The sequence below is a fragment of the Salvelinus namaycush genome, chromosome 8 (assembly GCF_016432855.1).
Source record: "Salvelinus namaycush isolate Seneca chromosome 8, SaNama_1.0, whole genome shotgun sequence".
Classification (NCBI taxonomy): domain Eukaryota; kingdom Metazoa; phylum Chordata; class Actinopteri; order Salmoniformes; family Salmonidae; genus Salvelinus; species Salvelinus namaycush.
The window spans coordinates 48040939-48113027 of NC_052314.1; the positions used below are offsets into that span (position 1 = coordinate 48040939).

General features: G+C 42.3%; 1 protein-coding gene across 1 annotated transcript; it reads right to left on the reverse strand.

Moving 5' to 3' along the window:
- Positions 1-26473: 26473 nt before the first annotated feature.
- On the reverse strand, positions 26474-52546 carry map9 (microtubule-associated protein 9). The gene is made up of 14 exons (XM_038998828.1): positions 52393-52546; positions 52020-52096; positions 41145-41229; positions 40403-40963; positions 39969-40198; positions 38468-38579; positions 36822-36889; positions 36327-36397; positions 33804-33966; positions 31911-32000; positions 31424-31585; positions 29068-29213; positions 28577-28712; positions 26474-26715 (listed from the first exon to the last, which is right to left on the reverse strand). The coding sequence occupies exons 2-14, from the start codon at positions 52092-52094 to the stop codon at positions 26596-26598; spliced, it is 2019 nt and encodes a 672-aa protein (XP_038854756.1). The 5' UTR covers positions 52095-52096; positions 52393-52546; the 3' UTR covers positions 26474-26595.
- Positions 52547-72089: the final 19543 nt, after the last annotated feature.

Genomic DNA, 72089 nt, shown 5'->3' on the forward strand with positions numbered 1-72089 from the left:
AAAGTGCAGACACAAGCTACTAACGTTTAGACATAGACAATTACCCACAACCTGTCTAATGCCTATGGCTGCCTTAAATATGGCTCCCAATCAGAGACAATGATAGACAGTTGTCTCTGATTGAGAACCACTCAGGCAACCATAGACATACCTAGACACCTACACTGAACACAACCCCATAAACTCTACCAAAACCCCCTAGACACTACAAACACCCTCGACTAGACAAAAACACACAAACATCCCCCATGTCACTCCCTGACCTAACTAAAATAATAAAGAAAACAAAGATAACTAAGGCCAGGGCGTGACAAATTTACCTTGCTAACTTTAGTAGCAAGTAGCTAGCTACCTACCAGAGTGCAGTTTTCTCAGACAGAATGGCTAGCTAATGCTAACAACAAAGTTTTTTTTTTTTTTGGAAGAACCCCTTTCATTGGTCACATCAGATTCAAGTTTCTGAGAAAAAGCTGCATCGATCACGTAAAGGACGAACGTCAGTTTATTCAAACTGCGCAACACAACGAGAAGGTAAGAATAAACGGGTCACAAGCAGCTTATCGGCAAAAGTTGGCTTTTACTTAGGGGCCCCATGAGAGGGAAAGTTCAGCTAACAAGGGCAACTGCAAGGAGCTTACTTGCTAAACATATGGACGTTTCCACTGTCTTCTCTGGGATGTCGAAATCAATTCAGAATGATTTGATCGCTTCCATCGCATCATCCTTTAAAAGTGAGATTAAAAAGATAGGTTGACGTAGTGCATTTTGTTCCACTTTCCTTCCGTATTTAGACACACAGACACAAGCAAAAACTCTTTACATAAATATTGCAGCAGCCCAGGCTAGACCTAAAGAGATCTGACATGCTGTATGGGATGCAAATGAGAAAATGTTTCAGTCTGATCAACTGTAGGCTACTAATAATAGCAGCTGCATACAGCCTATGCACCCTGCCCAACTGGCCAGGGTAAACTAATTGGTAGCGTTATGTATTTATAGTCCAATTGTTTGTCAGGAGAATATGTGAATGATCACATTTGGTTTATATGCCTAGATCTTTTCAATCCCAAATTAACCTCTTTGGGCTGCAGGGGCAGTATTGAGTAGCCTGGATAAAAGGTGCCCATTTCAAACGGCCTCGTACTCAATTCTTGCTCGTACAATATGCATATTATTATTACTATTGGATAGAAAACACTCTCTAGTTTCTAAAACCGTTTGAATTATATCTGTGAGTAAAACAGAACTCATTTTGCAGCAAACTTCCTGACAGGAAGTGGAAAATCTGAAATCGATGCTCTGTTCTAGGGCCTGCCTATAAATGTCCTTGATATTTATTAGTATACATGCACTTCATACGTCTTCCACTAGATGTCGACAGGCAGTGAGAGAAGAAATGGAGTGTATAACATGATCTGAGGTCGAATAAAAGCTCTTGGCATGACGTGACCCCAATTTCCTGTTTTCTGGAACGCGCGAGAAGTGACCTGGTATTGCCTTCTGTAAAGCTGTCGTTATAGACGACTAATATCTCCGGCTTTGATTTTATTTGATACATGTGACAATATCATCGTAAAGTATGTTTTTTCAATATAGTTTTATTAGATTATTGAAATTTTTTCGGGACGTTAGGCGTGTTGCTTTGTCTGCGTATGTTCAGGAAGGAGAGCTTCGCGCCACTTTGCTAGCTTTCTGTGCTAATTGACTGGAGAAGAGGACATTCTAAATCCAAACAACGATTGTTCTGGACAAAGGACCCCTTGTACAACATTCTGATGGAAGATCATCAAAAGTAGGACCCATTTTATGATGTTATTTCATATATCTGTCGTACATGTGTACTAGTAGTTTGCGGCCAGGTTTTGGGCACGCTCTCGCCATAACGTAAACTGCATATCGTAATGAAGTTATTTTTAGAATTCTAACACGGCGATTGCATTAAGAACTAGTGTATCTATCATTTCCTATACAACATGTATTTTTTCGTAATGTTTATGAATAGTTATTTGGTCAGAATATGTGAGTGTCAGAAAAATATCCGGACGTTGTGGGAAAAAGATGCTACGTTAGCACAATGTATAACCACTGATTTCAGCTCTAAATATGCACATTTTCGAACAAAACATAAGTGTATGTATAACCTGATGTTATAGGACTGTCATCTGATGAAGCTTATCAAGGTTAGTCAAAAATTATATATCTTTTGCTGGTTTGTTACGATCGCTAACTTTTGCTGCTGGGGAATGGCTTGTGTTTCTGGCTATTGTGGTAAGCTAATATAATGCTATATTGTGTTTTCGCTGTAAAACACTTAAGAAATCGGAAATATTGTCTGGAATCACAAGATGCCTGTCTTTCATTTGCTGTACACCATGTATTTTTCAGAAATGTTTTATGATGAGTATTTAGGTATTTGACGTTGGTGTCTGTAATTACTCTGGCTGCTTCGGTGCTATTTCTGACGGTAGCTGTGATGGTAGCTGCAATGTAAAACTGATTTATAGCTCAAATATGCACATTTTTCAAACAAAACATAGATTTATTGAATAACATGTTATAAGACTGTCATCTGATGAAGTTGTTTCTTGGTTAGTTAGGTTGGTTTTGTGCATGCTACCTGTGCTGTGAAAAATGTCTGTCCTTTTTTGTATTTGGTGGTGAGCTAACATAAATATATGTGGTGTTTTCGCTGTAAAACATTTTAAAAATCGGACATGTTGGCTGGATTCACAAGATGTTTATCTTTCGAATGCTGTATTGGACTTGTTAATGTGTGAAAGTTAAATATTTCTAAAAAATATATTTTGAATTTCGCGCCCTGCACTTGAGCTGGCTGTTGTCATAAGTGTACCGACGTCGGGCTTGCAGCCAGAAGAAGTTAACTGTAACTAATCAATTGTCAAAATTGTGATGATAGAGTTAGAGTGATGATGTGAGTTAATGTTTTATTAGGCCTACAGTTGCATAAGCCTGCACTTGATGCCATACCGGAAATGGTAGTTTCTTTTTGTTGGAATCAGCAGTGTCATCTAGCTGTTATGTGAGTTTCTAAGGGAAACTAGGATAGTTCCTGTCTGTACTGTAAAGTAGTGTAACATAACTATAGTAAACCCAGCTATACACGGGACAATATCGCAGTGTAATATAGCTGAAAAGCACATTTCCAAGGAAAACCAGGATAGTAAGTGGAAACTATGATAGGTTATTGTCTGCACTGTAAAGTAGTGCAACAGAACTATAGTAAACACAGCTATAATAGTAAAGATTACTACGTACCCAGTATCACCCTGCCACATACGTCTCGTGTTTGAGCCGTTGAATTGCGACTCCACTTTGTCTCTCGACTGACACTTGCGTGTTTGAGCCGTTGAATTGCGACTCCAGTTTGTCTTTAGACTGACACTTGGCTTGTTTGATTGCCTTACAGAGGGAATAACTACAATGTTTGTATTCAGTCATATTTCCAGTCGCCTTGCCATGATAAATACGGTGGTATGCGCTTTCAGCTTTGCGTGAATGCTGCCATTAATCCACAGTTTCTTGTTAGGGAAGGTTTTAATAGTCACAGTGAGTACAACATCTCCTATACACTTCCTTATAAACCCGCTCACTGAGTCAGCGTATACGGCAATGTTATTATCTGAGGCTACCTGGAACATATCCCAGTCCACGTGATTGAAGCAATCTTGAAGCGTGGAATCCGATTGGTTAGACCAGCGTTGGATAGACCTAAGCACGGGCGCTTCCTGTTTTAGTTTCTGCCTATAGGATGGGAGCAACAAGATGGAGTCATGGTCAGATTTGCCAAAAGGAGGACGGGGGAGGGCTTTGTATGCATCGTGGAAGTTAGAGTAGCAAATGGTCGAGCGTGTTACTCGCTCGTGTACAACTATTGAAATGCTGATAGAATTTAGGTAGCCTTGTTCTCAAATTAGCTTTGTTAAAATCCTCAGCTACAATAAATGCAGCCTCAGGATATATGGTTTCCAGTTTGCATAAAGTGCAGTTAAGTTCCTTGATGGCCGTCTTGGTATCCGCTTGCAGGGGGATATACATAGCGGTGACGATAACCGAGGAGAGTTCTCTTGGGAGATAATACGGTCGGCATTTGATTGTGAGGAATTCTAGGTCAGGTGAACAAAAGGATAGAGTTCCAATTACACCATGAGTCGTTAATCATGAAACATACACTCCCGCCCTTCTTCTTACCGGAGAGATGTTTATTCCTGTCGGTACGATGCACTGAAAATCCCATTGGCTGTATGGACTCCGAGAGCATGTACCCAGCTAGCCATGTGTCCGTGCAACAGAGTATGTTACAATCCCGGATATCTCTTTGGAAATCAACTCTTGCCCAGATTTTGTCGACTTTGTTAACTAGGGACTGGACATTAGCGAGTAATATATTCGGGAGCAGTGGGTGGTGTGTGCGCATCTGAAGCCTCACTAGAAGACCGCTCCGGCGGCGTTGTTTTGGGTTGGCCTCTGGAATCAGTTCAAATGCCCTGGGAGATGCAGACAAAGGATCTGCTTTGGGAAAGTCGTATTTCTGGTCGTAGTGATGGTTGTGCTGGTAAGTTGACGTGTCTCTGATATCCAATAGTTCTTCCCGGTTGTATGTAATAACACTAAAGGTTTTCTGGGCTAATGTAATAAATAAATAACACATCAAAAACGAAATACTGCACAGTTTCCTAAGGACTAGATGCGAAGCTGCCATCTTGTATACAGTACCAGTCAAAGGTTTGGACACACCTACTCATTCCAGGGTTTTTCTTTATTTTTACTATTTTCTACATTGTAGAATAATAGTGAAGACATCAAAACTATCAAATAACACATATGGAATCATGTAGTAACCAGAAAAGTGTTAAACAAATCAAAATATATTCAAAGTAGCCACCCTTTGCCTTTGACAGCTTTGCACACTCTTGGCGTGTAAACAACAACAACAAAAAACGCCCCTTTAGTAAAAAAAATAGTAAACCTAGACTATGGACTTGCCAGCATTCAATCATGACTCATGCCACATAAGCTAGGGAAAGTGCACATACACTGTACAGCGAAACAGGCTACAGTAACGTAACCATAATACATCCATGAACGTAACACAATAGCCTGTATGACACAGCACAGGCAATGACAAAGATCATTAGTACCAGCATTACAAGTTACTACAATAATATACAGCTCTGGGAAAAATTCAGAGACCACTCCAAATTAAGAGACCACTCTTAATTTTTTCCAGAGCTGTATTAATGTAGACTATTGATACACTAATGATAGTGAGTATGATAATAGAGTATTTTCTTTGCAAAGGTGGAGAAGGAAGCAGCAGTACCACTAGAGCTTCAGGTGCTCCTGCAGAACTGGAGATGGTCAGATCAGAGTCAGACTCAGAGCAGGTACAACTTAAGAGCACAAACCTAAACATGTAGGCTATGATTTTAGATTAATATGTGCTTTATTTATGAGATTATCAGTAGGACTGTAATCAGGGGGCATACAATCGATGACTGCACAAGTAATACAAGTTTAAGTTTAGGTTATTTACAATGTTAATCTCATTCTGCAGAGCAACCAGATGTGCAGAGAGAGAGGTTCAGAGCCCAGGACAGGGAAAATAGAAAGGGACAGCGAAAGCACTGAAAATCCATTTGATTATTTTGCCCGTCCTCAGTCCAAGGATTTTGACTTATTTTTTCAGGACCACCCAAAACAAACCCCTCGAAGAGTCATTCCCAATGTTTTCCCCTCCAAAGATGGCACAAACAGAAAATAGCTGACATACAATGAAGTAACTCACTCCTTGTTCTGCTCAGTATGTCTTGCATTCGCAAAACCTTCAGCCAGTGATAGTGCATTTGTCAAAGGAGACATGCAGGCCTGGAAACATGCCCATCAGAGAGTACAGGAACATGAGAGAGGCAAGACCCATAGAGAAAGTGCAGAAGCCTTTTTCCTCAGAGCCAGCAGAGCAGACATCCGTTCCCTTCTGAGTGATAAGCAAATGTCAGTTCAATGAGACCAGGTCAGAAAGAGGAGGCAGGGCATGGAACGTGTGTTTGATGTAGTTATTGGTAAATGTAGGCTTAGCCACAGAGGACACAGACACGAAGCTGCATATAACTTGGAAAACATGGCCGTCAATCAAGTTTCTTGAGTGTATATTGTTGCTAAGCAAATATGATGTCTGCCTACAAGAGCATGTTAGTGATTGCATTCAGAAGAGCAAGAAGCAGATGAGAAGTAAAGGAAGAGGGTCCTTGGTAACTATGATGTCCAAAACAACAGCAAATAAAGTAATTGAAGTCATCAGAATGTTGATTCAGCAGACAAGTGCTGTTGAAGTGAGAAAGGCAGGGATGTTCTCAATACAAATGGACACAACACATGATTTAACATCCAAAGACCAGTGTGCAGTAGTTCTGTGATATGTCACTGATGTTGTCCACGAGAGACTCATTGCGGTCACTGACTGTGAGTAATCGACTGGACAGTACTTTGTGGACCTTGTGAAACAGACCCTTGAGAAGATAGACATAGATATCAAACAGTGTGTTGGTAATGCAACAGATGGAGCAGATAATATGCAGGGACAATACAGGGGCTTCTCTGCATTGCTCACAGGATAGTCTCCTAACCAAATACACATATGGTGTTACTCACATGTACTCAACCTTGTGCTAACTGACACGACTGGGGTTATTGTGGCAAGTGAATCCCTTTTCTCACTACTGAATGACATTGCAGTGTTCGTTCGAGATTCCTACAAGAGCATGAAGCTATGGGAGGAAACCAGTGAGGACAGGAGACACAGACGGTTTGATGTAATTGGTGAAACACGCTGGTGGGCCAAAGACGAGGCCTTGAGGAAAGTATTTTGAAGCTTTGCAAAGCCTGACCATGCACTTTACACGGATGTGGTCATCAATATGGAAAGAATTGAAAAGGATGTGACCATAAAACCTGCCATCCGAAGCAAGGCCCAAGGGTACAAGGATGCTCTCCTAAAGAATGAAACCATACTTACAGCTGAGGTTTTTCTCTGGATTTTTGAGCAGACGTCCCCTCTCTCTAAATACTTGCAAACAAGTGGCATGGATATCGTAACAGCACAGCTCTTGGTGACGGGAATGGAGGATAACCTGAGAAAGTGTGCCAAGACTTTGAGGGTGTAGACGACTTTGTTGAGTCGGCCAATGGCATTCTGGAGGAGCAGCAGGACTGTGATGCCGAAGCTCAGACTGCTCTCCCAGGGAAGATAACAAAAAAAAGAAGAGAACCAGGTGAGTTGGCAGCCCATTGCAGCCCAAGACGAGCCCATTGCTAATGCTGACATGGATTACAAAATCAAGATTCACAATGTGGTACTGGACACTGTTGTTGAAGGTATTCACCGCCGTTATGCAGCAAATGCAGTGCTGTGTGCAGATGTCTCCTGCATGAATCCGAAGCATTTTCTTGAGAACAGAGAAAAAGGGCCTTCCAAAACCAGCCATGAAGGAGATCAGCAAATGCTTACTGGAATGTGATGAACATGCCACTTTTGAGGCATTGCAGGCTGAACTGATCAGCCTTGCACAACAGTGGGAAAGACTGAAACAGTCAGCATTGGAGGAGCACAACAGCAGGGCCGCCGCCGCCAGTGATGAATCAGGGGAAGGCTTTGAGGATCCTGATGAAAGTGTGGAGTTGGTGAGCAGAAGTTGTTCCACATGTAAAAACTGCCTGATATGCTGCTATCTTCTACAGTCTAAATACAATCTGCTCACAGATGCGTATCACATCATTGGTTTGGGCTACAAGTTCCTTCTCACCCTATCCATCACTCAGGTGGCTTGTGAGAGGACCTTTTCCACCCTGAAATTCGTGAAAAACCACCTAAGAACCTCCCTCACTCAAGAGAACCTTGAAGGGTTCCTTTTGATGGCAACAGAGAAGGAGATTCTTATGGGACTTGACAAAGATGACATCATTGACAAGATGGCAGAGAGCAGTGGGTTACTGCGCCACCTACTGGTTTACTAGTGGTAATTACTTACTGCTTACTCTGAAGCAGCTATGGTATGACTCTTAACAGGCTGACAAGGGTGAAAGAACATTTGCTGTGAGTTAAAGCTTTTGTACAGAGGCATGTTTTTGGGACTTTCGTATTATACTTGCAGTTATGTACCCAATGTCCAATTTCATTGACTCGGTGTATAGATGTGTTTATTTTTGTGCTGTTTGCTTTATGGACACTAGTGAGTGAACATTGTAATCTAAACTTTTTTTGTAGAGGAGTGCTTTTTCGACTTTTGTATTATACTTACTTACATTGTTGTAGCTTATGTTCAAGTTAAGTGAATGTGTGAAGTTTTTTGATACTTTTGATATGCTTAATGCTTGAATATAAAGATAATCATTTGGACATTTGAGCTAACTCTGTATATCTCATTCTCTTTGCTGTTTGATTTAACTGAAGAAAAAAAAAACTTGTGTTTATTCCCAGTGCTGAGCTAGTAGTGTAACTGACATGTAACTTTAGGTAATGTGTCATCCCCTCTCAACTGAGGTGAATTAATTAGCTAACGTAGCTAGTAGTAGCTACTACAACCAGTTCAGCTCTAGCCTCGGCTCTAGCTATCTGTCAGATAGTGCTATATAATAGTCACCTCATATCGCTATATAACAGCTGTTGTGTGTATGGAAATTTTTGTCGACTTTGTTTTGTCCCGTTTCAACAGAAGTAAATGAACTTGGCAAGCTTTTGCTAATCGATGTAACGTTCCCGATAAGAGAGAGCTAGCCAAAAGTTGGGTAATGTTTGCTTTTCTTTTTCTTTCTTTTTTAAGGGGTGGATCAGCTTAGTATTGCGGAAAGATTGTTGCTTCCATCAATGTAATTGTCTGCATCATTTCCAATCCCCATATATTTTTTGGGGTAAATATATATATCCATATACATACACATATGCATACATATACACATATATACATACACATACCTATATAGACATACTTTTTTAAGAATTTACCTTTATTATTCCCTGCAACCCTACCACCCTTCCCCCAATTGGAGTAAATTAATAAACAATAACACTTAGGCTTCTACCTTCAGTTTATACATCTTATACACATTTTACAGACACACTCTATTTAACAATAGTTATATTTTGTTTATAGCCTCAACATATAGACTCAAATAGACTCAACATTTTCCCGTGGTGCCCCGACTTCCTAGTTAATTAAAGTTTACATGATTTGTTTAATCACGTAATAATTACACAAAGAATTGATTTGCTAAAATAACAGTCTTCACATTTAATGATAGTCACAGACACGACACACCCTTACAAGTGACCGCAACCATGTGTCTGCCTTTCCCTTACTTAGTAACATATCCAACATTAATTAACCCAACCATACACAGTGGGGCAAAAAAGTATTTAGTCAGCCACCAATTGTGCAAGTTCTCCCACTTAAAAAGATGAGAGAGGCCTGTAATTTTCATCATAGGTACACTTCAACTATGACAGACAAAATGAGAAATAAAATCCAGAAAATCACATTGTAGGATTTTTTATGAATTTATTTGCAAATTATGGTGGAAAATAAGTATTTGGTCAATAACAAAAGTTATTGTATTTTTTGCTAATTTTTATCAAGGGTGCCAAAAATGGACCTGACTGTATATGACACAGTGCAAAAGTCAAGAGTATGTCAAGAATGTCAACAGGACTCTTCAGTCCCAGACTAACTTGGTGTGTGCATGTTGAGAAGTCTGATGGTTCTAACTTCTTGCCACTCAGTGCTACAAATGAAATAATATTCCTGTGACCATATTTATAAAGTGTCTTAGGATAAGAGTGGTGATCTAGAATCAGTTTTGCTGTACAGATTAAATAGATAAAATGACGTGGACCAGGGGAACCTGATCCGAGATCAGCTCTCCCACTTTATGAATATGACCCATTTGTCCTTACTTTAGGGATTAGGAAATGTCGGCTGGATGGCATCAGGGTGTATTCAGGTGTTCCAAATGTATGTCGCCACCGAAAATGTGTTGTGCTAGGGTGAATGTGAATCTGTCACTCAGGACAAGGACAGTGATGCTCATGAATGTGGTAAAAGCAATTTTGCTTGATATGTTATATTATTGTAAATAGGTTTTATTTGATTCAATATGATTTTGAAATATTACCATGGCTGAATGTGTTAAATGCTGCCTGTGCAGCCCCAAATCATAAGAACATTTGAAGACAATAGACAAGAACTGTGCAGCTCAAAAGCGTGACGTTTTATTATTTTTACAAGTTATAAACATGACATTTCAGCCATCAATGGCCTAAATATTCTACTAAATCTAAATAAACATTTTGATTGTGACAATTGAATTTAACCAAGTGGCAATTTGGGATTTAAACAAACAACAAAGCGGTCATCCGACCATTATTTTTGGTAAACAGCTGAGGGATAGGACTAGAGCAATTCCACTTTCAAATTCATAGACTGAGCTATGGATGCAAGGACTGACCAGCCATGAGATCAAAATGATTACAAATATACTGAACAAAAATATAAATGCAACATGTAAAGTATTGGTCTCATTTTTCATGAGCTGAAATAAAAGACCCCACAAATGTTTCATATGCACAAAAAGCTTATATCTCTCAAATTTTGTTAAAAAATAACATCCCTGTTAGTGAGCATTTCTCCTTTGCCAAGATAATCAATCCATCCACCTGACAGGTGTGGCATATCAAGAAGCTGATAAAAACAGCATGATCATTACACAGGTGCAACTTGTGCTGGGGACAATATTAGGCCACTCTAAAATGGGCAGTTTTGTCACACAACACAATGCCATGCTGACTGCAGGAATGTCCAACAGAGCTGTTGTCGGAGAACTTAATGTTAATTTCTCTACCATAAGCCGCCTCCAACATCGTTTTAGAGAATTTGGCAGTAGATTCAACCGACCTATCAACCGCAGACCACTTGTAACCACTTCACCTGTGGGATCATTTGAGGATATTTTGTCTGTAAAAAAGCCTTTTTGTGGCTGAAAAACTCATTCTGATTGGCTGGGCCTGGCTCCCCAGTGGCCTATGCCCTCCCAGGCCCACTCATAGCTGCACCCCTGCCCAGTCGTGAAATCCATAGATTAGTGCCTAATTTATTTATTTAAATTGACTGATTTCCTTCTATGAACAGTAACTCAGTAAAATCTTTGAAATTGTTGCATGTTGCATTTATATTTTTGTTCAATATACATATTTTTTATTTTATTTTATGATGGCTTATATTTTGGGTTCTAAAGTTGAACTAAGCTCAGTTGAAGTAAGTTCGAGGCAATTAAAAAAGAAGTCAATATATCAGAAATGTGAAAGTCCTAAAATGGATGTTACAATACCATATTGCCCCTTACAACAAACAAAAACAATCCATAGGAAGGAGATGTAATTGCACACTCCTTTCTAGACATAAAAACAGATTTAATTGGTCCTCAACACAACCCCCAAAAATCTGCATTGCCATAGTAATGGTTAAAAGGTTATTCCGAGTTGAATTTAAATGTTTACCAAAGTTTGCTTGCTAAATCCCCTATCCTGCTTCGTGACGTACTTCTCTGGAGCGGGAAATTCTGAGTTGATTTGAGCTCTGACTAAAGTAAGCTTGGTAACTCATTAATCTTGCTTTCTGGAATAACCCTTTGCTTTCTCCCTAGTGTGGGTTCCCATATGTCTTTTCAGATGGTGATTCTGACTTAAGCCTCTTCCACAATCAGGGCAGCGGAATGATTTCTCCCCTGTGTGAATCCTTATGTGCCTTTTTAGTTCACCATTGGAAATGAATTGTTTGTCACATTCACGACAATGGTATGACTTGTCCCCTATGTGGATCTTTAAGTGGGCTTTCATATTGCTAGCAGTGCTAAATCCTTTGCCACAATCACGGCACTGGTATAGCTTCTCTTCTGTGTGGCTCCTAATGTGTCTCTTTAGATGGTCACTCCGGTGGAATCCTTTGTCACAATCAGGGCAGGGGTATGGAGGTTTCTCCCCTGTGTGGCTCCTCATGTGTACTTGTAGATATCCAAACTGAGTGTAGCTTTTGCCACAATCAGAGCATTGATATTGTTTCTCATCTGTGTGGATCCTCATGTGCACAGACATATCATATTCCGTAGTGAAACATTTACTACAAACCTGACAAGAAAACCTAGCTCCGGTGTGAGTTTGGTGGTGATCTATCATACTTTGTTGTGACTGAAAACACATTCCACACGCACCACAAAGATGTTCTTGATCTTTTACATGAGTTTGCACATGTTTCATTAATGAACCCATATAAAGAAAATACTTTATATATATACCACACACCTTACAACAAGAAACAGCAGCATTACTTTGACTGGGTGATTTCACGTTAGATAACTCTATAGATTTTCTAACCTTAGTATTGATACAGGAATGTTGGATTTTTACAATCCATTTTCTCTTTGATTTGACTGGATTAAAACCTAAAGGAGATGCTGCATTTTTAATACTACGGACACTTTCAGAGCTCTCACTCTGATCCTCAGAACAGTCTGGATTTACTCCAGAGAGGGTCTGAGAATCACTGGTTGGTTCGCATTCTCTGTAGTCTTCTCCATCCGGATTCTGTTTTGATCTGTTCAATTGTAGTATTGGGCAGTGTCACCCTCTCGGTTCCCTTCCTTTGGGGCTTGATAGAGATGTGAGGGCTGAGTTGGGTCCTCATCACAGTCACTTTTTACAGGGACAGGAGTGAATATGAACTCTATGGTATGTGAGTTCTGCTCTTCCTCTTGACTGGGCCCGAGTTCCCCCTGTTCCTCTTTTATCTGTGTGGGCTCTGAGTCTTCCTGCCCCAGACTGGGGCTCTTCTCCTGCTCACAGTGCTGCTGCTCAGGGGGTACCTCCACTTCAGACAGAGAGGGTGAACTGCTGGAGGTCTGAAGGAAAGGATTAAACAAAACCTCAATGCTGACATGAGGGGTATGCCTACAAGTTAGAGCTACAATCTGGGATTTAGGAATCTGTTTATGGTCATTTTAATTATTGATATACACTGCTAACCATATGTATTTGGACAGCGAAGTTAAACATCTAATTTGGGCTATAAATGGCATGTTTTCTTTGGAAGCACTGGTTCTCCCAACTTAAAAAGTTAGGAGCACAACATAACATTGAGGGCCACCAGAAAAAGAGGATTCTTTAAATAAATTGAGATATAGCCTGTATTGGGCATAAATGAACTTGAGCTACTTCTGAAGCACATGTTGTGGCCTAGAAACTAACTACCCTGTAAAGATATGTTTATTATAAAAAGCAAACATTTTGAATATTAGGTTTCTACATGGTTAGGGCCCTATAAAATAAATTATTTTTTGCCCAATTCCATTTTCTCAGTTTTGTTTTTCTAGGTTTCCGATTCTCTCAATCACACCTTTTTCATAGAAAAACAACAAAAGTGAATGTTCAAAGTCCACAACTATGCCATATCAGGAGACCACTTTTGATGTTTGTGAAAAAGTTTAGTTCACATACGCTCGAACCGCGCACATTCACAGTAGCAGCATTCCTGTGCGTTGCCTCTCCAGGAAGTTGCAGGAAATACAAATCACTGATTCATTCTGTTCATGTCTTATGATATACTTGGACAAATTCATTCATCTTTTGAACTGTTTGGGCTGGAAACAATCTGTTTTCTATGTAGCCTAGTAATGGTGCAACCATAACGCTAACGAAGATTTTCTGAGTTTATTCTCTGAGGCACTCGGAAGCAACGGTACAGCAAAGCCTAATCATTACAACAATAATAATCTGGGTGATTTTTTTCCTAGGCGCACTGGTCCCCCCAAATAAACATTTCAGGTGGCACGGCAAAATATTAAGGAGCATATGCAACCAAAATGGTTGCTCATTAGAGCCCTAATAATACATGCATAATTAACCAACTGCAGTCCACTCCCAGCGGAGAAAGGCACAGAATCCTTACATTCTAACATGGCATCATTTAGTGCACAAGATCGGCACACTCATTCCTGTCTCATGTAGTGAACGCACGCTCTGAAGCAACAGGGATTGCCTGGCTGCATGCACTTACCATTAGTTATTTTGATAACAGTGAAAATACACTGAACAAAAATATAAACGCAGCACGTAAAGTGTTGGTCCTATGTTTCATGAGTTGAAATAATATATCCCAGAAATGTTCCATACGCACAAAGCTTATTTCTCTAAAACGTGCACAAATGTGTTTCACTAACATCCCTGTTAGTGAGCATTTATCCTTCGCCAAAGATAATCAATCCACTTGACATGTGTGGCATATAAAGAAGCTGATTAAACAGCATGATCATTTATCAGGTGCACCTTGTAGAATCAGTAAAATATTAGAAATTGTTGCATTAAAATATAAATGCAACATGAAACATTTCAACAATTTTACTGCGTTACAGTTCATATAAGGAAATCAGTCAACTGAAATTCATTAGGCCCTAATCTATGGATTGTCTGCACTGTCTGCCATCTGCTCGGTACAGCTGAAACAAGTCAGTTACGACACCGAACTGCAGTCAGGTCAAGACCCTGGAGAGGACGACGAGCACGCAGATGAGCTTCCCTGAGATGGTTTCTGACAGTTTGTGCAGAAATTCTTCAGTTTCATCAGCTGTCTGGGTGGCTGGTCTCAGACGATCCCGCAGGTGAAGAAGCCGGATGTGGAGGTCCTGGGCTGGCGTAGTTACACGTGATCTGCGGTTGTGAGGCCGGTTGGATGTACTGCCAAATTCCCTAAAACGACGTTGGAGGCGGCTTATTGTAGTGAAATTAACATTCAATTCTGTCTCAACAGCTCTGGTGGACATTTCAGCAGTCAGCATGCCAATTGCACGCTCCCTCAAAATATTGTATAAAATTACATTATCACAATCACTTGATTGTTTGCCATACTAGTCTGATGAGACCATGCTTGCAACAACGGGAACAAGCCTGAGTCTATCGAACATGATGGACAATGTTGATTGGCAGGTGGAATGATGTCCCATGAAGTTGCAAGTTTAAAGTGGGAGGTGGGATCAGGTTGGCCCAGTATTGTCCAGTGAGGTTGGAGGGTGGGCCAAGGACACCACAGTTTTTTTTTATTACTGTCTTTATGCACACGCTACTGGGGTTGGAGAACAAATCAGTGGTTCAGGGACCCTTTTAGGCTCTTGGGCGCTACTTTCAGAACTACTGGCTTAAAAGTATACAAAACCTCTATTCAATCTCTTAGTTAATTTGTCCAAATACTTATGATTACTTCAAATGGGGGAGGTGCTTTAATTTCTAAATGGTGAAACATATGCATGAAATTAACCTTAAATAAAAAGTTCCATTCTGTATTGTTGCCCTATATTCATCATTTGATCTCAAATCAAAACTGATTTATTAGATAAGTGTCCAAATAGGCCTACTGTACGGAGTGCACTGTGTACCGATTGATTCTTATCTAAAATCTCCTTAAATTGAATGGCTAATGAGCTAAGCTCAACCATTTTACCCTATCGTCAAAGCCTGATCATAACCCAAAATATAGACTACCTTACAAGTTGAGATTCCTATAATAAAGTTTGAATAGACAAACGTAGTGGTTAACAAACCTGATCCGCATTTGAGTAGATTTATGTCAAGTAGCCTTTGTAGACGGTGGTTTTCTTCTTTTGAACGAAAAACTTCGTCCTGAATCTCTGCTATCGTTTTCTCAACTAAAACGAATATCTCCTCAGCAGCAGCTGTTAATCTCTTGTTGAGAAAAACTCTCAAACGGTATTTTAAACATTATTTTAAGTTAAGTATCTAACGTTCGTGTTTTCTTGTCATTTTCTTCTAGTGTCTTTGACACGAAAGTGACGGCATCAATAATAACTTGCTAAGCATTTATGGTTACCACAGCCACAAAGGCTATGTCCTAAACATTCAGGAAAACAAACATGAGCTTTTTGGTCTTCGTTTAAGTTTAGGGGTAGGCATAATGGTAACAGTGTGATTCAGTTGATCTTAAGAAGAACAATTGTAGAAATAGGCAGTATTCATGATTTGACTTATGACTTTGTGGCTGTGGTAACTAGTGACGACAGGACAGGGATATTTTTATCCTTCAGAATAAGGGTCCTTTTTTGGAAACTGTGTAAATGAAGAAAAAAAAGGTACAATTATCTACCAAATACTAGATCAAACACAATTATTTCTAAAACAAGCGTTTCAAAAAGTAATTGTGTGATTTTAATATGGCTAAACAGTGGAGAGAAAAAATATATGTTTTAGAGTTAATTTCCTGCAATTCTACACATTTTGAAAGACCACATTGTAACACAGGCGACTCCTGACCACTGCAATGCCTTGGGACTGGTGTGAATATGCCCACACATTTTCCATTACGTTCTGAAGCTTACAAACCAAAAGAGAATGTATGGAACATTTAGTCTCTTTCCCATACATTCTCTACTGGTAATGGTTTGTAAGCTGCAGTAAACTGAACATAAAATAGAGACTAAAGTATTGTAATGAAACAGCAGGGAGCAGGTCTCGAACCGTCGACCTTCTAGCCCGAGGTCCGGCGCGCTACGCTTTTGCGGCACAGTCGATTTCCGCGTTTATAAACCCAGGGTCTTACACTACTCCCTCCTTTCAAAGAGCGCGTCCTCGCGCTAGCTTGCGACTCTACGTCTTACAGGAATGCGCTCACCGGCCAAGCACACGCACTGTCGTGGATGCAAGGTCCGATCCCACTTCTGACACCAATGTAATGAAACAGCAGGGAACAGGTCTCGAACCCTCGACCTTCTAGCCCGAGGTCCGGCGCGCTATCGACTGTTCCGCAAAAGCATGCTCGTGCGGCAGAGTCGATTTCCGCGCTTATAAACCCAGGGTCGTTACACTATAATATCAATAATATCAGTCTGAACATTCTCTCATCACCTTGAGAGAGATTCCAAAACAAACTAGCAGGAAACTGTTTCTAATAACCTGAAAACATCAATAGACTGAACAGCAGACCTGTAATTATCATTACTTTACAATTTAAAGGGGCAATCAGAGATTGAAAGAGCAACAAATCTCCACCCCACCACTTTTGTTGGTAAACAGCTAAGGGATGGGGCTGCTGGGCTGAAGAAATGTAACCACTCTCAAATTCAAATACTGAGCTATGAATGCAAGTACTGACCACCCAGGAGATCAACATTATAGTTTTAGCCATGTTTTGATGAAAGCTATACAATGTATGGTTAAATTACAGCATTCACAATGGAGTAAAACATGCTTATATTTGATGGGGTAAGACAATAGCATTTTTAGTTATATAAAATAAAAATGGCTATATACACATATCATTAATATATACATATATTATGTATATATATAATCATAAATTGAATAGTCCAAAAATGGTTGTACCAATCCCAGATTAACCATTACCTCATAATTTAACTTGAATCAAACTGTTTTTAGGCTTACATAGAACATTAAAAGTTGCTTTGCTTTCCATCCTGCCTCTTCATTGCCATCTTCGGACAGAAGATATGTCCTCATTTTCTTTTTTTCTTCTGTTTTGATCTTTTTGTCTTCCTTCGTGGACATTATTCACATGCCTCAGTAGGAAGCTTTTGAATTAATATTTTACCGCAGCAGTTATTCATCCCCTGTGTGAGTCTGTATATGTTTAGTTAGGAGCTACTTCCGAATTAATATTTTACCACAATTACCACAGCTAAATGGATTCTCTCCTGTGTGAGTCAGTATACTGTATGCCTGTTAAAGGACAACTTGAGAGTACATTTTTTTCCCAGTCTCCACAACTATACTGAACAAAAATGTAACCGCAACATGCAACAATTTCCCTGAGTTACAGTTCATAAGGAAATCAGTCAATTTAAATGATTTCATTGGGCCCTAATCTCTGGATTTCACATGACTGGGCAGGGGCGCAGCCATGGGTGGGCATTGCCCCACCCACTTTGGTGACTGGCCCACCCACTGGGGAGCAAGGCCCAGCCAATCAGAATTAGTTTTACCCACAAAAAGGCTTTATTACAGACAGAAATACACATTCAATTATCTGGCAACAGCTCTGGTGTACATTCCTGCAGTTAGCATGCCAATTGCATGCCAATTGTACGCTCCCAACTTGAGACATCTATGTGACAAATCTGCACATTTTAGAGTGGCCTTTTATTGTCCCCAGCACAAGGTGCACCTGAGTAATGATCATGACATTTAATCAGCTTCATGATATGCCACACCTGTCAGGTGGAAGGATGATCTTGGCAAAGGAGAAATACTCACTAACAACATTTGAGAGAGAAGCTTTTTGTGCTTATGTAACATTTCTGTGACCCTTTACTTCAACTCATGAAACATGGCACCAACACTTTACATTTTGCGTTTATATTTTTGGACTGTACAAAATAGTTTTCCTCTTTTATGAGTCTGTATACGCTTCGTTAGGTCCCACTTATAACTGGAGCTTTTCCCACAGTCACAAAAGCTAAACGATTTCTCTCCTGTGTGTCAGTTTAAGGTCTGCTTGCGACTGAAGCTCTCCCCGCAGTCACCACAGCTAAATGACTTCTCCACTGTGTGAATCCTCATGTATCTGGACAAATCTCCTTTGCATTTGAAGGTTTGCCAAAAACGGTACAGGCGCTTGGTTTCCCACCGTGACAGTCAGACATGGGCCTGGTTGAGTTTACAGGTTGAGTTGTAGCGTTTTTTTGCATAAGCGACAATCGCCAGGTATTCTGGGGGGCAGATGTTATCTATAGCCTTAGACATGCCTGCGTGCACATAGCTGTGACAAACAACGTTTTAATCAATCAGACACAGTCAAATCTAAAAGCTGTGACAAACAACGTTTTAATCAATCAGACACAGTCAAATCTAAAAACGATACAGAACCCAGCAACGTTAGTAATGTTCCTAGCTAGTTAAGTAGCTACATGAGTATAGTCAGTGTGTATATATAGCTAGCTATTAGTACATCTAGATTCACAAACCTATTCTACATAGTTTTATTTCTCCTTACCCGATCATTCTCGTCCTGGTACTCCACGACCATTCTCAGCTGCACCAAACATCTCCAAAGTAGCAGCCTTTAAATGCTAATTTAAAAATACATGCAATAACTGTAGTTTAGACATTTCTTTCAGTGGTCTCGTTCACGAGGAAAGAATTGCAGTCACAAAATAATAGTGATGGGTCGTTCACGAACGAGTCGGCTCTAAGAGCCGGCTATTGTAGGTGAACGTTGGGAGCCGGCTCGTATATCAGAAGAGCCAAATCTATTTATAAAAAGATAACCAAAATAAGATATGAATAATCAAAAGATTTAAATTAATATAATTAACTAATTCAAAGAACGAAAAAATAAATAATAATAATATAGGCCTAAATGCTCAAGCGCACACATTCGTTCTGACTGTCTGCTCAGACTAACAGCCTCACCTGTTGTTCCTGTCAATCAGAAACGCAGTGTCAACCAATGAACCAAAGATGCGTTGAGGGAGGCCTGAGCCAGCTCACTCACAGTCACACACTTAGCAGCGGAGGAGAGAGAGGAAGGACAGCTGTGAAAACAACAGCTGGAAAATGAATTGGAAGCGCAGTAGCATTTGGATGCATTTTAGTCACGTAGACAATGTTAGAGCACAGTGTAGAATTTGCCAAAACAAAATCTCATATAAAGCCGGTTCTACGAACAACCTACACCGGCATATGCGAACTGTGCACCCAACTTTGAAGCTAGCTGTAGCGGAGCTTCGAGAAACTAGCGGGCCGGCTAGTGATAGTGTTGGAGTGTTGGAGCCAGCACCTCCACACGTGGAGATGTATCCACTCAGTCAAGTAGGCCTACTCCGCGACCCACAGCAACGCAGTCTGACAAAAAGGCGCCGGAAGAAATGGCAGCAGTTTTACCGGCGGCCAACCAATTTTGCTAATATGTGTTTTTTTTTGCTTATTTTGTACATAATGTTTCTGCAACCGTATTTTATGGCAAAAAAGAGCTTCTGGATATCAGGACAGCGATCACTCACCTCGGATTAGACTAAGATTATTTCTTCAACAAGCAAGAAGCACAAGACATTCTCCAAACACCCGACAGTGCCATCATCCCCGTTATTTGCAAGAGGAGGCGACGCAGGTACAGAGGACAAAGAGCCGGATGCCTGGTCAGGACCCGGAAAAGGCGAGTGGGAAAGCTGATGTTACTGTCAATACTACTCGTCAACGTGCAATCATTGGACAATAAACTAGACGAGGTACGATCACGAATATCCTACCAACGGGACATCAAAAACTGTAATATCCTATGTTTCACGGAATCGTGGCTGAACGACGACATGGATATTCAGATAGCGGGATATACGCTGCACCGGCAAGATAGAACAGCACACTCCGGTAAGATGAGGGGGAGCGGTCTGTGCATATTTTTAAACAACAGCTGGTGCATGAAATCTAAGGAAGTCTCTAGATTTTGCTCACCTGAAGTAGAGTATATTGTGATAAATTGCAGGACACACTACTTGCCTAGAGTTTTCAGCTAAACTTTTCGTGGCTGTTTATTTAACACCACAGACAGATGCTGGCACTAAGACCGCACTCAGACAGCTGTATAAGGAAATAAGAAAACAGGAAACCACTCACCCAGAGGCGGCGCTCCTAGTGGCCGGAGACTTTAATGCAGGGAAACTTAAATCAGTTCTACCAAATTTCCATCATCATGTTAAATGTGCAACTAGAGGGGGAAAAAATTATAGATCACCTGTACTCCACACACAGAGACGTGTACAAAGCTCTCCCTCGCCCTCCATTTGGTAAATCCGACCACAACTCTATCCTCCTGATTCCTGCTTACAAGCAAAAATTAAAGCAGGATTCACCAGTGACTCGGTCTAAAAAAAAAAGTGGTCAGATGAAGCAGATGCTAAACTACAGGACTGTTTTGCTATCACAGACAGGAACATGTTCCGGGATTCTTCCGATGGCATTGAGGCGTACACCACTGACAGACACTGGCTTTATCAATAAGTGCATCAAGGACGTCGTCCCCACAGTGACTGTACGTACATACCCTAACCAGAAGCGATGGATTACATGCAACATTCGCACTGAGCTAAAGGGTAGAGCTGCCGCTTTCAAGGTGCGGGACTCTAACCCGGAAGCTTACAAGAAATCCTGCTATGCCCTGCGACGAACCATCAAACAGAATCATACTACACCGGCTCCGACGCTCATCTTATGTGGCAGGGCTTGTAAACTATTAGAGACTACAAAGGGAAGCACAGCCACGAGCTGCCCAGTGACACGAGCCTACCAGACGAGCTAAATCACTTCTATGCTCGCTTCGAGGCAAGCAACACTGAGGCATGCATGAGAGCATCAGCTGTTCCGGACGACTATGATCACGCTCTCCGTAGCCGACATGAGTAAGACCTTTAAACAGGTCAACATACACAAGGCTGCGGGGCCAGACGGATTACCAGGACGTGTGCTCCGGGCATGTGCTGACCAACTGGCAGGTGTCTTCAATGACATTTTCAACATGTCCCTGATTGAGTCTGTAATACCAACATGTTTCAAGCAGACCACCATAGTCCCTGTGCCCAAGAACACAAAGGCAACCTGCCTAAATGACTACAGACCCGTGCTTTGAAAGGTTGGTAATGGCTCACATCAACACCATTATCCCAGAAACCCTAGACCACTTCAATTTGCATACCGCCCAAACAGATCCACTGATGATGCAATCTCTATTGCAATCCACACTCCTTTCCCACCTGTACAAAAGGAACACTTATGTGAAAATGCTATTCATTGACTACAGCGCAGTGTTCAACACCATAGTACCCTCAAAGCTCATCACTAAGCTAAGGATCCTGTGACTAAACACCTCCCTCTGCAACTGGATCCTGGACTTCCTGACGAGCCGCCCCCAGGTGGTGAGGGTAGGTAGCAACACATCTGCCACGCTGATCCTCAACACTGGAGCTCCCCAGGGGTGTGTGCTCAGTCCCTTCCTGTACTTCCTGTTCACCCACGACTGCATGGCCAGGCACGACTCCAACACCATCATTAAGTTTGCAGACGACACAACAGTGGTAGGCCTGATCACCAACAACGACGAGACAGCGTATAGGGAGGAGGTCAGAGACCTGGACGGGTGGTGCCAGAATAACAACCTATCCCTCAACGTAACCAAGACTAAGGAGATGATTGTGGACTACAGGAAAAGGAGGACCGAGCACGCCCCCATTCTCATCGACGGGGCTGTAGTGGAGCAGGTTGAGAGCTTCAAGTTCCTTGGTGTCCACATCAACAACAAACTAGAATGGTCCAAACACACACACAAGACAGTCGTGAAGAGGGCACGACGACAAAGCCTATTCCCCCTCAGGAAACTAAAAAGATTTGGCATGGTCCTGAGATCCTCAAAAGGTTCTACAGCTGCAACATCGAGAGCATCCTGACGGGTTGCATCACTGCCTGGTACGGCAATTGCTCGGCCTCCGACCGCAAGGCACTTCAGAGGGTAGTGCGTACATCACTGTGGCAAAGCTGCCTGCCATCCAGGACCTCTACACCAGGCGGTGTCAGAGGAAGGCCCTAAAAATGATCAAAGACCCCAGCCACCCCAGTCATAGACTGTTCTCTCTACTACCGCATGGCAAGCGGTACCAGAATGACAAGTCTAGGACAAAAAGGCTTCTCAACAGTTTTTACCCCCAAGCCATAAGACTCCTGAACAGGTAATCAAATGGCTACCCGGACTATTTGCATTGTGAGTCCCGCAACCCCTCTTTTTCCGCTGCTGCTACTCTCTGTTTATCATATATGCATAGTCCCTATAACTATACACTCATGTACATACTACCTCATTTGGGCCGACCAACCACTGCTCCAGCACATTGGCTAACCGGGCTATCTGCATTGTGTCCCACCCGCCAACCCCTCTTTTCTGCTACTGCTACTCTGTTCATCATATATGCATAGTCACTTTAACCATATCTACATGTACATACTACCTCAATCAGCCTGACCAGCCGGTGTCTGTATGTAGCCTTGCTACTTTTATAGCCTCGCTACTGTATATAGCCTGTCTTTTATACTGCTGTTTTTATTTCTTTACCTACCTATTGTTCACCTAATACCTTTTTTGCACTATTGGTTAGAGCCTGTAAGTAAGCATTTCACTGTAAGGTCTACTACACCTGTGGTATTCGGCACACGTGACAAATAAACTTTGATTTGATTTCTATGGACCAGTTTATGCCAAAGTCTATGTCTGTAGCAAAACAAGGCCAAATTGATATTGCACTGGCTAAAATGATTGCCACCGATTTCCAGCCATTTTCGATCATGGAGGACAGAGGTTTTAAAAATTATAGCAATAGTCTAAATCCAATGTACACAATTCCAAGCAGGAAAACCCTTTCAAAATCACTTGTTCCACAACTGTACGAGAGCACACAGGCGTCAGTGCGGGAAAGAGTCCAAAAAGCTACTGCTGACTGCTGGACATCAAGGGTAACCACTTCTTACATGTCGGTTACATGTCACTTCGTTGAAGAAGACAAACCTCAGAGAACTTGGCTTAGGAACTGTTGAGAGTGGCCAGAGAATGGCAAGTTAGATGGAAAAGTGGTCTGTTGTGTTAGCGACAATGCAGCTGACATAACCAAAGCCATGAAAATGTTAAAACGGACCCATCATTAATGTCTTGCCCACACAATCAACCTGATTGTAAGAGATGCTCTGAAGGTGATGAAGCCCACTGTGGACAAAGTGAAAGCAGCTGTGGAATACTTCCACGGGAGCACAGTAGATGCTGAAAAACTAAAGTCTACACAACGCCAGATGGGGATGCCTGAGCTGAGGCCTAAACAAGACTGTGGAATTCAACATTTTATATGTTGAAGCGATTTCTTGAGTCAAATGATGCCATCATCTCTACCCTGGCCATTGTCAATGTACCTGTTGATGCTCTGACCCAAGAGGAGGTGGTGGAGGAGGTGTGCAGAGTCCTGGAACCCTTTGAGCAGGTCACTGTGGAGATCAGTGGAGAGAGGTACAGTAAGCAGTTATTACTACATCATTATTTAATCCAGTATTATATATGTATATGAGCAGTAGATGAGAATGTAGTATCAGTAGACAAAACATGAACCTGAACTAATAAGTTACTGTTCTCTCTTTTCAGCTATGTGACAGCCTCAAAAATGATAATCCTGTGTAAGGGTCTGCAGCGAATCACAGCCAGACTCCAGAGAGAAGCAAATGTAACCACAGAGTGACAGAGTTGATGGACACCCTATCAAAGGACAGAAAGTTCCACAGAATGGAATATAATCACGTGCTATCAGAAACCGCTGCACTTGACTTCAGGTTTAAGAAGTTAGCCTTCAGTGATGCCAGAGTGATTGATGAGGCTCTTCAAAGAATAACCTCAGCAGCAGGGAGGGACAGCCCCAGCAGTCAGCTGGCTCAGGCACCAGGGCAACAGGAAGAAGAGGGATCAAATGGAGCAGAAGCACCAGGAGTAGTGCCACAAATGTCTGCTGTTTGGATGCTGTTTGACGAGAGAGCAACTGGGGATGCAGCACGAAGGAATCCCTCAGCAGATGTCATAATGGAGGTCCGATCCTATTTGGAGGAGCCCCTCCTCCAAAGATCTGCAGATCCTCTGTCTGAGCTGGTGGAAGAACAAGGCCTCTGTCTACCCACGGCTTACTAAAGTCATGACAGGGAGACTGCATAGTGGCCACATCTGTTCCCTCTGAGAGGGTCTTCTGGAAAACGAGACAAATAATTACTGAGAGAAGAAACCGCATCAGCCCCTCGAAAGTGAGGCAGCTTGCATTTCTGAATGCAAATCTCTCATAAAAGCAAAATATGGTCAGCATTGCTGTGTGCTGCTGGTTATAACATGGCAATAAAGGAGATAAAAGAGGGACCAGTTTAATGTTTTAAGTGGGATGCTGCAGTTTTCTTTTTTACATTTATTTCAATTTGTGGGATGCTGCAGTTTTGCAAATTGTAATTTTTCTTTGATATGGTGCAATATTCTATTATGCTGTTCAGATTGTATTCATTTTGAATGGTTAGATTTATATGCACTTTGTTTATATACTTTAAATGCAAATGTTTAATAGCATTCTTTTTCATAACAAACCAATGCATTTTTAAATACATTGTGGTTAAGGTAGAGTATGATTTCATTTAATAATTTAAATTAGAATTGTTTTAACACCAAACATAGTCAAACTATCGCAAACTGTTTGACTTGAAAAATACCAAAATATTTTTTTAAAGAGCCGTTTGGGAGCCAAAGGACCCGGCTCTTTTTTGTGAGCTGAGCCGAACAAGCCGGCTCACTGAAAATAACCGGAATGGCCATCACTACAAAATTAACAAGACAGCTCCCACTTTTACTACCGCATCTTCTTCTGCTGCTTGAGTCAGTGGGCGGTGAGGACCATAAACATGTCACAGTGCCGCCACGTGGGTGGATTTTTACTACAAGGCCAGTTATTACTGGCCTAGAAATTGTAGAAATGACTGGGCAAATGAAAGTCTTGTGGCGGTGCTTTTGTGTTCGATTATCCAAATCAGTGACAATAATTTGTTTGCGGAAAGGAGGATGAAGGATGCACTTTTAAGGAATTTGAACAGGACCAAAGAGTCAAGCAGATACACTACATGACCAAAGTATGTGGACACCTGCTTGTTGAATATCTCATTACAAAATCATGGGCATTAATATGGAGTAGGTCCCCCCTTTGCTGCTATAACAGCCTCCACTCTTCTGGGAAGGCTTTCCACTAGATGTTGGAACATTGCTGTGGGGACTTGCTTCCATTCAGCCACAAGAGCATTGTGCTGACGTTGCTTCCAGGGGCAGTTTGGAACTCGATAGTGAGTGTTGCAACCGAGGAAAGACGCGCTTCAGCACTCGCGGGTCCCGTTCTGTGAGCTTCTGTGGCCTACCACTTTGCAGCTGAGCAGTTGTTGCTGCTTGACATTTCCACTTCACAATTAACAGCACTTACAGTGGACCGGGCAGCTTTAGCAGGGCAGAAATTTGACAAACTGACTTGTTGGAAAGGTGGCATCTTATGATAATGCCAAGTTGAAAGTCACTGAGCTCTTCAGTAAGACCATTCTACTGCCAATGTTTATCTATGGAGAATGCAGAGCCATACACACCTGTCAGCAACGGTGTGTCTGAAATAGCCAAATCCACTCATTTGAAGGGGTGTCAATATATATATATATCACACAAAAGTGTGTACTGTACATACATAGTATGTATGGCTCTGTTGTTGAGTTTCTCCATGTATGAAGTCATGAAGAAATGTGTCATGCAAGATTACATTTCAATACAGAAAACCCAATAAAACCACAAAGTACACAGAATTCCAAAAATCATTCTAATGAATTTTATACAATTTCATAAATAACACAATTTCAGTCATGATAAAAACATACAACAATCTAAATATGCAAACTCCATATGTATCAACATAAATCCATAGGCTGTGCAGGGATTATTTTCCAAAAGGCACAGTTTTACTAGGTGGACTCCAAGGGGGAGGTGGATCGTCTTGTAGAATAGCTTGTATCTGTCTCTCCTTCCTCTGTCTTGTCTGTTGGCGTTCTTTCCTTCTCTGTAGGAGAATTGCAGACAACATAGTAAGTAGCTAAATTGGCAGAAAATGTAATTCTCAACATGGCGGGTTGGGTTCAATTCGAATTGAAGTCAGTAAATTCAGAAAGTGACTTGAATTTGTCAATGTAAAAAAATATTTGTTTTTACTTCAAGCTGTCATCAAGGGTGGCGACTTTGAAGATATACAAAATATTTTGATTTGTTTAACACTTTTGGTTACTACATGATTCCATATGTGATATTTCATAGTTTTGATGTCTTCACTATTAATAAAAAAAAAAACGAATATATATATAAAAAAAAACATATAAATTTCAGAAAAAAGGCTGTAACGTAACAAAATGTGGAAAAAGTCAGGGGGTTCTGAATGCTTTCCGAATGCACTGTATACTGTATTTTGGTCAATGCCACTGCAACATTGCTCATCCATCCTTTTACTTTTAGATTTGTCTATTGGTGTGAATTGTTAGATACTACTGCACTGTTGGAGTTAGGAACACAAGCATTTTGCTACACCGGCAATAACATGCTAAATATGTGTATGTGACCAATAAAATTTGATTTGTCATTTCTGTATAACAAAACGATTGACGACAAAGTTGCCTCTTTTACAAGGGGGTCAATAGGAAAGATTTGTGGGCGTGGTCGAGGGGAATTCCTTATTATTACGTGAATACCGACTGGGACTATAAAGCTGCTTAAATGTGGTCTGTGTGCATACACTACCGTTCAAAAGTTTAGGGTTACTTAGAAATGTCCTTGTTTTTGAAAGAAAAGCAAATATTTTTGTCCAATAAAATAACATCAAATCGATCAGAAATACAGTGTAGACATTGTTAATGTTGTAAATGACTATTGTAGCTGGAAATGACAGATTTTTTATGGAATATCTACATATGCGTACAGAGGCCCATTATCAGCAACCATCACTCCTGTGTTCCAATGGCACGTTGTGTTAGCTAATCCAAGTGTATCATTTTAAAAGGCTAATTGATTAAACAGTACCCGTTGACACCAGTCTCAACGTCAACAGTGAAGAGGCGACTCCGGGATGCTGGCCTTCTAGGCAGAGTTCCTCTGTCCAGTGTCTGTGTTCTTTTGCTCATCTTAATCTTTTTATTTTTATTGGCCAGTTTGAGATATGGCTTTTTCTTTGCAACTCTGCAACTCTGTACTCCTTAATGAAGCTGCCAGTTGATGGCTTATGAGGCGTCTGTTTCTCAAACTAGACACTTTAATGTACTTGTCCTCTTGCTCAGTTGTGCACCGGGGCCTCCCAATCCTCTTTCTATTCTAGTTAGAGACAGTTTGCGCTGTTCTGTGAAGGGAGTAGTACACAGCGTTGTACGAGATCTTCAGTTTCTTGGCAATTTCTCGCATGGAACAATGTTCATTTCTCAGAACAAGAAAAGACTGACGAGTTTCAGAAGAAAGGTCTTTGTTTCTGGCCATTTTGAGCCTGTAATCGAACCCACAAATGCTGATGCTCCAGATACTCAACTAGTCTAAAGAAGGCCAGTTTCATTGCTTCTTTAATCAGAACAACTGTTTCAGCTGTGCTAACATACTTGCAAAAGGGTTTTCAATTAGCCTTTTAAAATGATACACTTGGATTAGCTAACACAACGTGCCATTGGAACACAGGAGTGATGGTTGCTGATAATGGGCCTCTGTACGCCTATGTAGATATTCCATAAATCTGTCGTTTCCAGCTACAATAGTCATTTACAACATTAACAATGTCTACACTGTATTTCTGATCAATTTGATGTTATTTTAATGGACAAAAAATGTGCTATTCTTTCAAAAACAAAGACATTTCTAAGTAACCCCAAACTTTTGAACAGTAGTGTACATACCAGCCATTTTTCATACATCTCCAAGGCCATCCTATCCTTCTCTTCTTTTTCGTATCTCTCCTCCTCCTCTTTGATCTTCTCTTTCCGACGCTCCGTTTTCACTTTTTCATGGACAACATCCTTCTTCCTTTCATTCCTATGCAATTTCCAGGGGAAGAAAAAAAGCAATTGTATAGTTTTGATTCAATCACATCCTGTATCTATGCCAATACTGTAACGTCCTCTAGTGTAACTGACCAATACATTTCTATCTGTGATTTTAAAGAGCTTTCATCAAAGCTTGTTACTTTAAAAAAAGATCTGACACTGATGTTTGAAAAGTAATATGCCACTTAGCAGGCACATTTACCCAAGGTGACAGTCTACAGTAGTCTGCATACATTTTAATATGTTTATGTGATCCCTGCAGGAATTGAACCCACGACCTTGACATTGCTAGTGCCACGCCTTAACCAATTGGGCCACCAAGGTCCACCATTTGATGCTCTCACCAATTAGAAATGGCAGATATGGAATCTCTCTTTCTCTCCTCTTCCGTCTCTTCTTTCTTCTGTTTTTGTTTATTTTCAACCTCCTTCTGTTTCCTGTATTTCTCTTTGAGAAGTTCATCATGACCCTGCTTCCACTTTTCAAAAACCTGCAGGGACATACATTCATAAAGATATGAATAAATGCAGATAATGTTTGCATAAATGCAGATAATGCATTGAGATATATTCTGTGAAGCTTAATAACTACTTAAAGGCCCAGCGCCATCAAAAATGCAATTTGACTGTGTTTTATATAAAAATTTCCACACTACCAGGTTGGAATAATACTGTGGAATTGAGAAAATTATGATAATGCCCTTTTAGTGTAAGAGCGGTTTGAAAAGAGTGCCTGAAATTTCAGCCTGTTTTGGTGGGATGGAGTTTTGGCCTGACATCACCAGTCGGTAAATTAGTTATTAGACCAATAAGAAAGAGTTCCAAACCTCTATGCCAATAACACCTAGTTTTCAGCTTTCCCTTCCCCACTTAGACCCCTCCCAGAATGTTGCTCTTTGCTAAGCTTTTTGACCTGGATACTTAACTTCTTTGATATAGGGGGCAGCATTTTCACTTTTGGATGAATTGCGTGCCCATAGTGAACTGCCTCCTACTCTGTCCCAGATACTAATATATACATATTATTATTACTATTGGATAGAAAACACTCTGAAGTTTCTAAAACTGTTTGAATGATGTCTGTGTATAACAGAACTCATATGGCAGGCAAAAACCTGAGAAAAAATCCAAACAGGAAGTGGGAATTCTGAGACTGGTCAATATTCAACTCATCGCCTATTCAATTCCCTGTAAGATATGGATCTGTTTGCACTTCCTACGCCTTCCACTAGATGTCAACAGTCTGTAGAACGTGGAATGAAGCCTCTAGTGTGATGTGGGGCCGGATGGGAGGTGTTTCAGTCATTGGTCTGGCAGAATGCCAGTTCCTGGTCACGCACTTTCCTCATGATATCGCCTTGCGTTCCATAACTTCTACAGACATGAAGGAATGCTCCGGTTGGAACGTTATTGGATATATATGATAACAACATCCTGAAGATTGATTCTCTACTTAGTTTGACCAGTTTATTCGACCTGTTATATAACTTTTTGAAGTTTTCGTCCGAGTTCGCCTGCATCTGCGCGAGCATTTGGACATGTGCACTAAACATGCTAGCAAAAGTAGCTACTTAGACATAAGTAATGGACATTATCGAACAAAACAACGATTTATTGTGGAACTAGGATTCCTGGGAGTGCATTCTGATGAAGATGATCAAAGGTAAGGGAATATTTATGATGTAATTTCGTATTTCTGTTGACTCCAACATGGCGGAGAAATTTTGTTATTTTTGAGCGCCGTCTCAGATTATTGCATGGTGTGCTTTTTACGTAAAGTTTTTTTGAAATCTGACAGCGGTTGCATTAAGAACAAGTGTATCTTTAATTCTATGTAAAACATGTATCTTTCATCAAAGTTTATGATGAGTATTTCTGTTATTTGACGTGGCTCTCTGCAATTAAATTTCTCCGGATATTTTGGAGGCATTTCTGAACATGGCGCCAATGTAAACCGAGATTTGTGGATATAAATATGCACATTATCGAACAAAACATAAATGTATTGTGTAACAGGATGTCCTATGAGTGTCATCTGATGAAGATCATCAAAGGTTAGTGATTAATTTTATCTCTATTTCTGCTTTTTGTGACTACTATCTTTTGCTGGGAAAATGGCTGTGTTTTTCTGTGGCTATGTACTAAACTAACATAATCGTTTGGTGTGCTTTCGCCGTAAATCCTTTTTTAAATCAGACATGTTGGCTGGATTCACAACATGTGTAGCTTTAAATTTGGTGTCTTTCATGTGTGATTTCATGAAAGATTGATTTTTATAGTAATATATTTGAATTTGGTGTGCTACATTTCTTCTGGCTTTTGGCCAAGTGGGACACTACCGTCCCACATATCCCAGAGAAGTTAATTGTCACCCAGAAATGATTTTATATTGAGATAAAAATGGCTGCATTGGACCTTGGACCACAAACTGGTGCATCAGCCACCTATTAGCATACCCCGTTCAAAACGCACTTCAATATTTTGTCTTGCCCATGGCACACATACACAATCCATGTCTCAATTATCTCATAGCTTAAAAATCCTTCTTTAACCTGTCTCCTCCCCTTCATCTACACGGATTGAAGTGGATTTAACAAGTGACATACAAGAAGGGATAATAGCTTTCACCTGGATTTATCTGGTCAGTCAATGTTTGGAAAGAGCAGGTGTTCTTAATGTTTTGTACACTCAGTGTATATACCTTTTTAGCAGATTCCTTTTTCTCTTCTTGTTCATAAATTTCTCTTTGCTTCTTTTTGATCACGTCTTGCTTTTCTTTGACTTTTGCTTTGATGACTTCGGTTTTCTTTTCTTTCCAAGCCTCATAAGAGGCCTTGGCGTCATCTATCTTAGCTTGCTCATCCTGTGGACAGAGGTAATCATGTGTTATTTGAGGACTTGCTGTTTTCTTCTTGTATCGTTTACTATTAATACATGAGGTGCTCTTAAGACCTACAGGACCTAAAACGGCTGCATTTGTAGTTTAAGTTATTTATAATGCATACCTTGGGCGGAAAGGTAATTCTTAAAATAAATTATCTCAATAGTGTCCATTCAACTATCTGAATAATTTTTAAAAAATCTATAAATTGATTATTGAAATATTATTCTGTAAATAAATTTACACAATTGTTAATCTTAAAACAGAGAATCTTTAAACTTTTAAGATGCAGTGCCAGCATTTTCACCTTTCTCCTCTTCTCTTCCTTTAATGTTTGTTCCTCTTTCTTTGTCTGCATTGTCTCTTGCAACTTCTCCCCTTTTTTTTTCAGCCATTCCTGTTATTTTCAGAAAATGGTTATGGTACACCTCATCAAACTAAGACAGTCACATTTGACAAGTTTTTAGATGTAGATACAAACATTTAGATAATTATATATATGCACAGTGATGAGGTAAGGTAGATACAGTGCATTCGGAAAGTATTCAAACACTTTTACTTTTTAAAAATGTTATGTTACAGCCTTATTCTAAAATGGATTTAATAAAGAATGTTCCTCACCAATCTATAGACAATTACCCCATAAAGACAAAGCGAACACAGGTTTTTTTTTTTTTGCAAATGTATTTAAAATAATAAAACACAGATACCTTATTTACATAAGTATTCAGACCCTTTGATATGAGACTCGAAATTGAGCTCAGCTGCATCTAGTTTCCATTGATCATCCTTGAGTTGGATGTTTTTACAACTTGGAGTCACCGGTGGTAAATTCAATTGATTGAACATTATTTGGAAAGGCACACACCTGTCTATAGAAGATCTCACAGTTGACAATGCATGTCAGAGCAAAAACCAAGCCATGAGGTCGACGGAATTGTCCGTAGAGCTCTGAGACAGGATTGTGTCGAGGCACAGATCTGGGGAAGGGTACCAAAAAATGTCTGCAGCATTGAAGGTCCCCAAGAACACAGTGGCCTCCATCATTCTTAAATGGAAGAAGTTTGGAACCACCAAGACTCTTCTTAAAGCTGGCCGCCCGGCCAAACTGAGCAATCACGGGAGAAGGGCCTTTGTCAGGGAGGTGACCAAGAACCCGATGGTCACTCTGATAGAGCTTCAGAGTTCCTCTGTGGAGATGGGAGAACCTTCCAGAAGGACAACCATCTCTGCAGCACTCCACCAATCAAGCCTTTATGATAGAGTGGCCAGACATAAACCACTTTGCTTGGAGTTTGCCAAAAGGCACCTAAAGGACTCTGACCATGAGAAACAAGATTCTCTGGTCTGATGAAACCAAGATTGAACTCTTTGGTCTGAATGCCAAGCGCCACGTCTGGAAAAAACCTGGCACCATCCCTACGGTGAAGCATAGTGGTGGCAGCATCATGCTGTGGGGATGTTTTTCAGCGGCAGGGACTGGGAGACTAGTCAGGATCAAGGGAAAGACGAACAGAGCAAAGTACTGAGAGATACTTGATGAAAACCTGCTCAAAAGCGCTCAGGACCTCAGACTGGGGCAAAGGTTCACCTTCCTACAGGAAAACACAGGAGTGGCTTCAGGACAAGTCTCCCAAGGACATCTCTGGAGAGACCTGAAAATAGCTGTGCAACCTGACAGAGCTTGAGAGGATCTGCAGAGAAGAATGGGAGAAACTCCCCAAATACAGGTGTGCCAAGCTTGTAGTGTCATTCCCAAGAAGACTTGAGGCTGTAATCGCTGCCAAAGGTGCTTCAACAAAGTACTGAGTAAAAGGTCTGAATACTTATGTAAATGTGATATTTCCGTTTGTATTTTTTTTAATACATTTGCAAAAATGTATAAACTTTTTTTTCTGCTTTGTCATTATGGGGTATTGTGTGTAGAATAATGAGGGGGGAAAACGATTTAATCCATTTTAGAATAAGGTTGTAACGTAACAAAATGTGGAAAAAGTCAAGGGTCTGAATAGTTTCCGAATGCACTGTATCGTAAATTAATAATCACAACGGAGACACAAAAGATACCATTTCATCTTTCTCATATATTCTGCATAGGGCCCAAAGGTTTTCTGCTCAGGAAACATGGTCAGGGAAAACTCCTGCCCCTTATCTCAATTATGCATATCTACAAAGTCATCCAATCAAATCCTGCCCATACCTGGTATATGGCCGCCCTGAGAGAATCTGCAGATCCGGGATCTGCTTCCTTTAGCTGCACTTTACGATCCAGAATTTTCAGCGACCCCAAGTATTTAGACTCTGCTGTGTACGAACACACACTCTGCGACTTTCGGGAGCTTTTTGTCAGAGAACTTGAGGGCCTAAGGAAATAAAAAGAAAATAGGAATGACCAAGGTTAACCAGAAATGAAAATGATCCCCATGCATTTCTTGTAGTTATCAAATCAAATTTTATTGGTCACATATACATGGTTAGCAGATGTTAATGCGAGTGTAGCGTAATGCTTGTGCTTCTAGTTCCGACCATGCAGTAATATCTAACAAGTAATCTAACAATATCACAACAACTATACACACAAGTGAAAAGGAATGAATACGAATATAAATAAATATATGGATGAGCGATGGCCGAACGGCATAGGCAAGATTCAGTAGATGGTATAGAGTACAGTATATACATATGAGATGAGTAATGTAGGGTATGTAAACATTATATGAAGTGGCATTGTTTAAAGTGACTAGTGATACATTTATTACATCCAATTTTTAATTATTAAAGTGGCTAGAGATTTGAGTCAGTATGTTGACAGCAGCCACTCAATGTTAGTGATGGCTGTTAAACAGTCTGATGGCCTTGAGATAGAAGCTGTTTTTCAGTCTCTCGGCCCCAGCTTTGATGCACCTGTGCCTTCTGGATGATAGCGGGGTGAACAGGCAGTGGCTCGGGTGGTTGTTGTCCTTGATGATTTTTTTGGCCTTCCTGTGATATCGGGTGGTGTAGGTGTCTTGGAGGGCAGGTAGCTTGCCCGTAGTGATGCGTTGTGCAGACCTCACTACCCTCTGGAGAGCCTTGCGGTTGTGGGTGGAGCAGTTGACGTACCAGGCGGTGATACAGCCCGACAGGATGCTCTCGATTGTGCATCTGTAGAAGTTTGTGAGTGTTTTCGGTGACAAGCCAAATTTCTTCAGCCTCCTGAGGTTGAAGAGGCGCTGCTGCGCCTTCTTCACCACGCTGTCTGTGTGGGTGGACCATTTCAGTTTGTCCGTGATGTGTACGCCGAAAAACTTAAAACTTTCCACCTTCTCCACTACTGTCCCGTCGATGTGGATAGGGGGGTGCTCCTTCTGCTGTTTCCTGAAGTCCACGATCATCTCCTTTATTTTGTTGACATTGAGTGTGAGGTTATTTTGCTGACACCGCACTCCGAGGGCCCTCACCTCCTCCGTGTAGGCCGTCTCGTTGTTGGTAATCAAGCCTACCACTGTAGTGTCGTCTGCAAACTTGATGATTGAGTTGGAGGCATGCATGGCCACGCAGTCATGGGTGAACAGGGACTACAGGAGAGGGCTGAGAACGCACCCTTGTGGGTCCCCAGTGTTGAGGATCAGCGGGGTGGAGATGTTGTTTCCTACCCTCACCACCTGGGGGCAGCCTGTCAGAAAGTCCAGGACCCAGTTGCACAGGGCGGGGTCGAGACCCAGGGTCTCGAGCTTAATGACGAGTTTGGAGGGTACTATGGTGTTAAATGCTGAGCTGTAGTTGATGAAAAGCATTCTTACATAGGTATTCCTCTTGTCCAGATGGGTTAGGGCAGTGTGCAGTGTGATTGCGTCATCTGTCGACCTATTGGGGCGGTAAGCAAATTGGAGTGGGTCTAGGGTGTCAGGTAGGGTGGAGGTGATATGTGACTAGTCTCAAAGCACTTCATGATGACGGAAGTGAGTGCTACTGATAGTCATTTAGCTCAGTTACCTTAGCTTTCTTGGGAACAGGAACAATGGTGGCCCTCTTGAAGCATGTGGGAACAGCAGACTGGGATAGACTGGGATTGATTGAATATGTCCGTAAACACACCAGCCAGCTGGTCTGCGCATGCTCTGAAGACGTGGCTAGGGATGCCGTCTGGGCCGGCAGTCTTGCGAGGGTTAACAGGTTTAAATGTTTTACTCATGTTGGCTGCGGTGAAGGAGAGTCCGCAGGTTTTGGTAGCGAGCCGTGTCGGTGGCACTGTATTGTCCTTAGAGCGAGCAAAGAAGTTGTTTCGTTTGTCTGGGAGCAAGACATTGTGGTCCGCAACGGGGCTGGTTTTCTTTTTGTAGTCCGTGATTGACTGTAGATCCTGCCACATACCTCTCGCGTCTGAGCCGTTGAATTGCGACTCTACTTTGTCTCTATACTGACGCTTAAGCTTGTTTGATTGCCTTGTGGAGGGCATAGCTACACTGTTTGTATTTCGGTCATGTTTCCGGTCGCCTTGCCCTGATTAAAAGCAGTAGTTACGTTTCAAACAATGTCATAGTATTTGAAAATAGAATGGAATATCATGTTGCAGTACTGTATAGTAGTTATTAACCTACCAATAATGGAAGATTTTTTTTGCATGAAGCATACTACTATCCTATAGTTTGTAAAGTATAATATAGTTTGAGGCCATGGGTAAATAGAAAAGGAAGGATTTCCCTGCAATATTTAGATAAATGTAGAGAAATATGGTGTTTACCTGGTGTCGATAGAGTTCTCAGTCACATGGCTGAGTCTGCTTATATGATCTGGGTGATCCTCTGAATCGTCCTGAGAAGAAGCAGCATGAATCACCCACATGAAAACTCCTGGACCTTATCACAATCATGCACTCTCAATAAGTTTTCTAATCTGTCAATTTTCTGTAAATCCCACTAGCTAAAACAGTGTGGTGAGGAGTTTTAGGAAAGAGAAAGTTATAGCTCAGTTTAGTTTTAGGTTAAAATGTCCCTCAATGCAGTCTATAAAAATGACATGATTTTTACTGGATGGAGCCTTTAATGAAACCTGCAACTGTGGTTGGATGTAATTTTATACTGGTGAGTATGGTTTATTTTCCAAAATTATTACAAAGTGCGGTGAAGCTAATACTTTAGGTACACGATAGGCAATACAAAAATATCAGATTTCTTAAGTCAAATCAGATGGCATCTCAATAACAAAGCAAATTAAAAAACTGTAGTAGATTACTTACTTGATATTCTTCAAATGATGTGGAGTATTTTCCATCCTTTGCCTTGCTGTCTTCTGAAGTATGTCCATCTGTAAAAAGAGATGGAGTTTTTAGAATGTGTTGGATGTTGTCCATGTTGTCCTTCTTGAAACAACTTACACAACTAAACCCACTATAGCAATGTTTACGCAGTGTCTTTGTTTATAACCTTCTACCTGGGCACACACATTACCTATCTGAAAGATTCTACCTATGAGAGGGGTAGTAGTACTGGACCAAGTAGTACTGTTGTTAGGTTTTTACAGGGAAAGAACTGCTGTGTGAATATCGCAATGCAGGATCTATTGAATCAAGTCCAAATTCAACAAAAAAAATGGAATACTGCAGCTCACAAATGCACAGCGTGCATCAGGTAAACACGAGTCATATACAGTAGAAAACTTGACAGACTGACCAGGTGAATCCAGGTGAAAGCTATGATCCCTTATTGATATCACTTGTTAAATCCACTTCAAATCAGTGTAGATGAAGGGGAGGAGGCAGGTTAAAGAAGGATTTTTAAGCCTTGAGACAATTGAGACATGGATTGTGTATGTGTGCCATTCAGAGGGTGAATGGGCAAGAAAAAAAAGTGCCTTTGAATGGGGTATGGTACTATGTGCCATGTGCACTGGTTAGTGTGTCATGAACTGCAATGTTGCTGGGTTTTTCACACTCAACAGTATCATGTGTGTATCAAGAATGGTCCACCACCCAAAGGACATCCAGCCAACTTGACACAACTGTGGGAAATATTGGGAGTCAACATGGGCCAGCATCCCTATGGAATGCTTTTGACACATTGTAGAGTCCATGCCCTGACAAATTAAGGCTGTTCTGAGGCCAAAAGGGGTTGCAACTCAATATTAGGAAAGTGTTCCTAATGTTTTGTACACTCAATGTAAATAGAGAGTTAGGCCAATGTGGCTGAATGTGTCGAGTGCCACTTTTTCCTCCATAGCCCTTGCTAAGTGATAATTAACGCTTCTGCGTTGTGCTGTTTATTTCTAATAGTTTTCAAAACCTATGAAGATGTCCAGTGAAAGCAGATATGCTTTCACTGTTGACACTACAACACAGTACAGACTTGGATACACATTATCCTGAATGCTAATCAATAAAAAAATAAAAATCTTAAATTCGCTGCTGTTTTCCTTGTTTACAGCGGGTCATTTCATAGAGAACTGTCGGAGGCGCTCTTGTATTGCATCACCAACATTACAAGAATAAGGTTCTCAAGGTTATATGGGCGCTAGCATGGCGGCCGTTCTAAAACCTGGCCTAACTCTCTCTATATATGGCTCTGAGGTAAACACTAAGGGGAAGTTTCCAACCAGACCCAGAATAAATCTATGCCTGGACTAAAAAGCATGCTTATGAAAGAATCTCCCTTGAGCGTGCTTTTAGTAGAGTAGACTAGGTTTGGGCCTGTGAAACCAACCTAAACTTGCTTTTAAGTCTAGGACTAGGTTTAATCTGTGTCCGGGAAACTGACCCAAATGTTTATTTCTGCTTAAATTACAGATAGCTAACAATACTTGCAGCTGGATGTAGGCCTATCGGTTGTTTTACTTTGCACACTTAAGTGCTGTTTAGCGAGCAGAAAATGTCACCCATGCTCTTCTTACCTCCACTCCAGGTGCCGTCAGTAGATTTGTACAGCGAGTTTGACTGCCGACCTACGGTTGAAGAGGACGATTTGCGGAGTATAGATGAGATGGAGTGGTCTCCTACGGGGCCCTGTGTTGAAATACAAAATTACAATGACTTTATTGTCCAATGTGAATCCGAAATGTGCATTTTTGTCGTATCGTCATTATCCAAAAGGTTGTGATAAGGGCCAGCTAATCAATGGTGCCATTGTTTTTGACTACTATTACTACATTAACATTACAGCCTTATCTAACTGATCTATATGCCGCAGATTATTATGACCTCTCCTCAAATGTGTTACGATAGCGACAGATGTTAGATAGTATAAATCGGAGTTGAAAAAGAATGGCCATTCCTCGCCCCTCCGACCCTTAAGAACTTCTGACAATCTGAAAGGACTGAGACAGGTATAAGCAACATGGCGAAAATCCCACTCTGTCCATCTGCAGCAAAGGTAGAGCTACTTTCAAAATCCATATTGTTTATACCTATCCCAAGGCACTAGCAGCAGGGTCATAGAAATTGACCACTAGTATAGATAGTCTACATCTTTATTATCCCTACTCTTGGATAATCTACAGGTAAATGCCAAAATAAAGGAAACAAACATAAATGTCTTAATTAGGTCGCTGGGCCACCATAAGCCGCCAGAACAGCTTCAATGCGCCTTGGCATAGATTCTACAAGTGTCTGGAACCATTCTTCCACAAGAAATTCCATCACTTGGTGTTTTGTTGATGGTGGTGCATAAGTGTTCGATTGGGTTGATCTCTGGTGATTGAGACGACCTTGGCATATCATGAAACATGTTGAGCAGTCTGTCACTGTAGCTTCTGCCAAACGTGCCCAAACAATCACCCCTCTTTCAAAGTCACTGAGATCTCTCCTTCTCACCATGGAAGAAAAAATTATGACAAATGGGCCTGCCCAGCATTTTATACATTCATTTTATTTATTTTACCTTTATTCAAATAGGCAAGTCAGTTAAGAACATATTCATATTTTCAATGACGGCCTAGGAACAGTGGGTTAACTGCCTTGTTCAGGGGCAGAACGACAGATATTTACCTTGTCAGCTCGGGGATTCTATCTTGCAACCTTTCGGTTACTAGTCCAACGCTCTAAACACTAGGCTACCTGTCGCCCCATACATGACCCTAAGCATGATGGGATGTCAATTCCACACCTGTGTGGAAGCACCTGCTTTCAATATACTTTGTATCCCTCATTTAATAAAAGTGTTTCTTTAATTTTGACAGTTACCTGTATATCTCTTTACAATTCTATGGTGTCTTAGCCTGGCCCCAGGTATACTGTCTTGCCAACTCCTACTGTATGGTTATAGTCAAGCCAAGCAACAATGTCCATCCGACAAAAACAATAGGAGTTGGCAAGATGGCACAAACAAACCTGGCACCAAGTTACCCGTTTCTGGTCCAGGTCAAAGTATCAATAAGACAACATCACGTTACTCACTTGTCGACTATGACTCCTGGCAGATGTTTTGCTAGAGGATGAAGGGGTGGGGGTGCTGGCCATTTCACCCTGGTCAATAGAGGAAAGGGAGATGGACACAGAGGAGGTGGGGGGTCTGCTAGGAGGAGTTTCCTTGTCCACGGCGAAAGGCTCCGCCTCGGTTTGACTGCTCACCCTCAGGATCCTCTGCCTGGGTTTGGGTCTGGGCGGCTCATTCTCGACAACGCTGTCTGAATGGGGAAGGGATTAGACAATAATACCTAATAATTCCTAAGACTATAGCTACAAACAGATATGATAGCTGTCACGAATAAGATAACAATGAATCAATGTCGCCCACAAATTGTGTCATGACTATATCAAATAAATCATACATAACATTGTGCATATTGATGACAGGAACAAGCTATGAATTGAAGGAGATTTGGAGAAACCTGTCAAGGATGCACATCTGTTGAGTGGCAGTGGAGTAGCTAGTTTTCCTTTTCCTCCAGTCCCCGATTCTTTGCTCTTCACACTATTTTCAGACGGCAAGGGCAATGGGGTTTCCAACAGACCACCATTAGATGGCAGGGGCAAGGGAGAATCCCAATGGCTGTTGTTCTCCGAAGTTGATTGTAATGGGGATTCTGTTTGACTTGGTTGCGAGAGTAGGGAAAGAGGAGATTTCAACTGATTGTTCTGTGATGCCGAGGATTCTGTGTAGTCTTGGTGAGGGTTTTTAAAGTGCAGTGAGGGTAAGGAGTCCGAATCCTTCTGGTCGCTGCTACCTCCAATAAAGCCGTCTGTTTGTTCATTTTTAAGTGGGTCAGGTGTTGCCAAATCTTGTAAGGGGGAAGTGGACTTTCGCGTCTTCATGAACGACACTCTCGTCGGCCTTTCGCTTTCCTCCTCGTCATCCGACAGGTTGAAGTCATTGATCTTGGCTTTCTTCTTTCCCGCCTTGAAGGTATCGATTCTCTTTTTTCTTGAATTGAGAAGTTCTTTCAACACATCTAGGAAAATATTACAAACACATCCGTCAGTAATTTGGTGGTCAACTTATAACAATGTTGCCTAATGTAAAAGGTAGCTGGCCAATATGAACTGATATTGTGCAATAGGGGGATTTAAGAGCACTGAAGTTCAGATTTCGAGTGATCGATGTATGTGCCACTCGTATGACTAATTTCTTACCATCTTCATCAAAGTCATCTGAGTAGGAGTATTGGTCAGTCTTTTTTTTACTTGCTCTAGCAGAAACAGCTGCCTCCAGCTCATCCTAAGAAAGGGGGGGTGCAACTCAATATTAGGAAGGTGTCCTTAATGTTTTGTACACTCAGTGTATTTCAAAGCACTCTCAGTAGACCATTTTAAAACAGTTTTGTTCATAGGCTACTTCTGTCTAACGGCCAGGATAAAAAAGACGCACCTATGCGATACTGCTAAATCAGCCTTGATTAAGGGCAGGGTAGATTATGCTTGGTTTTTAATCAAATTAAAGAAAAATGGGGGGAAACCAACTGTTTTGTTATGTTTCTAAATACGAGATTCACCGGCACAAAAGGCACATCTCTCCTTCCATGGGCACTGTGTGCCATGGCTGGATAGGCTGCGCTTCCGCTCTCAAAATCCATGCCATTATCAACTGCGCTACGTTAAGACCTGCTTTTTGTGGGTCTTAACTTCTCATTAGCGCTGCTTGAAATAGTCCCTTTTGCGCTTCTTTGTAAGAACACCTCAAATATGACCACCCCTCCCACCTCAGCGCAAGAGTGCTGATGTTAGACATCAGCGTTGGGGCTGGAAAATGACGAAATTGCAAAACCAACGTGCATTTGACACTTGCGTCTACTTAGCACCAGCTGAAAATAGAGGCCTAGATATACAGCACACTACCTCTTTTGTTTTCCTTTTTGTATATACACTGCTCAAAAAAATAAAGGGAACACTTAAACAACACAATGTAACTCCAAGTCAATCACACTTCTGTGAAATCAAACTGTCCACTTAGGAAGCAACACTGATTGACAATAAATTTCACATGCTGTTGTGCAAATGGAATAGACAAAAGGTGGAAATTATAGGCAATTAGCAAGACACCCCCAAAAAAGGAGTGATTCTGCAGGTGGTGACCACAGACCACTTCTCAGTTCCTATGCTTCCTGGCTGATGTTTTGGTCACTTTTGAATGCTGGCGGTGCTCTCACTCTAGTGGTAGCATGAGACGGAGTCTACAACCCACACAAGTGGCTCAGGTAGTGCAGTTCATCCAGGATGGCACATCAATGCGAGCTGTGGCAAAAAGGTTTGCTGTGTCTGTCAGCGTAGTGTCCAGAGCATGGAGGCGCTACCAGGAGACAGGCCAGTACATCAGGAGACGTGGAGGAGGCCGTAGGAGGGCAACAACCCAGCAGCAGGACCGCTACCTCTGCCTTTGTGCAAGGAGGTGCACTGCCAGAGCCCTGCAAAATGACCTCCAGCAGGCCACAAATGTGCATGTGTCAGCATATGGTCTCACAAGGGGTCTGAGGATCTCATCTCGGTACCTATTGGCAGTCAGGCTACCTCTGGCGAGCACATGGAGGGCTGTGCGGCCCCACAAAGAAATGCCACCCCACACCATGACTGACCCATCGCCAAACCGGTCATGCTGAAGGATGTTGCAGGCAGCAGAACGTTCTCCACGGCGTCTCCAGACTCTGTCACGTCTGTCACATGTGCTCAGTGTGAACCTGCTTTCATCTGTGAAGAGCACAGGGCGCCAGTGGCGAATTTGCCAATCTTGGTGTTCTCTGGCAAATGCCAAACGTCCTGCACGGTGTTGGGCTGTAAGCACAACCCCCACCTGTGGACGCCGGGCCCTCATACCACCCTCATGGAGTCTGTTTCTGACCGTTTGAGCAGACACATGCACATTTGTGGCCTGCTGGAGGTCATTTTGCAGGGCGCTGGCAGTGCACCTCCTTGCACAAAGGCGGAGGTAGCGGTCCTGCTGCTGGGTTGTTGCCCTCCTACGGCCTCCTCCACGTCTCCTGATGTACTGGCCTGTCCCCTGGTAGCGCCTCCATGCTCTGGACACTACGCTGACAGACACAGCAAATCTTTTTGCCACAGCTCGCATTGATGTGCCATCCTGGATGAACTGCACTACCTGAGCCACTTGTGTGGGTTGTAGATTCCGTCTCATGCTACCACTAGAGTGAGAGCACCGCCAGCATTCAAAAGTGACCAAAACATCAGCCAGGAAGCATAGGAACTGAGAAGTGGTCTGTGATCACCACCTGCAGAATCACTCCTTTTTTGGGGGTGTCTTGCTAATTGCCTATAATTTCCACCTTTTGTCTATTCCATTTGCACAACAGCATGTGAAATTTATTGTCAATCAGTGTTGCTTCCTAAGTGGACAGTTTGATTTCACAGAAGTGTGATTGACTTGGAGTTACATTGTGTTGTTTAAGTGTTCCCTTTATTTTTTTGAGCAGTGTATATATATATATATGTATATATGATTTTGTCACCAATCATTTGAACTCTAACCTTTTTGGGCTGGCCAACTAGAGAGTCAAGACTGAGCTGGCCCTTAAAGGGCGCCAAGACACTGGGATTTTGAGTCCGAGAATTTTGGATGGAGACAACGCTTTTTAAATAGGAGTCATCTGTTGCCATATGATTGACAACAGATCATGACTGACCGACAAAAAAAAAAACGGTCCCTCTTATCAACGATAATAGTTGATTTGAGTTGTACTTTTGATGGACAAAAGTGGACAATGATGTACGTCATACAATTTTATCCATGTTAATGTGTCTCCGTGGGGCCGAAACCTAACCCAGTAAGTTTGCTGTCTCCAAGGTACACATCAAACACCTGGTGCACATAAAAGTATCACGTTAATGCAAACATTCTGACAGATTACAGATCATTTAGCCAGGCCTTGCCTTTGTCATGACTCTTTTCGAGTCATTTCATGTTGAGTTTGATTAACCGAAGCTCTTCTAAACCCAAATAGTCCTCGCATTTGATACACTTTTGGAAACATATGGAACTTAACTTTCAAATCAGCGATAAATTAAATAAAAATAAAACTACTACACACGTTTATAGGGTTATGGTTAGCATTCCCACATGGCCATATCGCCATGTTACAGCCTGTGTTTACGGAAGACAGAGGGACCACTAGTGCTAATTAGCTATCTAGCATGCTCCGAACACCTTTGTGTAATGGAAGAAGGCCGCCAGAAACGTGTTGTACCACTCAATACTTTTATAAATATCAATTTTGTGATGTTTACTGTGTACCTGTGCTTATACTGATTGTTTCAGAATTGTCAGAATTCATAGTTTTTGTGTAAAATGCTACTTTTATTTCAGCACCCAAAGAAAAGCTTAAAGTTACACAGGACAAACATAGGTACAAGGTAAGCATTAAATAATGGACATTTTATAAGTATCGACTGATAGCGGTACACTCCGCAGACACTCATTGCAACTCCATTGAGATGTGGGCCTATAATGGAGTTGCGTTTACTAAGCTAGGCCTATACCTTCAAGCCACAGATGAAAGGTAGGCTCTCTTTGTTCTAGCCTATGACTTACCCTCATGAAAAAAAATACTACTGTTTACCATAGAATACTAGAGTACTTACTACAGAATTCTGTAGTAAAGTGTAGTATACTGTAGAATACTACAGTATTATCCACTCAAAAAACACTGTAGTAAAACTACAGTAATGTCCGCAAAAACACTACAGTCCGGTCAATTTGCATAAAGGCCTACCCCGCCCATTCCCCTCCTGCATATCCCAATTTGTGCCACCCATAAGTGAGAAACCTACATACATGCCAAGTGTAGACCATATATTGTGTTACCTACAGGTTATAGAAAAGAGCATAAGCTCTTTACTGTCTGTTTAGATCCAAGTCCTACCTACCTACAGGTTACGGAAAATTTGCTCTTTTAGTATTTCTCCAATAGGTTCATACATTTTTTTTTAAACAATACAAAACATACACATACAAACGACAACATCAACTACATCACCCCTGCCCAGACCCACGAGCACACACTCCCCATCTCCAGCGCACGCATCACTTTCCGCCACATGGCCTGAAACTGCACCATATTGTTTCTCTCCATAGCCCAAGTACTTTCAATATTTAAATAATAATTCATTTGATTTTTCCATTGTGTTAATGATGGCAGGTTGATTTCCATGTTTTGAGTAGAGGTTGACCGATTATGATTTTTCAACGCCGATACCGATTATTGGAGGACCAAAAAAGCCGATGCCGATTTTTTAAAATGTATTTGTAATAATGACAATTACAACAATACTGAATGAACACTTATTTCAACTTAATATAATACATCAATAAAATCAATTTAGCCTCAAATAAATAATGAAACATGTTCAATTTGGTTTAAATAATGCAAAAACAAAGTGTTGGAGAAGAAAGTAAAAGTGCAATATGTGCCATGTAAGAAAGTTAACGTTTAAGTTCCTTGCTCAGAACATGAGAACATATGAAAGCTGATGGTTCCTTTTAACATGAGTCTTCAATATTCCCAGGTAAGAAGTTTTAGGTTGTAGTTATTATAGGAATTATAGGACTATTTCTCTCTATACGATTTGTATTTCATATACCTTTGACTATTGGATGTTCTTATAGGCACTTTAGTATTGCCAGTGTAACAGTATAGCTTCCATCCCTCTCCTCGCCACTACCTGGGCTCGAACCAGGAACACATCGACAACAGCCACCCTCGAAGCAGCGTTACCCATGCAGAGCAAGGGGAACAACTACTCCAAGTCTCAGAGCGAGTGACGTTTGAAACGCTATTAGCGCGCACCCCGCTAACTAGCTAGCCATTTCACATCAGTTACACCAGCCTAATCTCGGGAGTTGATAGGCTTGAAGTCATAAACAGCGCAATGCTTGAAGCTTTGCGAAGAGCTGCTGGCAAAACGCACGAAAGTGCTGTTTGAATGAATGCTTACGAGCCTGCTGCTGCCTACCATCGCTCAGTCACACTGCTCTATCAAATCATAGACTTAATTATAACATAATAACACACAGAAATACGAGCCTTAGATCATTAATATGGTCGAATCCAGAAACTATCATATCGAAAACAAAACGTTTATTCTTTCAGTGAAATACGGAACCGTTTCCGTATTTTATCTAACGGGTGGCATCCATAAGTCTAAATATTCCTGTTACATTGCACAACCTTCCATGTTATGTCATAATTACGTAAAATTCTGGCAAATTAGTTTGCAATGAGATAGACGGCCCAAACTGTTGCATATACTCTGACTCTGCGTGCAATGAACGCAAGAGAAGTGACACAATTTGGTTAATATTGCCTGCTAACCTGGATTTCTTTTAGCTAAATATGCAGGTTTAAAAATGTATACTTCTGTGTATTGATTTTAAGAAAGGCATTGATGTTTATGGGTAGGTACACGTTGGAGCAACGACAGTCCTTTTTCGCGAATGCTCACTGCATCGATTATATGCAACGCAGGACACGCTAGATAAACTAGTAATATCATCAACCATGTGTAGTTATAACTAGTGATTATGATTGACTGATTGTTTTTTATAAGATAAGTTTAATGCTAGCTAGCAACTGCGAATGCAGTAAGAAGCCAATTCTTACTGCATTCGCGTAACAATTCGTTGGACTAGTTAACCGTAAGGTTGCAAGATTGTATCCCTGAGCTGACAAGGTAAAAATCTGTCGTTCTGCCCCTGAACAAGGCAGTTAACCCACCATTCCTATGCCGTCATTGAAAATAAGAATGTGTTCTTAACTGACTTGCCTAGTTTAAATAAAGGTGTAAAAAAGAAAAAAAGGCAAAAAGAAGGCAAAATCGGCGTCCAAAATACCGATTTATGATTGTTATGAAAACTTGAAATCGGCCATTCCGATTAATCGGTCGACCTTTAGTTTTGAGTATACGTTTTTTTCAAGATGAGTTATGAGAAGAGAATCGTCCAACCCATCGGGTATCTCACTACACTCCCATATGGCATGTCTTGAAATATGCAGACAAACGGATGAACAGTACATTTACTTAGTGATATTTCTGACAGCCAACTTTCTAGCTCCGCCCACACAACTTCTGGAATTTATACCATTCCCAGAAAGCATGGATTATTAATTTACACTTAAGATGTGACTGCCATTGTGCTGTAGAATTCGTGAATTTCAAATCAAATTGTATTTGTCACATGCGCCGAATACAACAGTTGCAGACCTTACAGTGAAATGCTTACTTACAAGCTCTTAACCAACAATGCAGTTAAGAAAAATACAAATAAAAGTAACAAATAATTAAAGAGCAGTAGTAAAATTACAATAGCGAGGCTATATACAGGGGGTACCGATACAGAGTCAATGTACAGGGGCATCGATTAGTCGAGGTAATTGAGGTAATATGTACACGTAGGTAGAGTTAGTGACTATGCATAGATAATAACAGAGAATAGCAGCAGCGTAAAAAAAGAGAGGGCGAAGGGGCAATGCAAATAGTCTGGGTAGCCATTTGATTAGCTGTTCAGGAGTATTATGGCTTGGGGGTAGAAGTTGTTTTGAAGCCTCTTGGACCGAGACTTGGCGCTCCGGTATCGATCACCATGCGGTAGCAGAGAGAACAGTTTATGACTAGGGTGGCTGGAGTCTTTGACAATTTTTAGGGCCTTCCTCTGACAACGCCTGGTATAGAGGTCCTGCATGGCAGGAAGCTTGGCCCCAGTGATGTACTGGGCCGTACGCACTACCCTCTGTAGTGCCTTGCGGTCGAGGGCCGAGCAGTTGCCATACCAGGCAGTGATGCAACCCATCATGATGCTCTCAATGGTGCAGCTGTAGAATCATTTCAGTCTCCTGAGGGGGAATAGGTTTTGTCGTGCCCTCTTCACAATTGTCTTGGTGTGCTTGGACCATGATAGTTTGTCGGTGATGTGAACACCAAGGAACTTGAAGCTCTCAACCTGCTCCACTACAGCCCGTCGATGAGAATGTGGGCGTGCTCTGTCCTCCTTTTCCTGTAGTCCACAACATTCTCCTTTGTCTTGAGGGAGAGGTTGTTGTGCTGGCTCCACACGGCCAGGTCTCTGACCTCCCTATAGGCTGTCTCGTCATTGTCGGTGATCAGGCCTACGACTATTGTGTCATCAACAAACTTAATGATGGTGTTGGAGTCGTGCCTGCAGTCATGAGTGAACAGGGAGTACAGGAGGGGACTGAGCACGCACCCGAGGGGCCCCCGTGTCGAGGATCAGCGTGGCGGATGTGTTGTTACCTACCCTTACCACCTGGGGGTGGCCCGACAGGAAGTCCAGGATCCAGTGGCAGAGGGAGGTGTTTAGTCCCAGGGTCGTTAGCTTAGTGATGAGCTTTGAGGGCACTATGGTGTTGAACGCTGAGCTGTAGTCAATGAATAGCATTCTCACATAAGTGTTCCTTTTGTCCAGGTGGGAAAGGGCAGTGTTGAGTGCAATAGAAATTGCATCTGGTTATCTGTTGGAGCGGTATGCAAATTGGAGTGGGTCTAGGGTTTCTGGTATAATGGTGTTGACGTGAGCCATGACCAGCCTTTCAAAGTCATTAATGTCTACAGACGTGAGTGCTACGGGTCGGTAGTCATTTAGGCAGGTTACCTTAGTGTTCTTGGGCACAGGGACTATGGTACTCTGTTGAAACATGTTGGTATTACAGACTCAGTCAGGGACAAGTTGAAAATGTCAGTGAAGAAACTTGCAAGTTGGTCAGTGCATGCTCGGAGTACACATCTTGGTAATCTGTCTGGCCCTGCGGCCTTGTGAATGTTGACCTGTTTTAAGGTCTTACTCACATCAGCTACAGAGAGCGTGATCACACAGTCGTCCAGAACAGCTGGTACTCTCATGCATGTTTCAGTGTTACTTGCCTCGAAGCGAGCATAGAAGCAATTTAGCTCGTGTGGTAGGGTTGTGTTACTGGGCAGCTCGTGGCTGTGCTTTCCTTTGTAGTCTGTAATAGTTTGCAAGCCTTGCCACATCCGACGAGCAGCGGAGCCGGTGTAGTACGGTTCAATCTTAGTCCTGTATTGACGCTTTGCCTGTGATGGTCCGTCGGAGGGCATAGCGGGATTTCTTATAAGCTTCCGGGTTAGAGTCCCACTCCTTGAAAGCGGCAGCTCTACCCTTTAGCTCAGTGCGGATGTTGCCTGTAATCCATGGCTTCTGTGTCACTGTGGGGACTACGTCATTGATGCACTTATTGATGAAGCCAGTGATTGATATGGTGTACTCCTCAATGACATCGGAAGAATCCCGGAACATATTCCAGTCTGTGCTAGCAAAACAGTTCTGTAGCTTAGCATCTGCTTCATCTGACCACTTTGTTATTGACCGAGTGCTTCCTGGTTTAGTTTTTGCTTGTAAGCAGGAATCAGGAGGATAAAATTATGGTCAGATTTGCTAAATGGAGGGTGAGTGAGAGCTTTGTACGCGTCTCTGAGTGTGGAGTAAAGGTGGTCTAGAGTTTTTTTCCCTCTGGTTGCACATTTAACTTGCTGATAGAAATTAGGTCAAACGGATTTAAGTTTCCCTGCATTTAAGTTCCCGGCCACCAGGACGCCACCGCTGGATGAGCGTTTTTCTCTTTGCTCATGGCCGTATACAGCTCATTGAGTGCGGTCTTAGTGCCAGTATCGGTCTATGGTGGTATGTAGACAGATACGAAAAATACAGATGAAAACTCTAGTTAGATAGTGTGGTCTACAGCTTATCATGAGATACTCTACCTCAGGCGAGCAAAACCTCGGGACTTCCTTAGAGTTTGTGCACCAGCTGTTGTTGACAAATATGCATAGGCTGCCCCTTGTCTTACCAGAGGCCGCTGTTCTATCCTGCCGAAAAAGCTTAAAACCCGCCAGCTGTATGTTAATCATGTTGTCATTCAGCCACAAATCAGTGAAACACATGATATTACAGTTATTAATGTCCCGTTGTTAGGATATACATGCTCGTAGTTCATCTATTTTATAATCGATTAATTGTACGTTGGCTAATAGGACCGATGGTAAAGGTAGATTACCCTCGCGGCGACGGATCTTTACAAAGCACCCGGACCGTCGTCCACGATATTTCCTTCTTTTCCTCCTGCGAATGACGGGGATGAGGGCCTTGTCGGGTGTCTCGAGTAAATCCATCTCATCTGACTCATTAAAGAAAAATTAGTTGTCCAGTTCAAGGTGAGTAATCTCTGTTCTGATGTCCAGAAGCTCTTTTCGGTCATAAGAGACAGTAACAGCAACATTATGTTCATGCGAACAAACAAAATAACACGGGTTCACTAATGTGAGTGGGCCATTGCCAGAGGAGAGAGAGCGCAACATTTCAGCAGCAGGTATGAAATAATGCCAGACAACAGACAAACTAGATAACCAATTCAAAACATAACCAGCAAGAAATTGCTACAAGTTAACTACAGCTAAAGTATTGGTGTCGTTGTCGCCTTTCCACCGGCACTGTAGATAACCTAAATAATATAAACGCAAGAATTTCAAAGATTTTGCTGAGTTACAGTTCATGTAAGTATATCAGTCAATTGAAATAAATTCATTAGGCCCTAATCTATGGATTTCACATGGCTGGGCAGGGGCACAGCCATGGGAGGGCGTAGGCCCACCCACTAGGGAGCCAGGCCCAGCCAATCAGAATTATTTAAGACAGAAATACTTCTCATCGGATGGGATCAGGCACAACAGCCTTCCAGTGTCAATAATGCTTACTCGTTCATTATACTATAATAATAGTCATTAAAATGTGGTTAAAAGTCATGGAAAATGTGTATAAATCCTTAACAGTGAATAATCAGAAGTTTCTATTGCATAATGTAATTTGTGAATTTTGGTTAACATTTTCTAATGGATCGACATGGAAAAAGACAGCTCCTGTACTTTCATCCCAAGTCAAGCACTGTCTCTTTTGTATAATAAATGTGCTTATACTGGATTAAGTGTACATTTTTGTTAACTGTAATTTCGTTATGTTCCAACTTTCTTGTGCCAACATCAGTTCTTGGTTACAATAGTTTATGTTTTTTTCGAGGAGTCATTTGGATATCTTCCCTATCATATAAAAATCATTTTCTGACTCAAATAAGATTCCCTTATTAAGATAGTTCTGATGTCCAAAAGATTTCAAATCGAAATGTTAAGATATGTAACTTTTAAATTGCATGTATTTGAAACTATCAACATTGGTCAGTCCATAATTACTTTTTAATTGTGTCATGGAAATACATGTATTTCCTGTTAATTTAGGGTTTCTATGCCTTTAGTTTTCCATGTGGACAAATATATTGGTGAATTCTGAAAAGCTATCCAAAGATTGTTCCTTAAGGTTGTGTTTTTAGGAACTGATATTTCTTGTTTTTTTATAATTATGGCCTACCCCGGCCAAACCCTAACGACGCTGGGCCAATTGTGTGCCGCCTTATGGGACTCCCAATCACGGCCGGTTGTGATACAGCCTGGAATCTAACCAGGGTCTGTAGTGACGCATCTAGCACTGAGATGCAGTGCCTTAGACCGCTGCACCACTCGGGAAACCCGTATTCTAGTGGAATACGTTTTTTTTTCTGCCATATTGTTATAGTGTTCTTATCTATGAAGTTGTTCATGTTTAAAAACGTAACTCCAGTAGGTTTCCGCAAGGAGAATGCCACCACTTCTATGTCAAAGATAATAAAACAAAAACCCTATAGTAAATACTACAGTAACATCAGCAAAAACACAACAGTAAATACTACAGTATACTACAATCTGCAAAAACATTACATTATTTACTATACTAGTTATTTTACTACAGTATTTATACTATAGTTAACTGTAAATACTACAGTACATACTAACGGTACAGTATACAGTGAATACTATAGTACTTATATCATAGTATACGGTAGTATTTTTTCATGTGGGTATAGGCAGTTAGGCATATAACGACTACGTTAGTCATGCGTGCTGAGCAGAGAGTAAAAAACAGGTGTTGAACAAGCTGTTTATAGCTACCTGAAAAGTTGTTCTCCTCGACACCTTCGGGCTTTTGGTGTAAGCCAGTGTTGTGCTGAAGTCTTTATCTGCCATTCCTGGAAATCAAAACGTTATTTTGAGATGCCAGCCATGTGAATAGCTTAGTTAGCTAGCCAAGCTAGTTTAATTTGCAAGCTACTGTAGCTATTTGAGACAAAACGCCTGGCCATACAAATCAATGTTACCTTGGTTATCTCTGGTTTTGAATAAGCTAACGTCAGCTAGCTCACCCAGCCCACTTTTATCTTTCTAAGGAAAACGTGATTTAGCTAAAGCTGCAAGAAATATCCTGCTATCTCATGAAAAACAACTAGCTAGCTGTATGCTAACGTTAGCTATTTAATCTTTATACCTCAGTTGGTTTGATCTTGTTTGTCAAGAAGGTAGTGTGTTGCTAAAACAACATGTTTCACAGAATGAGGGGATTCTCTTAAACTGGCCTGGGCGCCCGGGTTTTCGTAGTTTGCAGCGGGTAAAAAACGATGGCATTCGTTTTGGAACCAGACTGCCTCCACCCCCCGTGTCACGTGACGGACCATAGGCCGGTTCAACGCTGGCCAGGGTATTTAACAGAACTCTGCAATTGTTGGGTCGTCACTAGTTACCACAAACACAAAGTCATACACGGTAACTAAGGAACTGTTTCTGGATCACTTCCGTGTCACGTTTTTCCTCAAGGTGGGACTTTCATAATAAAGGTTCCCTAAACATAAGTGTAAAACACATTCATGCAACAATATTTCATAATAAAAAATTAAAAAACGATTTAAAGGAATACACGTACACTTAATGAAGCCCTTTGACCTATTTTACTTCCCCAGAGTCCGATGAACTTAAAAAAAATAAAAAAATATCCTATTTTTTTCATTTAAAAAATTTAAAATTATTAACAACAAATCAATACAGGAAGTACATGAGGGAACACAAGTATATATGGATAATATACAATGGACAATTGAGCTAGGGGGTACAATATCACAATATCACATTACACAAGGACCTTAAGGGCAATACATACACTTATAATTCTAACAGCTTTTTTGTTAGTAGAGTATTTAATTGTCTTAAAATACAGTTTTTAAAATGTGTTTTTTTGTTTGTTAATTTACATTTGTGAATATGAAATTTGGCCAAAATAATAAAGAAATTAATTACATAAAAAAAATTCAGCTTATTCCTATCGTAGGTAAAGAATCCAAGCAGTACATCTCTCCACAATAGTGTAAGAACTTCATAAATGTGTTCAATTATAAATCTACTGATGTCTTGCCACAGTTTTTTTACACAAATACAATGCCAAAAAAGATGCAACACTGTTTCTGGGTGGTCATTACAAAAGGAGCAATTTGAGTTGATGTTTTCCTTAAACTTCTTCATAAAGTGGTTGGCAGGATAATATTTATGAATAATTTTAAAGGAAACTTCCTTAATTTTGTTAACAAGTAGGTATGTGTGTGGCAACATCCAAACTTTTTTCCAACAGATATTATCAATAAATCCATTCCAATAAGGCATGACTGTAACGATTGTCGTCTGGAGAAAGAGAAGAGGACCAAGGTGCAGCGTGGTAAGTGTTCATTATTTTAATAAACAACTGAACACTGAACAAAACAACAAAAACGACAAACGAACAGTCCTGTAAGGTGACGAAAAACACTAAACAGAAAATAACCACCCACAAACAAAAGTGGGTAAACAGGCTACCTAAGTATGGCTCTCAGAGACAATGATAGACAGCTGCCTCTGATTGAGAACCATACCAGGCCAAACACATAGAAATAGAAACCCTAGACCTACAACATAGAATACCCACCCACATCACACCCTGACCAAACTGAAAATAGAAACATACAAAGCAATCTACGGTCAGGGCGTGACAGTACCCCCACCGGAGGTGCGGACTCCGGCCGCAAAACCTGAACCAATAGGGGAGGGTCTGGGTGGGCATTTCACCGCGGTGGCGGCTCTGGTGCGGGACGTGGACCCCGCTCCACCTTAGTCTTGGCCCACTTAGGTGGCGCCTCTTGGACCCTTACCGCCGACCCCGGACCGGGGACCCTCGCGGCGGGCCCCGGACAGGAGGGAGACTCTGGCTGCTCCGGACAGGAGGGAGACTCTGGCTGCTCCGGACAGGAGGGAGACTCTGGCTGCTCCGGACAGGAGGGAGACTCTGGCTGCTCTGGACAGGAGGGAGACTCTGGCTGCTCCGGAGAGGAGGGAGACTCTGGCTGCTCCGGACTGAAGCCCGTCGCTGGAAGCTCCGGACTAGAGGGCGACGCTGGAGGCGCCGGACTAGAGGGCGTTGCTGGAGGCTCCGGACTGACGTCCTTCGTTGGAGGCCTCGTGCCATAACTCCTCACTGGAGGTTTCGTGCCATGGATTCTCACTGGAGGCTTTGTGCCATGGATCACCACTGGAGGCTTCGTGCCGTGGATCATCACTGGAGGCTTCGTGCCGTGGATCATCACTGGAGGCTTCGTGCCGTGGATCACCACTGGAGGCTTCTTGCCATGGACCATCACTGGAGGCTTCATGCCATGGATCATCACTGGAGGCTTCGTGCCATGGATCATCACTGGAGGCTTCGTGCCATGGATCATCACTGGAGGCTTCGTGCCATGGATCATCACTGGAGGCTTCGTGCCATGGATCATCACTGGAGGCTTCCTGCCATGGATCATCACTGGAGGCTTCCTGCCATGGATCATCACTGGAGGCTTCCTGCCATGGATCATCACTGGAGGCTTCGTGCCATGGATCACCACTGGAGGCTTCGTGCCTTGGATCACCACTGGAGGCTTCTTGCCATGGATCATCACTGGAGTGGAGAGACACACAGGAGGCCTGGCTCTGGGAGAAGGCACAGGACTCACCAGGCTGGGGAGACATGCAGGGGGCCTTGTCCTTGGCCGAGGCACCGAATGCACTGGACCGTGGAGGCGCACTGGCGGTCTCGAGCGCAGGGCTAGCACCACTCGTCCTGGCTGGATCCCCCCTGTAGCCCGGCAAGTGCGGGGAGTTGGAACAGGCAGTTGTCTATAAGCACATTTCTCTCTTGTTGATTAGCAATAGAACGGCTAGCTTCTTCCTTTCTTTTTTGTCACGACTTCGCATAGACATGCCAAAATAAATTATCCAATTATTATTCCAGTCACATGAAAGTTCTTATATCTTGAACAAATAAAAACAGTAATAGACTGTAAACTTGTTTTTTTCACAATCTTTCTGAAGTTTGGTGCGGAGCTCGGTAAAAAAGCGGCTGTTCAAGCCGCCATCTTGGCACCCCAGAGTCTGATGAACTTGTGGATACCATTGCATGTCTCTGCGTCCAGTATAAAGGAAGTTAGAGGTAGTTTCGTGAGCCACCGCTAACAGGAATTATTAGTCCAATGACTAGAAGTCTACAGGAACAGCTAGCATGCTATCTGTTCCCATTGACTTCCAGTCATTGCGCTGGTTACTTAAAACCTCTTGGCAATAGGGGGTGCTATTTGCACTTTGTAATAATTTCGTTCCCAAATTAAACTGCCTCGTACTCAATTCTTGCTCGTACAATATGCATATTATTATTACTATTGGATAGAAAACACTCTCTAGTTTCTAAAACCGTTTGAATTATTTCTCTGAGTGAAACAGAACTCATTCTGCAGCACATTTCCTGTCAGGAAGTGAGATTTCTGAAATCGAGGTCCCTGTTCTAGGGTCAGTTTATAAGTCCCCATGTAAGCTATGGGGCTACATGCACTGCATACGCCTTCCTCTAGATGTCAGTAAGCGGTGAGAATTTGAATGGAGTGGATTGCACCATCTGGGGCCCTATATAAGACCGTGGAACGGAAGTACCGTTCTTTTCAACGGGGCGCCTGGCGCAAGAGGGACATCACAATGGCGTCCTGCAAAGCTTTCGTTTTAGCAGTTCTATATCTCCGGTCATGTTTTTATTCGTTATAGTTGTTAAAGACATCATAAGGTAGTTAATTTAAACCGACTTATAGCAGTTTATATCAGTTTATTGCGATTTTCTGGGATTTCTTTGTGACGCGCTATCAGGAGTTGGACACCTTTCCGGCACATAGCTAACGTTAGCGGCTATTTCGACAGGAGAAGAGGACATCTTTCAACCAAAAGACGATTGTTCTGGAGAAAGGACACCTTGCCCAAGATTCTGATGGAAGCTCAGCAAATAGTAAGCAGTCTTTATGCTGTTAATTCGTATTTATGTTGACAAATGTCAAATAATAATTCCGCCATGAATTTCGGTGCGGTCTCGCTTTAGCGCACGCTGTATTGCGCAGTAACGTTAATTTTAAAAATCTAACACAGCGGTTGCATTAAGAACTAATGTATCTTTCATTTGCTGTCCAACATGTATTTTTTTTGTCAAGTTTATGATTACTTATCGATTAGAATAGGTGCCTCTCCAAGATGGCGCCGGACAGATTGCTTGAAGTTTTGGCCACTAATCACATTGTATAACCACGATTTGTGCCGCTAAATATGCACATTTTCGAACAAACCCTATATGCATTGTGTAATATGATGTTACAGGACTGTCATCTGATGAAGAATATCAAGGTTAGTCAAAAATTATATATCTTTTGCCTGTTTGTTACGATCGCTAACCTTTGCTGCTGGTAAATGGTGTTGTGTTTCTGGCTATTGTGGTAAGCTAATATAATGCTATATTGTGTTTTCGCTGTAAAACACTTAAAAAATCTGAAATATTGGCTGGATTCACAAGATCTGTGTCTTTCATTTGCTGTACGCTGTGTATTTTTAAGAAATGTTTTATGATGAGTAATTAGGTAATACACGTTGCTCTCTGTAGTTATTCTAGTCGCTTTGGTGAGAGTTGTGATGGTGGCTGCAATGGTAAACTATGATTTATACCTGAAATATGCACATTTTTCTAACAAAACATATGCTATACAATAAATATGTTATCAGACTGTCATCTGATGAAGTTGTTTCTTGGTTAGTGGCTATTTATATCTTTATTTGGTCGAATTTGTGATAGCTACTGATGGAGTAAAAAAATGGTGGAGTAAAAAAGTGGTGTCTTTTGCTAACGTGGTTAGCTAATAGATTTACATATTGTGTCTTCCCTGTAAAACATTTTAAAAATCAGAAATGATGGCTGGATTCACAAGATGTGTATCTTTCATCTGGTGTCTTGGACTTGTGATTTAATGATATTTAGATGCTAGTATTTACTTGTGACGCTATGCTAGGCTATGCTAGTCAGCTTTTTTACTGATGGGGGTGCTCCCGGATCCGGGTTTGGGAGGAATTAGAGGTTAATTAATTCATTAGTTAGTTAATTGCTAGTTAGCAATTGCTCTAACGCTACTTAGCAACTTCCTAAAAATGGTATGCATGAGTTCATCCAACTCTGGGGAAGTTTCATTAAAATATCCCGAAGTATCCCAAGCACAACATATGAACTGTACCTAGAAAAATGGGATCCTAGCCCTATATGATAAATCAGAAATCAGTATAAATTGCATGATATTGAATGAAAAAATTCTAATTCTAGAAGTATTGACAACAATAGCGAAGTCCCCTTAAACCTAGTATTGCAGGTTTAATGTACAGTAGATTGTTATCGTTGTGATAGTCTCTTTGTGATCTTTTTGTGATTGTCTCTAATCACTTTCAAAAAGTACTTTCAGGGAAAGTGTGTGGGACATCACTGATCCATACAAAATACTACATAATGTCAAGTGGTGGCCACTTTTCTGCCAATCAATCAATATAATTTGGGATAAACAGGGAAGTGTTATTATTATTCCATTTGGGATACTCAGAATATTGCAAGCGTACTGTCATTGTTACATGTATCTGCCTTGATTTTAAAACTTGACCGTTCATCAAGTAACTTTACTGATTATTCCAAGTCAGGGAATTTGTATTTGTTTTTATTAGGGATCACAATTAGATGTTGCCACTCTTCCTGGGGTCCAAACACACCATGGCCCTACCATTACATATAAAACAAAAGATAAAACAGTACATCATATAACATTACCACACCGCTACATATCCACAATACAAAATGTATAATACCAGTACACAACAATATTACAATGTGCGTGTGTGTAGAGTGCGTGTGCTAGCGCCTATGTGCGTATGCGTGTGTCTGCACCTCAGTCCCCGCTTGCATCAATTACCTGATGTGGAATAGAGTTCCATGTTGTCATGGCTCTATGTAGTACTGTGCACCTCCCACAGTCTGTTCTGAATATGGGGATTGTGAAGAGAACTCTGGTGGCATGTCTTGTGGGATATGATTGGGTGTACAAGCTGTGTGCTAGCAGATTAAATAGACAGCTCAGTACACTTAGTCTGTCAACTCTTCTTACAAAAACATGTAGTGATGAAGTCAAGCTCTCTTCCACTTTGAGCCATAAGAGATTGACATACAAATCCTATATATTTTGGGACACTGTAATGTCCATGGAGAATAAGAGCACCTCCCCCAGCTGCCCATTGCAGAATGGCTAGGAAACACTGTCACCACCGATATATCTATGATAATCGGTGCCATGATGGATCGCGTTGTCCAGACCATGGACCACTGGGAGAGACAGGAAGTCTCTCCAGCACCTTGACCAGCGCAACCGGGGTTACCTCTACCCGTCCAGTCCGGATCCAGTTCCAGTGGGATGCGTCTCTCCCTTCCCAGGGAGTATGATGGGACGGCAGCACAGTGCCAGGGGTTCCTCCTACAACTGGACTTATACCTGGCTACCGTTCACCCAGCTCCCTCGGGAAGGGAGAGAGTGTCCGCCCTCGTCTCATGCCTCTCAGGGAGAGCTCTGGAGTGGGCAAACGCCAGATGGGGAGAAGGAGACGCGGCGTTGGACCACTTCGAAGAGTTCACCTGCCGCTTCCGGGCCGTCTTCGACCATCCACCCGAAGGAAGAGCGGCGGGGGAACGGCTCTTCCATTTGAGGCAGGGGACGAGGAGCGCACAGGAGTTCGCACTGGAGTTCCAGATCTTGGCCGCCGGAGCAGGATGGAGCGACAGGGCCCTTGTCAACCACTACCGATGCAGCCTGTGCGAGGATGTCCGACAGGAGTTGGCCTGCAGAGGATGCCACCATCACTTTTGACCAACTGGTGGATCTGTCCATCCGGTTGGATAACTTGCTGGTCACCCGCGAACGTCCAGAGGGGGCTCTGTCGGTTCCATCTTCCAGCACCCCCGCTCCGGTGCCCATGGAGCTGGGAGGGGCTGCGCGTAGGGAGGCTGGAGGAGGGGCCTTCACGTGCACCATCTGTGGCCGCAGAGGGCACACTGCCGGTCGGATCCGGGTTGGTCCCTCTGGGAGTCGAAGCAGCAGGCAGGGCACTCTAGCGTCACCCCAGGTGAGTCTGCACCACTCTCATCCAGAGTCCTCTGTTGTCCACCTGTTTGTACCTGTTTGTTTTCCTGAGTTTTCCCCGCATTCTCAGCATAAGGCGCTCGTCGATTCAGGCACAGCTGGGAACTTTATCGACAGAGCGTTCACCCTTAGTTTAGGGATCCCCATTATTCCTGTGGTTAGACCTTTCCCTGTACACGCTCTGGATAGTCGACCATTAGGGTCCGGGTTAATCAGGGAAGCCACCATCTCCCTGGCCATGGAGACGCAGGGGGGTCACGAGGAGAGAATCAGTCTCTTCCTCATTGACTCTCCTGCGTTTCCCGTGGTACTAGGCCTTCCCTGGTTGGCTCGTCATAACCCCACCATTTCCTGGCAACAGAGGGCTCTCACGGGGTAGTTGCGAGAGTGCTCGGGGAGGTGTGTAGGGGTTTCCGTTGGTGCTACCACGGTGGAAAGTCCAGACCAGGTCTCCACCGTGCGCATTCTCCCAGAATATGCCGATTTGGCTCTCAATTACCACCCCATCAACGGGGGGATTATGCGATAAATCTCCTGGTAGACGCTGCACTTCCCAGGAGTCACGTGTATCCCCTGTCGCAAGCGGAGACGGTGGCTATGGAGACATATGTCTCCAAATCCCTGCGTCAGGGGTACATTCGGTCCTCCACTTCACCCGCCTCCTCAAGTTTCTTTTTTGTGAAGAAGAAGGATGGAGGTCTGCGCCCGTGCATTGACTATTGAGGTCTCAATCAAATCACGGTGAGGTACAGTTACCCGCTACCTCTTATCGCCACGGCGATTGAGTCAATGCACGGGGCGCGCTTCTTCACTAAACTGGATCTAAGGAGTGCGTACAGCCTGGTGCGTATCCGGGAGGGAGACGAGTGGAAGACGGCGTTTAGTACCACCTCAGGGAATTATGAGTACCTCGACAATGCCGTACGGGTTGATGAATGCTCCATCAGTCTTCCAATCCTTTGTAGATTAGATTTTCAGGGACCTGCACGGACAGGGTGTAGTGGTCTATATCGATGACATTCTGATATACTCCGCTACACGCGCCGAGCATGTGTCCTTGGTGTGCAAGGTACTTGGACGACTGATGGAGCATGACCTGTACGTCAAGGCTGAGAAATGCCTGTTCTTTCAGCAGGCCGTCTCCTTCCTAGGGTATCGCATTTCCACATCAAGGGTGGAGATGGAGAGTGACCGCATTGCAGCCGTGCGTAATTGGCCGACTCCCACCACGGTAAAGGAGGTGCAGCGATTTTTAGGGTTTGCCAATTACTACCGGAGATTTATCCGGGGTTTTGGCCAGGTGGCTGCTCCCATTACCTCACTGCTGAAGGGGGGTCCTGTACGTCTGCAGTGGTCGGTTGAGGCGGACAGGGCTTTTGGGCAGCTAAGAGCTCTGTTTACCTCGGCTCCTGTGCTGGCCCATCCGGATCCCTCTTTGGCGTTCATAGTGGAGGTGGACGCGTCCGAGGCTGGGATAGGAGCCGTGCTCTCTCAGTGCTCGGGCACGCCACAGAAGCTCCGCACCTGTGCTTTCTTCTCAAAGAAGCTCAGCCCGGCGGAGCGGAACTATGATGTGGGGGACCGGGAGCTGTTGGCTGTGGTTAAGGCTTTGAAGGCGTGGAGACATTGGCTTGAGGGGGCTAAACACCCTTTCCTCATCTGGACTGACCACCGCAACCTGGAGTACATCCGAGCAGCTAGGAGACTGAATCCTAATCAGGCAAGGTGGACCATGTTCTTTACCCGTTTTGTGTTTACCCTGTCCTACAGACCAGGTTCCCAGAATGTGAAGGCAGATGCACTGTCCCGGCTGTATGACACAGAGGAGCGGCCCATGGATCAGACTCCCATTCTCCCGGCCTCTTGCCTGGTAGCGCCGGTCGTGTGGGAGCTGGACGCGGACATTGAGCAGGCGTTGCGTACGGAGCCCGCTCCACTCCAGTGTCCCGTCGGGCGTCAGTACGTTCTGTCTGCTGTCCGTGACCAATTGATCTATTGAGCCCACACATCACCCTCCTCTGGTCATCCGGGGCTCGGTCGGACGGTGCGCTGTCTGACTGGGAAGTACTGGTGGCCCACCTTGGCTCGGGACGTGAGGGTTTATGTTTCCTCCTGCTCGGTGTGCGCCCAGTGTAAGGCTCCTAGACACCTGCCCAGAGGTAAGCTACATCCCTTACCCGTTCTACAACGGCCTTGGTCACACCTGTCGGTGGATTTTCTAACGGATCTTCCTCCCTCACAGGGAAACACCACGATCCTGGTCGTTGTGGATCGTTTTTCTAAGTCCTGTTGTCTCCTCCCTCTGCCCGGTCTGCCTACGGCCCTACAAACTGCGGAGGCCCTGTTTACACACGTCTTCCGGCACTACGGGGTGCCTGAGGATATAGTGTCTGATCGGGGTCCCCAGTTCACTTCGAGAGTCTGGAGGGCGTTCATGGAACGTATGGGGGTCTCGATCAGCCTCACCTCAGGTTTCCACCCCGAGAGTAATGGGCAGGTGGAAAGAGTGAACCAGGATGTGGGCAGGTTTCTGCAGTCCTATTGCCAGGACCGGCCGGGGCAGTGGGCGGCGTTCGTGCCCTGGGCAGAGATGGCGCAGAACTCGCTCTGCCACTCCTCCACTAAACTCTCCCCCTTTCAGTGTGTATTGGGGTACCAGCAGGTTCTGGCACCGTGGCATCAGAGTCAGACCGAGGCTTCTGCGGTGGACGATTGGTTCAGGCGTGCGGAGGAGACATGGGAAGCCACCCATGGTCACCTCCAGCAGGCCGCGCTGCGCCAAAAGATCAGTGCGGACCGTCACCTGGCTCTCGACCCGAAACCTGCCCCTCCGCCTGCCCTGCCGGAAGCTGGGCCTGCAGTTTGTGGGGCCATTTAAAGTCCTGAGGAGAGTCAACGAGGTATTTTACAGGTTACAGCTTCCCCCCGATTACCAGATTAACCCCTCGTTCCATGTGTTGGACAGGGCTTTTGGTGGCTGGTCCGCTCCAGGAGTCTGAGGTGCGGGAGGTTCCTCCGCCCCCTCTGGACATCGAGGGGGCCCCGGCGTACTCCGTCCGTTCCATCCTGGATTCGAGGCGTCGGGCGAGGGGCCTTCAGTACCTCGTGGAGTGGGAGGGATACGGTCTGGAGGAGAGGTGATGGGTTCCGGTTGCGGATGTGTTGGACCCTGAACTGCTGCGGGAGTTCCACCGTCGCCGGCCGGATCGCCCTGCGCCTCGCCCTCCGGGTCGTCCCCGAGGCCAGTGTCGGCGCACCCCTGGATCCGCGCGTCAACGGGGGGGTACTGTCACGACTTTCACCGAAGTCGGCTCCTCTCCTTGTTTGTGCGGCGTTCGGCAGTCGACGTCACCGGCTTTCTAGCCATCGCCGCTCCATTGTCATGTATCCATTTGTTTTGTCTTTTTCCCTGCACACCTGGTTTTCATTCCCCAATCACACTACATGTATTTATTCCTCTGTTCCCCCTCATGTCTTTGTGTGCGTTTATTCCGTGTTTTATTTCACGAGGTATGTTTATTTGCTTGTACATATTATTGTGACTGTTTGCACGTTTTGCACTTTGGCATATTGGCTGGAGGTTTTCGACACAGTGGCGTCCGTCTGTTGGTTTCTCCTGCCTTAATAAAATGTGCGCCTGTTCACAACTCTCTGCTCGCCTGCACCTGACTCCACTCCCAGTACGCACATCATTGACATCTACAATGTAGAAAATAGAACAAATAAAGAAAAACACTTGAATGAGTAGGTGTGTCCAAACTTTTGACTGGTACTCTAGAAACAGACATACATTTTTTTATGTTAATTGATCATTAGACATCATTTGTCAATCTTTTAAAATTAAGTTATGGTCAGCATGGTAGTTTGTTCCACTCAACAACGCTGGTATACTGTATAAAAAGGTGTTCTTACCAGATAAACTCTTACATTTAACAGAGGCAATATCAGAATCTCTGGCTCTGGTGTTATATTGGTGGACATCTCCAATAAAAGTAAAATAATTTGATAGGTTAGGTACCTGGGGGCTGAGTCAGTCACAGGAGGTGGGTGGCACCTTAATTGGGGAGGACGGGCTTATGGCAATGGCTGGAGCGGAATAAGTGGAATGGTATCAAATATTTCGCTCCATTCCAGCCATTATTATGAGCCGTCCTCCTCTCAGCAGCCTCCACAGGAGTCAGTAATAATAAAGACTTATATTACCCTTTACTCTACAGAAAGCCAGCTCAGCTGATTAAAATGCTCAACCTCCAGATAAACTACCTAGGTTATACTAAATATACTTTCAACTAACTTTACAAAGGGAACCACTGAGAGACAGTGGGCAGAACAAGCAAGGAGGTGTGCAAACTATTATGAGCATGAGTTAGTGAGATCCTATTGGCATATTTTAGCATGTATTTGCATATTTCCATCAAGGAACTTGAACAACGCAATTTTTTGAAACTTTAGCAAAGGGTCAAGTGTAGAAAACTTACTGCACTCTATTCACAACTGATTTTAGTTCTGGGAACAGAAAACTGTACTGAGATTGGATGGATGTTGCATCTAAGAGAAAATGTGCAGAATGTCGGCCCAGTTTCATCTTGCCTCATCTTCTCCCTTTGCCTGCCACTGGACTTTCTCTGTGGAAGCCTCCACTGGATGCTTCAGGTTTTTACCTCATCTGACACATCTGGATTTCCCCCTTCATCTGTGGTTATACCCTGTCACCTTTGTACAGTCGTGGCCAAATGTTTTGAGAATGACACAAATATTAATTTCCACAAAGTTTGCTGCTTCAGTGTCTTTAGATATTTTTGTCAGATGTTACTATGGAATACTGAATTATAATTACAAGCATTTTATAAGTGTCAAAGGCTTTTATTGACAATTACATGAAGTTGATGCAAAGAGTCAATATTTGCAGTGTTGACCCTTCTTTTTCAAGACCTCTGCAATCCGCCCTGGCATGCTGTCAATTAACTTCTGGGCCATTTCCTGACTGATGGCAGCCCTATCTTGCATAATCAATGCTTGAAGTTTGTCAGAATTTGTGGGTTTTTGTTTGTCCACACGCCTCTTGAGGATTGACCACAAGTTCTCAATGGGATTAAGGTCTGAGGAGTTTCCTGAACATGGACCCAAATTATCAATGTTTTGTTACCTGAGCCACTTAGTTATCACTTTTGCCTTATGGCAAGGTGCTCCATCATGTGTAAGGGCTCTCGTTGGTGGTAGAAAGAGTAGACCAAAGCGCAGCGTGGAAAGTGTTCATGATTTTAATAAAAAAAAACACTCAAACAAAATTAAAACCGCACAGTTCTGTCAGGCAACAGTAACTAAACAGAAAACAAGATCCCACAACCTAATGGTGGGAAAAAGGGCTGCCTAAGTATGATCCCCAATCAGAGACAACGATAGACAGCTGTCTCTGTTTGGGAACCACACTCGGACAAAAACAAAGAAACAGAAAACATAGAATTTCCCACCCGAGTCACACCCTGACCTAACCAAACATAGAGAATAATAAGGATCTCTAAGGTCAGGGCGTGATATCATGCTGGAAAAGGCATTGTTCGTCACCAAACTGTTCCTGGATGGTTGGGAGAAGTTGCTCTCAGAGGATGTGTTGGTACCATTCCTTATTCATGGCTGTGTTCTTAGGCAAAATTGTGAGTGAACCGACTTCCTTGGCTGAGAAGCAACCCCACACATGAATGGTCTCAGGATGCTTTACTGTTGGCATGACACAGGACTGATGGTAGCGCTCACCTTGTCTTCTCCGGACAAGCTTTTTTCCGGATGCCCCAAACAATCGGAAAAGGGATTCATCAGAGAAAATGACTTTACCCCAGTCCTCAGCAGTCCAATCCCTGTACCTTTTGGAGAATATCAATCTGTCCCTGATGTTTTTCCTGGAGAGAAGTGGCTTCTTTGCTGTCCTTCTTGACACCAGGCCATCCTCCAAAAGTCTTTGCCTCACTGTGCGTGCAGATGCAATCACACCTGCCTGCTGCCATTCCTGAGCAAGCTCTGTACTGGTGGTGCCCCGATCCCGCAGCTGAATCAACTTTAGGAGACGGTCCTGGCGCTTGCTGGACTTTCTTGGGCGCCCTGAAGCCTTCTTCACAACAATTGAACCGCTCTCCTTGAAGTTCTTGATGATCCGATAAATGGTTGATTTAGGTGCAATCTTACTGGCAGCAATATCCTTGCCTGTGAAGCCCTTTTTGTGCAAAGCAATGATGCCGGCACGTGTTTCCTTGCAAGTAACCATGTTAAACAGAGGAAGAACAATGATTCCAAGCACCACCCTCCTTTTGAAGCTTCCAGTCTGTTATTCAAACTCAATCAGCATGACAGAGAGATCTCCAGTCTTGTCCTCGTCAACACTCACACCTGTGTTAACGAGAGAATCACTGACATGATGTCAGCTGGTCCTTTTGTGGCAGGGCTGAAATGCAGTGGAAATGTTTTTTGGGGATTCAGTTCATTTTCATGGCAAAGAGGGACTTTGCAATTAATTGCAATTCATCTAATCACTCTTCATAACATTCTGGAGTATATGCAAATTGCCATCATACAAACTGAAGCAGCAGACTTTGTCATTCTCAAAACTTTTGGCCACGATTGTAGAGGGTTCTTCATGAGAGGATTCTGAATGGCCTAAAAAAAGTTTTCCGCAGTTCTGACATAACAAACTGTCAATATAATATGCCACTCAATGGCTATAATATACTGTACATAAGGAAAACCACAAAACAGATTATATCAAGAGAGATGGCAATACAGTCTACTACTTATATACTAACCCTAAGTGCCTTTGGAAAGAGTTCACACCCCTGGACTTTTTCTACATTTTGTTGTGTTACAGCCTGAATCAATAAGTATTCAACCCCTTTGTTATGGCTTGCCGAATTAAGTTCAGGAGTAAAAATGTGCTTGACAAGTCACACACTAAGTTGAATGGACTCACTGTGTGCAACATTAGTGTTTAACATGATTTTTGAATGACTACCTCATCTCTGTACTCCACACATACAATTATCTGCAAGGTCCCTCAGTTGAGCAGTGAATTTCAAACACAGACTCAACCACAAAGACCAGAGAGGTTTTCCAATGCCTCTCAAAGAACGGAAGACATTGAATATCCATTTGAGCATGGGGAAGTTATTGAATATCCATTTGAGCATGGTGAAGTTATTAATTACACTTTGGATGGTGTATCAATACACCCAGTCACTACAAAGATACAGGTGTCCTTCCTAGCTCAGTTGCTGGAGAAGAGGGAAACCGCTCAGGGATTTCACCTGGAGGCCAATGGTGACTTTAAAACAGTTTAATTGCTGTGATAGGAGAAAACTGAGGATGGATCAACAAAATTTTAGTTACTCCACAATACTAACCTAAATGAAAAGAAGGAAGGCTGTACAGAATAAAAATATTCCAAAACATGCATCCTGTCTGCAATAAGGCACTAAAGTAAAACTGCAAAAACATTGGAGAGAAATTACATTTATTCCCTGAATTCAAAGTGCTATGTTTAGGGCAATTCGAACAGAACTCATCACAGAGTACCACTCATCATATTTTCAAGCATTGGTGGTGGCTGCATTATGTTATGGTTGTGCTTGCCACTGACAAGGTCTAAGGAGTTTTTTAGCATAAAAATAAATGGAATAGAGATAAGCACAGGCAAATCCTAGAGGAAAACCTGGTTCTGTCTGCTTTCCAACAGAGACAAATTCACCTTTCAGCAGGACAATAACCTTAAACACAAGGCCAAATATACACTGGAGTTGCTTACCAAGATGATATTGAATGTTCCTGAGTGGCCTAATTACAGTTTTGACTTAAATCCACTTGAAAATCTATGGCAAGACTTGAAAATGGCTGTCTAGCAATGATCAAAAAACAACTTGACAGAGCTTGAAGAATTTTAAAAAGAATAATGTACAATCCAGATGTGCAAAACTCTTCAAGACTTACCCAGAAAGACTCACTGTAATCGCTGCCAAAGGTGATTCTAACATTTATTGACTCAGGGGGTTGAATACTTACGTAATCAAGATATATACATTTTTTTTACAAATGTTAGAAATTTTCTTCCACTTTGACATAACTGAGTATTTTGTATAGATCATAGACAAAAAAATGACAATTTAAATCCATATCCACGTTGTCACACAACAAAATGTGGAAAAAGTCAAGGGGTGTGAATACTTTCTGAAGGCACTTGTAGGTTGCCATGTATTGACATTGTTAATTGCACACGCAAATCTCAAATTAGGATTTGGCCTATATTGCACACACATTGTGCAATATGGTCCATGAAACTTATTATGTGAGTTGTTAAGCAAATGTTTACTCTTGAAGTTTTTAAAGCTTGCCATAACAAAGGGGTTGAATACTTATTGACTCAAGACATTTCAGCTTTTCATTTTTAATTAATCTAAAAAAATGTCTAATTCCACTTTGACGTTATGGGGTATTATCTGTAGGCCAGTGACACTAAATTTCAATTTAATACATTTTAAATTCAGGCTGTAACACATCAAAATGTGGAAAAAGTCCAGGGGTGTGTATACTTGAAGGCACTTAACATCACTATACTGAGAGCATGTCAGATTCTAAAATGATGATTTTTTGTGTTTTTTTTACATTTCACTCATGTCCTTGCATGCCCTTATAATGCACAACAAGCAATCAAGAAGTGAATCCCAGCTGGGGTAAGTTTTTAAAAACAAGCCAAATCATAAAAAACTTATCTGGACCCTTCTATAACATACCATTCACATCAAAAATATATATACATGTATATATAATTTAGAAATAGGAAAATTCTCCTTTAATATGATAACACGTTTTAGGTAAGTTCTGTTTGACTGGGAATGGTCTCTTGTAAACAGTCCTTGCACAACACTGGAACATACCTATGAAAATTAATGAGCCTCGTAAGGGAACATTCTCTAAAGTTGTTGGAACATTTGTTGTTTGTTGGGGAGCATCTTATTAGTTGAATCACGCATGTTAGAATAAGTCTGGTACAAAATCATGTAGTTTCCAGGAAAGATGGTGGCCATGCCTGAGGCCACCTTCTGTGATAAGATGATTTGTAAAAGGAGATACCTAGTCAGTGGGTTAAACTGCCTTGCTCAGGGGAAGAACAACAGATTTTTACCTTGTCAGCTCAGGGATTCGATCCAGCAACCTTTCGGTTACTAGCCCAACACTCTAACCACTAGGCTACCTGCCTGTGATGGTATATGATGATATGCATTCCTCCTATACAGTGTCCTTTCACAACCTCGTTGACCAAGTGTGACCTGTTTTTTGTCAGTGCACCATGTAGATGAAAGATCAGAATGTATGTAGATCGTGAAAGTATGTACGTGGACTTTACCATAACCATTCTTTAGCTTTCATTAGAGTTACAGTGGGGCAAAAAAGTATTTAGTCAGCCACCAATTGTGCAAGTTCTCCCACTTAAAAATATGAGAGAGACCTGTAATTTTCATCATAGGTACACTTCAACTATGACAGACAAAATGAGAAAAAAAAATCCAGAAAATCACATTGTAGGATGTTTTATGAATTTATTTGCAAATTATGGTGGAAAATAAGTATTTGGTCAATACTTTTGACCTCTGTCATTGCCAACAAAGGGTATATAACAAAGTATTGAGATAAACTTTTGTTATTGACCAAATACTTATTTTCCACCATAATTTGCAAATAAATTCATTAAAAATCCTACAATGTGATTTTCTGGATTTTTTTTTCTCATTTTGTCTGTCATAGTTGAAGTGTACCTATGATGAAAATTACAGGCCTCTCTCATCTTTTTAAGTGGGAGAACTTGCACAATTGGTGGCTGACTAAATACTTTTTTGCCCCACTGTATATGATCATTTTGTGTCAACCAGGGAAGTACAAAAGGTAATATTTAAGCTCATTTTGAAATTCCAACCCTAAAATATGCTTACAGTATAGTATGTTCAAGTTTTGGTCTGATCTCACTCTCAATTATCATTTTGATTAATGATATACTATTGAAAAAGTATAGTATACACCTCGCTCTAGGTGAAAAAAACTCGAGTACACTGGTGAGCATCCAAGATCACCCATGTGGTGGAATTAATAATATACACACATTGAATCTTTACGGTAAGAATACAAATACCTCATGAGCTTAGTAAAACTGTTTACCCATCATAAACCAAAATATAAGGTTGAGTCTTTGAACGCATGTTTAAACTAACATTTCGAACTCAGACTCAGACCCTGCATCCATTGCTCCCTCTTTGAATTTGAGAGTACATTGCCCCAGCCTCATCTATAAAAAAAAAAGTTTGCCCATTTTGAACTGCACTGATTAAAGATGCACTCTGGGATCTTAAGCTCAAAAAATGTGCAACATATTGCACGAACTGGATTCGTAACATATCACACAAATTTCGAAATTCATATGATATCATACGAATCGCACAATTTGTAACATATCACATGAAATGGATGACATAGTACACCAAAAACGAGGACGCTTTTTGGCTGGTGAGCACCATTTTCAAAACTACTGACAATTGTGGCTGCTTTGCATGATGTATTGTTGTCTCTACCTTCCTGCTCTTTGTGCTGTTATCTGTGCCCAATAATGTGTGTACCCTGTTTTGTGCTGCTACCATGTTGTGCTGCTGCCATGTTGTGTTGCTACCATGTTGTTGTCATGTTGTGTTGTCATGTGTTGCTGCCATGCTATGTTGTTGTCTTAGGTCTCTCTTTATGTAGTATTGTGTTGTCTCTCTTGTCGTGATGTGTGTTTTGTCCTATATTTTTATTTAATTTATTTTTAATCCCAGCCCCTGTCCCCGCAGGAAGCCTTTTGCCTTTTGGTAAGCCGTCATTGTAAATAAGAATTTGTTCTTAACTGACTTGCCTAGTTAAATACAGAATCTTTCCAGATCCTTGATTACCTTTGTCTGCTCTTATGTACTGCCCTCTTTAATTCAAATGTCTAGGTTACTCTTGTTACCCTGGCTCTCTGAAGGAGAGAATGAGACGTCACCCTAGTATGGGATGCGCCTTCTTGGTGCGTCATTTTATAAGTCATTGTAAACCACACCAGAATGGCTGCTTCCGCTGTCAATTACTCCCTAGTGATTACTTCATACCAGCCTATATTTGGTGTGATTGGTATGATGATTTCCTCCTTTTAATGGAGTAATTGTAGTCTAATCGGGTGATATAAGATGGGACACACTCTTTTCATGCCATTTCGCCCTGTGGGCGGTGCTATACGTCATGATAGTCATGATAGGCGTGGGTTTCGAAGTGCAAGGACTGTCCGATGCGCGTCCACGTCCTCCTCATTCATAATTTTCCCCCCCGACATCACTATGGTGGGTTTATAATTTATATTAGATTACGAATCACCTATATTACCACAGAAGGGGTCCGTTTTCAGAGCTCTCTGCCCCATTCCCAGCTACGTTACAAGGCGCTTTGTCGCCATAACCTATGACTGGCCGGTAGGGTAGTCATAGTTTTTTCCCCTGGTTCTAATTTTAATGCGTGGGGTTCAATGTTGGGTGCCAGCCAGTTACCGGAACACATTTTACCGCCTAAACCGAGTGAGGCTCGTTGTGACAACAGTACCCCCAGATGGCACTGCCAATCGGGGTACATCACTGATCGTCGGAGCCCTTGTACCCAGACTGGGACGGGCTTTAGGCAAACCTTGGCACATAAACACATTTTTTTCAACCCCAAGTTCCACTGTGTTCACGGGTGTCAAAAGTGTTGTGTCTCCCACATGTGAGTTCAATGAAAAGTGTCCCGTCTCCACATTCAGACACACAGTTGTCAAGAGTGGTGGAAATGGAAGAAGAACCAATCTCTCCTAGTCCACAAGGTGGCGTCCCACCCATTCAGATGGCACTTCACGGGAGGCTAGCTGTCTGCTCCAACCAATGGTGTGCATGCGCAGTGTTGCCCTGGATCATGCGAACAGTGACGACATGCTATTGTTGATGCGGCCCTTCCAGCTCTGAGTACTAGCCACTCACCTGGACGCATCTCGCAACCTAGAGCGGTTGAAGAGCGGTATTAAATTGAAGGAATAGATCCAAACCTCAAGCTTATCGCCTGTGGAAGGCGGGGATTCCAGCAAGGCGCTGGTTTCACTGGCCTTGTCAGTCGTGATTGTAGATCATTCAATCGAAGTCGCGAAAGTGTGACTCCCCACAATATGTTTTACCTTGTTTACCTCTTTGAGGGAAGAGTAGTTATAGTCATAACGTTATGTTTTTTATGGCACCAAAATACTTTTATGTGGAGAACTCACATGTACTCATAAGATCAGACAACATAGCAACTATTGCATAATTCAATTACTGCCAACATACTTCCAATTACTGCTAACATTAAGGAAAAGGCAGTCTTGGATATAGTCAGAGGATGTAATAGAAAGCCTGCAAGGTTGTTTTTCCTGTACAAACTGGGCCATTTTTATAATGGACCATACCCTTGAGAAGTCAGTATCAGCGGTGACTGCGTATATCAATTTCTGTGAGGGCAAAAATGGTGAAATGCTATCCAAATAACAAGCCTTGGATTACTGTGAAGCTTAAACAGACACTTCAGATGAAACAGACAGCCTTTTCTGCTGGCAACCAAGAGG

Coding starts and splice junctions, on each gene's coding strand:
- map9 (XM_038998828.1), bottom strand. CDS start 52,094: ATGGCAGATAAAGACTTCAGCACAACACTGGCTTACACCAAAAGCCCG. Junction 40,964..41,144: donor AGATGACTTTGATGAAGATG/GTAAGAAATTAG, acceptor ATATTTTCCTAG/ATGTGTTGAAAGAACTTCTC. Junction 36,890..38,467: donor TGACGGCACCTGGAGTGGAG/GTAAGAAGAGCA, acceptor CTCTTTTTACAG/ATGGACATACTTCAGAAGAC.